The 72,089-nt window shown below is 34.3% G+C and overlaps 1 protein-coding gene across 3 annotated transcripts; it reads right to left on the reverse strand.

The window, feature by feature from the left end:
• Positions 1-16,048: 16,048 nt before the first annotated feature.
• On the reverse strand, positions 16,049-39,009 carry LOC143238022 (uncharacterized). 3 transcript variants are annotated; one of them, XM_076477906.1, is made up of 3 exons: positions 38,247-39,009; positions 37,442-37,598; positions 17,560-19,941 (listed from the first exon to the last, which is right to left on the reverse strand). In XM_076477906.1, exon 3 carries the CDS (start codon positions 19,882-19,884, stop codon positions 17,560-17,562), a length of 2,325 nt encoding a protein of 774 aa, XP_076334021.1. In that variant the 5' UTR covers positions 19,885-19,941; positions 37,442-37,598; positions 38,247-39,009. The 3 variants fall into 3 exon arrangements, with proteins under 3 accessions (XP_076334020.1, XP_076334021.1, XP_076334022.1); XM_076477905.1 differs by lacking the exons at positions 37,442-37,598; positions 38,247-39,009 and adding an exon at positions 35,506-35,851 and having other exon boundaries at positions 16,049-19,941; XM_076477907.1 differs by lacking the exons at positions 37,442-37,598; positions 38,247-39,009 and adding an exon at positions 35,223-35,499.
• Positions 39,010-72,089: the final 33,080 nt, after the last annotated feature.

Consider the following 72,089-nt stretch of genomic DNA (forward strand, 5'->3'; position numbering starts at 1 on the left):
AAAGCTGCTGAAGAGCTCTAGCCGTCCTTAATTTTAATGAGATAGGGGATAAAGTTTGGTTTGGTTTTAGTTTCGTACAAGACTTTACGAGGATTATCTGTGCTAACCGTCCCTAATTTAGTAGGAAAAGACTAGAGAGAAGGCAGCTATTCACCACTAATTACTGTCAATTATTAGGCTATTCTTTTACCAACGAATAGTGGAATTGACTGTCACATTATAAGACAAGAGTAAGGTATCTAGTCTACACGACCCACCATCAATACGTGGGCTTCTAAGTCAAATAGTGGAATTTGATCGTCACTGTTATAATGAACTCTTTGCCCTAAAGTGCGAAGTGCACTTTTGTTTTCGGTGTAAACAAAGAAGAAGCCATAGAATTTACAGTCAGGCGCGCTAACTATCGGCACCCCTTGGTAAGTGAACTGACACCAAATCACCTTTAGCCCGCCTGCCAAGTTTGTTTCTTTTTGCCCCAAAACCGTGAGGGCAGCTCATAGACAAACAAATAAAATCATCAACACACACATCGTAAATTGATATAAGGCATATACATATAGATCAAGTGGTTAAAACAAAATTTAAAATATCTCACAGTTAGCTCATCTTACGTTACTTTTGGTCAATAACAGGTTTAATAGATATTTATTATATCTCCACAGAGAGACATGTACTGTTTTTCTTTTATTTCTTTTAACAAAAACTTTTTAATTCACCACCATTTCTTCAGTTCTCGGCGGATTAACTTAAATCTTCGTAGGGTCCAATATGCTCAGACTGCTTTCATTTTTTAAAATAATTTTTAATAAAATCATATATCCATATTAAAATATCTTTCTGTTTCTCGTTACTATATGAGAATGAAATTAACCAGCTATCTAATATATTCCTTGTTAAGAGATGGAAACTTTCTCTCACTAAATCTACTTCAGTCTAATGTTGCAAATTTTCGCTATATCACAAAAAAAAAGTTAAATTTTGAAAATTATTAATTATAAAGTGGTTGTATGACACCAATTTGTGACTGTGATCATACAATATATATGCATATATAAATATATATATAAACTAGGTATTACTACATAAAAGATAGTGTAAATTTATATAGATAGTATTTATATTACGATGTTTTGAAACAGCTATTTATGAAACAATAAATTCATTTCTGTACAATGTTTCATCTATGACAGTAAGATATGATTACGTATAACAATTAATGTGCAAGTACATTAGATTGTTGCACAGAAATAAATCTATTGTTTTAAAACTTATTTTTACAAAACTCCTTAAAAATTAAATAGTACTTAATTTGTTCGAGAGATGGCAGCGTAAAAGGAAGTTTGTTTTTTTATCCGAGGTCTTTTTACCTCTTGAAAATTCTCTTTTCAATTTCACCTCTAGTGAAAAAGAAAATACTTTTTTAATATACTTTTTCAGTCTTTACACAGATGCCAATATATTTTCGACTGGTTCAGTAAAAAAATAAATGTATCATATTTGTTTTGATTTTCTGATGTATGTTTTGTTATTGTTGAAATAAATATGAAAATAACATTCTGCTTTTTTCAGTGAATATTGTTGACGAAAATTTTGGTATCACTTTCGGTACATTGAATAAAGCCAAAATAAGGCTGAAACATTTAAAATTTACATGGATAGAATTATAGATAATGATTTCCATTGCTTGCAATTCTCTCCTTAAAACCTTGGGCGAAGGGACAGTGGCCTGGCATGGCCTAGCGCGTTAAGGCGTGCGCTTCGTAACCTGCGGGTCGCGGGTTCGCGCCCGCGTCGCGCCAAACATGCTCGCCCTTTCAGCCGTGGGGGCGTTATAATTTGACGGTCAATCCCACTATTCGTTGGCAAAAGAGTAGCCCAAGAGTTGGCGGTGGGTGGTGATGACTAGCTGCCTTCACTCTAGTCTTACACTGCTCAATTAGGGACGGCTAGCGCAAATAGCCCTCATGTAGCTTTGCGCGAAATTCAAAAAACAGGCAAAATGAAGAGCACATTGTAACATGAGGAAACATATTCTTTTTAAATCAAATATTCGTTCTATGCATTCCTAAGAAATAGTGTGGATTTGATTCATAGGTAAAGTTTTAAAATCATAATTCAGTCACAAAGTGTCTTAAGTTATCTAGAACGAACATGAAACTCAGTCATTAGAAGCTAAAATTCCTTTTTTGTAATTTTTCATTTATTTTGAAGGTATGTGTGTATTTTTCTTATAGCAAAGCTACATCAGGCTACCTGCTGAGTCCACCGAGGGGACTCGAACCTCTGATTGTAGCGTTGTAAATTCGTAGACCTACCGCTGTACTAGTGAGGGACTATTTTGATTTTAATTTTATCTAGTTATTCTATAAGTTGCAAGAATTAAAGAGAATAAATTTAAACACAATCTTAAAAATGCGGAAGGTCATAAAATTAATTATATTTTTGGGTAAATTGACATGGCCAAGCGCGTAAGGCGTGTGACTCGTAATCCGAGGGTCGCGGGTTCGCGCCCGCGTCGCGCTAAACATGCTCGCCCTCCCAGCCGTGGGGGCGTATAATGTGACGGTCACTCCCACTATTCGTTGGTACAAGAGTAGCCCAAGAGTTGGCGGTGGGTGGTGATGACTAGCTGCCTTCCCTCTAGTCTTACACTGCTAAATTAGGGACGGCTAGCACAGATAGCCCTCGAGTAGCTTTGTGCGAAATTCAAAACAACAACAACAAACAAACAAACAAACAAAAGGTAAATTGACATTCATTGTTAATGTGTTTGGTTTGATTCAACTGGAATTATGTTGTTACTTAAATTACAATTTTTAAATAAGTTAAAATCCAGATGATCATAACTTTCACACCGTTATAAAAAATAAAAAAGTAACAGCAATAGAACGGGTTACATGAAGCGAACTAATAACTGTTCATAGAATTTACAATTTTATTATAAAAATACTATCGTAAGTTAGAGGAACCTGTAAGTTTTTTTGGTTTTTTTTGCGTGTGTGTATGTGTGAAGTACATAAGTATTCATTACGTAGTTGGATCCTAGTTACAAACATTTAATGGTGTTATTATCTTTAACCTTTTGCTAATCATTCTTAAACAAACAATTACTGTTCTTTAATGTAGACAAAAAGTAACATTTTTTGTTTAAATAACGATGTTCATCAAAATAACCAATGAATTATGTAAAGCTCACGGGCTATTAGTATTAAAATTTAAGTAATTTCGCATACAAACTTTTTCTATGAAAAATAAATGAGTTTGTATTTAACCCTAGTTTGACATAATCAAAATGGTCTTAGATTCGAAAAGTGTAAACATATTCCAAACAGATAAAAAATTACACACGGAAACTCGAAATGTCCCACAGAGATGTGTCAAATAAACAAGGATCGTAAGGCGTATCCTTTGTACGTCATAGGTAATTTAAATGTTTAAATCGATGGACTAAACATCTTATATTTTTTTAAAATTTCTTATATATATATATATCGAATAAATATATTTATTTATATACTTAATATAAATACAATTCAGTGTCCTCTCTTGCAACTACGAGGCCAGATATTGTTTAATAATCTGTTTACTTTAACATCGGCCCGGCATGGCCAAGTGTGTTAAGGCGTTCGACTCGTAATCCGAGGGTCGTGGGTTCGAATCCCGCTCACACCAAACATGCTTGCCCTTTCAGCCTCGGGAGCGTTATAATTTGAGGGTCAATCCCACTATTCGTTGGTAAAAGAGTAGCCTAAGAGTTGGCGATAGGTGGTGATGACTAGCTGCTTTCCCTCTAGTCTTACAGTGCTAAATTAGGGACGGCTAGCGCAGATAGCCCTCGTATAGCTTTGCGCGAAATTCCAAAACAAACAAACAAATTTTGTATATTGAAAAAATTCTAATGACTTTTGTTTTTCTTTCCACTTTTAATGAATATACATTTTTAAAATATTCAAATTATGGGTGTGTCTTTAATATTAATTTATTTCTTATATTTTAGTTTTTTTCCTGTTTTGTTGTGTATTTTGCACAAATATAAATATTTATCAGGTATAATTTGTACCGATAAGCTGTTTTGAATTTTTATTTGATATTTAAAATTGCTGAGTGAAATTACAAACTTTGTTAGAAGTCAAAATTTATTCACCTGTTTGATATTTACTGCGTATTTTGCAGAAAATACATAAATATTTGTATAGAGCACTCAGCATTGACTTTTTCTTCTGGTTTTCATGTATCTGCTATTTGAATCAAAACTTGCAATTTTTTGGATGAAATGTGACCTAGTGGTTAGCGGGCTAGTGATGAAAATCTGAAGGTTCATGGTTCCTTCCCATTTCCACAAAAAATGAACTCCGCATTTACAGGTCATGACTGCACTATAAGAGTGTGAGCCAAATCTCACTGTTTGGTCAGACAAATGTAGGTCAAGAGTCAACGGTACATATTAGTAATTATTTAGCTTAGTATTTTAATATTAGGGACGGCTATGCACAGATATACCTTATGTACCTGTGCGAGAAACTTCTGAAAGAAACAAAGAAACCGCGGTTTTGCAAATTATCTTTGAGTAAAAATATATTTTGTAATTTTAAATCTAGTCCATTTATCTTACGTGTACGATTCTGCATATCATTAGATATATTCAGATCATATTATTTTGTATACATATATGAGTGTAATACACAATGTACAATTGAATATAGCTTACAGTTTTGTACTTACGTAAAATTAGGTTTCATAATTTTAAAATTCCTAACATAGATTGTTAAAAAACTACTTATTAATCTTTAAGCTGAGAGTGGTCACTTGAAATTATTATTATATATCTTTAAGTAGATTTAGATTCTATGTTAGCTAATACGCTAAAATTTGAGGCTCTGTTCCTGTGTTGAATAGAGTAGAGTTAGATCATTGTGCAGTTTAGTTCTTAACTATGTACGAACAAACAAGATTATACGATCTTGAAATACTTAAATTACTTTAAATAATAAACTTTTACAAATCTGCGGTAAGATTTCGATCATGCTACCTTTAAGTAACTTTACGAAACATGATTTTATATCGTACTGAGTAAATTTAGCTTCTCTGTTTTTGCGTATCTCTGTTTATTTATTATATCTCTGAATCTTATTATATTATAATTTACAATATCTCATATGTTTGAGCAGATTCAGATTCTATGTGGCTATCGGTAGGTTCATGTCATCCAATTTCAACTGATTTGGCCTGGCATGGCCAGGTGGTTAAAGCACTCGACTTGTAATCTGAGGGTCGCGGGTTCGAATCCCCATCACACCAAACACGCTCGCCCTTTCAGCCGTGGGGGCATTATAATGTTTCAGTTAATCTCACTATTCGTTGATAAAAGAGTAGCCCAAAATTAGGGACGGCTAGCGCGGATAGCTCTCGTGTAGCTTTACGCGAAATTCAAAACAAACCAATTCAACAGATTTTTACAACGTGAATTTTCTTTATATTTCAATGACTTCGGGTGATTTGGTTTATTTATTTCTGAATAAATTTATATTGTATGATTAATTAGACCAAACAGACTTTAAATACACGTCCTAACTGCTGTATTAGTATCATGTTTATCAAGGGTATAGCTGGATTTTCAGTCTCCTAGTGCTAACTTCAAAAATGTACAATGCTAAAATACATGGTTGAATAGAGGAAAACAGTCTGTTGTGTATTTTGATGCTAAAACAACAACAACTCAATTTAAAATTACATATAGTTTGCTATGAAAATTGTATATTCATATGCTGGATTCTAATAGACAGGCTATCAAACCATCAACCTTAAAATAACTGGTGTGGAGAACACTGACTGTAAATCGTTGGTGTTTCCATTATAAATATGAAACTAATCAGAACACCGTATGCTAATGATGCAATAAACAAGGATATTTTCATAAAAGAGAATTAAAGTAAAGACGTAATGCATTGCCAAGAGTGTAATAACATAATTGTGAGCACGTATAATAAATTTTGTTGTTAACAACTATACCCACTCATATTCTGTTTCAGCCTAAACACAAATAAAAACATAAATCTTAGCCCATTGTGTTTTGAAGTTCTAGTAGTGTTAGCATTAGTAAATTAACAAGTTTTAGATACACAAGGCCATTTAGACTTGTTTAAACGTAGGTTTGAATGTTTATCTCACATCTCATGTCGCTGTATTTTCTAAACACACCCAGTTAAGTCTTATTTGCTCCTAGTTTCTAGGGCAACAGATATGTGCATGCAAATCATTAACTTCCTTTAATAAAAGGAAATTTCTTCCATTGATCCTTAATGATAAAAATGAATTAAAGTTCGTTGAAAAAACCTTTGATGTTTTGCCTCATTTGTACTTTTGTCGGCGTTCTTTGAGTGATATCACTGTCTTGAGAATTATTATCAAAGAGATGATTGAAATACCTTTACTACTGTTCAAACTGTTTCAGGTTACAGATCAAAAGAGATTTATTTGTGAATTTATGAAAACGCATGTAAACAGGCCAGGATCCACAATTTCTCTTCTTTTTTTTTTTGAAGGGGGGAGGGTTGAAGTTTTTTGTTGACTCTTCATAGCGATTTAAAAATATCATACAGTTTTTTATTAATAATATAATTTTTTAAGAGAGCAAACCTGAAGGGTGAGAATTAAATTTGGCAATGCACTGCCCACACCAACAAACCCCCCCACCCTAACGCTGGTCATGCATGTAAATTAGCTACCGTTTCCATGCGAATATTAAGATAGTTCTAGACCGAACTACTGTCGTGCAACAGATAAACATCTCTCCAGCATAAAAAAGTGAAAAACTCTAAAAATGAAAGAGTATGTGATAACTCTTTCCCAAAAGTAATATTTATACCGCGAGATGAGATTATTAGATGATGAAAGCTAACGGATAAACCAATTCATGTAAAATTTTCTTCGATATTCCCACAATGGAGTGTCCAAGAAAGCAATGGGCTACAAAAATAACTTGTTTTAATGAATTTTCATGTAACAACATTTAGGCAAAATTATAATTAGGACCAAAGCTTTTAGCTCCAATTAAAATGCTACGATTACGAAAAAGAACCCTTCTACTCTAAAAGTCACTGAAATATTTGTTTGCTTGTAACTTAGGAAGAGAGCTACACAACGTGCTATCAGATCTCTGCCCACTACCAGTATCGACACTCAGTTCCTTGCATTATAAGTCCACAGACATATTGCTGTACCACTGGAAGTCGTCACTGAAAGGATACCCTCTTCTGCCATTAACAAGATAATAAATAAGAATTTGAAGTTGGTTGAGACTTAAAAATTATAATTTTGTATACATCTTAAAATGAATGGCTAATTTTATTAAATAGAAGGCCGAAGAAATTAGAATCACATTAATTCTGTTTCAAGACTTACTTGTCAAATCCCATAGTGCACCCCCAAAGGAGACTTTTGCACTTTTGGTCTATTTAAAAATGTTCTTTAAAGTCGTAAGCTTAAAAACTAATTATTCAGTTTATGAACATTTGATATACAAAACTCAAAACAGAACAACTTTGAAATCCTTGTTCTCTCGATGACGTTTCATCTCTCGAAAATATCAATGCAGAACCATGATTACATGGTTACAAAAAAGGGGAAGTAAAAACATTATCTTTAACTGTAGGAAGTTTAACTTAACCATTATTTCAAAAAAAAATTAATGTTTTGTATAATAGAAATAATTTGCAATAATCAAAATAGGCGTAAAATTAGAATAAACCTAAGGAATTCAATATAATTATAAAGAAGATGACGTTGTTTTTATGAACTGAAACATTTAAATACAAAAAAATTGTAATATTTTAATTTTCGGGAAATAAAATTACGCATTTCTGCAAAGCCATTTTTTCGTGCTTTCGTTCTCATTTTGATCACAATAAGCTTTTATGCTGTTTGTTTCTTTGAAGTTAAGCACAAAGCTACACAATATCGACATCCAAATTCTAGCGTTGTAACTCCGCAGAAATTCCGCTGTGCCACTGGAGTGCGCTTTTTAGACTATAATTAAAATATATTTTTATCTTTAAATTTTTAAGAATTTTTAAGAATAAAGATTGGTTTGTTTTGAAGTTAGCGCAAAGCTAGACGATGGTTATCTGCGGTAGCCGTCCATAATGTAGCAGTGTAAGACTAGAGGAAAGGCAGCTAATCATCACCACCCACCGCCAACTCTTGGGCTACTCTTTTACCAACGAATAGTGGGGTTGAAAGAGCTAGTATGTTTTGTGTGACGTGGATTCAAACTCATGACTCTCGGCTTAGAAGTCGAGTGCCTTAACCACCTGGCCATGCCAGGCTGAGAATAAAAAATATATCTCAGAACATATATTTCGTATTACTGCGAAAATACATTACATTGAACAATAGTTTGAAGCATTATGTGTATAAACTACGAATTAATTTTATAATTAGTTTTAAAATCTTAATATTTCAAATTCTAAATTCAGTTGGTAAAACAGTCAATCACAAATTAATTTTGTAGTGCGTCTTCTTCTACAGCATGCATCATTATCACTCATTTTAATTGGTCTAAATGACTGGTGGGGTTGAAATGTGTAAGTAGCTGTTTCGCATATACGTTCTTTCTTTCAGTAATGTATCCAAACAAAGAAATCAATATCGTGTCTCCCTGTTTTATTTTGTCATTTTTATGGTATTTAATATATTTAATTAAAGCAGAGCTGATTCTAAGCGTGTGTGTATTTTCTTATAGCAAAGCCACATCGGGCTATCTGCTGAGCCCACCGAGGAGAATCGAACCCCTGATTTTAGCGTTGTAAATCCGAAGACATACCGCTGTACTAGCGGGGGACTGATTCTAACTTCTAGTTAATTAAAATGGAGCTGATTCCAAACTCTGTAAATTTAAGTAGAGCTGATTCCAAACTTTATTAATTAAAGTAGGGCTGATTCCAAGTTGTTGTTAATTAAAGTAGAGCTGATTCCAAGTTGTAGTTAATTAAAGTAGAGCAATAGACATACCATTCTGCAAAAGGTTTTTATTCGCAGTGTAACGGCTCATATAATAGTTCCGAGTTTTTCAAGTAAAAACTTTTAGCTCATAGCTCCATTATCTCTTGTCCGATTTGAGATGTAATTAGTTATGTATTTAGTAGACCAAATCTTTCCGATTGGTGTATCAAATTCCGTCCCAACCCTCGTAGATTAATTCACTTTAATCCTGCCTAAAAGAATTTCACGTGTCTTTGTTATTGAAGATTCCCTCCCTTTGTTTCTGTTGCTACGGGTCGCACAAGTCAAATCTGTTAGCACATTTTACTATCTGTCATGGCCAGCTGGGTTAAGGCGTTCTACTCGTAATCAGAGGGTCGCAGGTTCGAATCCCCGTCGCACCAAACATGCTCGCTCTTTCAGCCGTTGGGGCATTGCAATGTGACGGTCAGTCTCACTATTTGTTGGTGAAAGAGTAGCCCAAGAGTTGGCGGTGGGTGGTGATGATTAGCTGCCTTCTCTTTAGTCTTGCACTGCTAAATTAGGGATGGCTGGCAAAGATAGCCCTCGTGTAGCTTAGGGCGAAATTTAAAAAAAAAACCAAAAAACAATGTGTCGTTTTACAAATTAGAACTGATGCAATTGATTTCTATTGTCACATTTGCAAATATTGCCATATGTTCTTCAAGTTAAAGCTGTAAGCACATAGCGCTATGTTGTTCTGCAAGTTAGAGCTAAAACTACTGCTATTAACATCGTTACAAACGTCAGCTCATAAAAAAGGGTTGTGGTGAACTTTAGAGATTTGAAATACGAAACGCATTTGAATTTAATAAAATACGGTGGTATGTAAGCTGGATGTCATTGTGTATGTTGCCACTTTCTTCAACAACTGTGTGAAATTCTATTCATTTCCTACATCAACTAATACTCGTCAAAAACAAAGTCGAAAACTGTCAACTATGAGTTGTTTTTATGAAAAATTAAAAATGCGACGTTGCAAAATTTTATTTGTTTACGAAGTTTTTGAACTAAATTTAGATATAGTTCTAAAATTACTTGCAAAAACATAAGTTTTTTGTTCATTACACATTTGTGTTTAATTATTCTGATCTTCTGAGACTGATCAAAGCTGTACAAGCTCAACTTAATACAAGATAGAATCACGTATTTTACAACTGTTCTAGAGCTGTAAAAATGTTGTTAATCGAAAATATTCATTACAATAAATAAAATATTTTGTCCCTGAAGAAGAAAGGTCGACCTTTCGAAAGCGCTTTGGTTATAGGGTGTTTATTTCATTTCAACAAAGAAAACAGAATGATGTCTTAGTTCAAACTGTGTCCATTCCAGGTATCATTCTGATGTATTTGGCTATTTAACCTGAATGTGACCAGGTGGGTCTTTTGGGTAATTTAACTGTTAAGAACTAAACTATTTCCACGCCCAACGGGGAATACCCGGCAGAGTAAAAATTAAGTTATACGTTTAAGAAACTGTATGGAGTCTTATAGGCGTATATTAAAATTAGATAGACAGTCCAATGTGTATTGTGTAAGCATTCCGAGTTGCAACTACATGGACAAATGTATGAAGGGTGTGTTGACTAATATATCATTAGTTCCTACGCGCTAGTGACAGAAAAATTAGTAAAAAATAAAATATCTATAGATAAAGAATAACGCAACTTGAATGTTGCATATCTGTCTCATGCATTTGTATTTGAATGATAATCAAGCCTACCGCAAATTGGTAACTTAGTTTAGTTAAATTTAGTCGATTGTTTATAAATTATAGCAAATGTTTTCTACTCAGTAGAGTATTAGCTATAAGTTAATACAGAGTTTTAATGAGGTCAGCTTACTTTGATTAGAAGCAAGTGCTAATGGCAACATATATCCAAATGTAATTAGATATATCTCTTGGAAACTTTTCGTTTCTGGAACATTCCAACGGAATCCGATACTTTTCTCAGAACGAAAATAATGGATTTCGGCTCAGAGGTCTATGTGTCACTAAGATCAGGGTCTCCAATCCTACGGATTAAGTTGGTTGAACTTCGAACTTTGTGAAGTCATCTCAAGTATCTCATATTTCGAACAATGAATTGCTTTGTTTTTATTCACAATAAGATATGATTAAACCTGTGATCGATATCCTAGTTGCTTAGTGTTAATTAAAATCAAGGGAATTACAAAACACTCGCGTGGATTTTAATACTGTTACTTTTTTCTTTCTCTGAAGCGGTAAAAACTGAGATCAAATAGAATTAGAATCCGCAACAATCATAAATAGGAGTGTCAACTGGGAAGTTGTGCCTGCTTAAATTAATATTGGCCACGCAGGTGTTAATAATGTAACTGTTTGAGTTACATTATAAAGATGGTTCCGTGAAGTCTTCTCGAAAAATTATTTGGATGTTTGTTTGTTTTATAAAAATTTCTTTTACTTCACATGTACATGAAGTTTGTACTTTATTTTTAGATTTCCTAAAACCGAGGGAAAAATCCAAACGTTTCATTGTATCCGATTCTGAACAGATCAGATAGGGTGTTCGGAAAGTCACTGTGCACTTATATATTTATTAACAGACATGTTTCAATATAGAATACAGGTGGTAAATATGAATGACAATTATAGACAATGTTGAAAGTGACCCCCGTTGGCATCAATACAGGCCTGGATCCTTCTTATTTTGTTTCTAAATACCGCTATCAGTTGCTGGCTTGAAATACACTGAATAAAATATTATTACAAAACTGCACAGTGACTTTCCGAACACCCCCTATTAGTCATCATTGTACTATGTGATTTGTATCCGAACCTCAACAGACGGTGTAGGTCATTGTTATACTTTGTGTTCGACCTTGAGCCGACTATGTGAGTAATTGTTGTACAATGCGTTAGGTATTATAATTTATTTCGGACGATTGTATGTTTCTTTTGAATTTCGCGCAAAGCTACACGAGAGTTATCTGCGCTAGCCGTCCCTAATTTAGCAGTGTAAGACAAGAGGGAAGGCAGCTAGTTATCACCAGCCACCGCAAACTCTTGGGCTACTCTTTTACCAACGCATAGTGGGATTGGCCGTAACTATATACGCCCCCACAACTGAAAGGGCAAGTAAGTTTGGTGCGACCGGGATTCGAACCAGCGATACTCGGATTACGAGTCGAACGCCTTAACCCACTTAACTACGCCGGGCCACCTGTGTTATTCATCGTTTTTATATGTGATTATTATCTAATCCTAACGAAACTGTGTTAATCATTGTTGTATTCTTGGATCTTGGACTTCAGACTTTGGTTTGTGTAATGATGGACTCCCATATTTTGTGGTACATGTCCATATGTAAGGAAGGGGTGCACTTACGACTGTAAATGTTGTTCGTGAGGAGTGATTTTAGTTTAACATGTTTTACTTGTTACTGGCTACACCTTGCAGTAAGGTAAAAGTTTTCGGTAAAATATACATAATTAAATTCTATAAATCATGTTATTGACTCACATTAATAACCTAGTCACAAAGTAGTCCAAAAACACCTCGTTCCACATCACTAACAATTTACTTTTTAATATATATTTTTCTTTCTGAATGATTTACCTCTCAAAATTTCTGAATCACCTATTATAACTGGCGAGAGTTACGTGACCAATCAAAAATGTTGATCAAATTAATATAACTCTTGAAATGTTGGTCAGTTAGCGTTAAATAACTGTCAAGATGTTAGTTAACATTATATGTCTGGAAAGAAAGTTTTGGTCAAACTCGTATGACTAGCGAGAAGATGTTAGTCGGTGTTACATAACTCTTGATGTATTGGTCAGTTAGTGTTAAATGACTTTTAAAATGTTACTCGGCTCTTGTTATACAACTGGCAAGATGATGTTACTCAACGTAATGTGACTCATCTCAGTTACTTCCGAACGTTTTAAAAAATTACTTGATAAATAGTTTGTTTTTTTGTTTTGAGAACAAAGTTACATTGTGAGCTATGTGTGCAGTGTACACCCGTAAACTTAATACGTGTAACATATATTACGTTTTACGTGTATGACACGAAAAATGAAACCGTTAGTGCAAGTTAAAGGAACATTCTTGTACGGCTCAACACACTCACTATTTTAAAACATATTAATCTAAAATTGAATTGAAGCCTGTACCTTTCTGGTAAATATACTGATGAAATACCGTATTAAACAGGCTTATAGACACCGCGTCTTTTATAAGTTGAGGAATAGTCATAATTCACGTACTTGTATAAGTGTTTTGTTCCTCGTTGGCAAGAGTAGCTTGACATATAAACGAGATGAAATGTACTTTCCCAGAAAAATGTCTCTAGTGGCACAGCGGTATGTTAGTGTACTCACAACTCTAGGAACAGTGTTTCGATACTTGTGATGAGCAGAGCACAAACAGTTTGTGTAGCTTAGTGCTTAATTTCAAACAATCAGTCAATCCTAGAACAACGCCCTCTATCTTTAAAACAGAAAAAAACTACTTGGTATTATAAATCATCCATTGAATGCAGTATAATTATCAGTATAGTATATTTAATTACTTCTTTTTTTTTCAAAACAGCCATTCCAACGCATTGAACTGTTATCTTGACCTGCTCGGAGTCAAACTTGGATGACTTTCAGTAAATCAACCACAAAACTTTTACAGGTTAAAAACTTTACTTCGGTCTCTTACAGTTGTATGAATATTTCTAACTTGTTTAAAAGACTTATTTTGAGAAGTCTTTAAGAACCATAGAGTACTTGTCACTATAAGCAACCAGAATTATACTTATATTAACGAGAGTTTAATCAGAAGGAAAAACAAATTACAGAGTTAAACTCTGAATTGTTTCTGATAAACTAAGCTTTTGACTTATTAATATTTCAGATCTTGAAACAATAATCGAAATTTTATTGTCAATAATAATTTGTCTGCATTTCTGTTATCCAAACTATAAAATGCTTTCTAGACTTGTGTATCACATTAGCATCACTACAGCAGTTACACAAAACTGCTTCGGCATAAGCTATCTCTAATGCTGTAGTTAATATGTGCAAGAAAAAAAAACACGTTATAATATAAATACGTTCACTTTTGGAAAAAAATGGTTTTTAGGTTACCGCATGTGTTCTCACATGTGACCAATACTGTGTTGATTTCGTATTGTCTGTAATTGGCATTTTACATCGTTTACGAACCTCTTGCGTTAATAAGTGAATACTTAGTTTCAAGTTTATTTCGTTTTAGATGTTAAAAATTTATCAGTTTGTTCCTGAATGTTTCTAAAAGTTTTGGAGTGAGACCCACTGCTTTATTTTTATTTCACTGAAAATTACACGAAGTCCAATACTGATGTGTGTGCAATTACGAAACTAAGACCACAGTTCTGATGGTAATTAAAATTTTGTAGCTTTTCATGTACTTGCTGCTATTAAAGTTTGATTCTCATCCAACAGCAGTGCCACATTCAAGGGGATAATAAGAGGCCTCGATACGGACTCTGTAAATTAATTATTTAAGCTGATAAAAAAGTCATACCGTTTTTATCTCATATTTGATACTAGTACTGTTTAGTTTAATTGTCCCTTTTATGTTAATGCGTACTAGGCGTTATTGAAATGTTGTTTCAAGAGTAAATTAAATCAAAGTAACAAATATTTTTATTTCATGTTCATATGTCATGCTGTGTTGTAGCCTAGAGAATGCAAAATTCTTTTCGCAATTCAAGGCTTGCGCACGTTTTACCAACGTCAAGACATCAGAAACTGCAACGTTAATCGTTCCTTATGTGACGATATTTTAGTGCCTACTGACTGACTGACAGACAGTAATGGGAGTGTTTAAAACATATAACCCTTCCAGGGGGCCTTCGGAACCATTTCGTGGAAAATAACTGAAAAATGAAATGTTATTTATAGTATTAACATTCGTAATGTGAGTAAGACCATTGAGAACTATTTTTCTTCCTTTCTGAAAGTAGAATTCAAGTTTTCGGAACTCATACTTTTTTTATCTTTACAGTTATTAAAGGTTTGAACTTACCTACATGGTACTCTGGATCATTGGAGTTAATAAAGTTGGGTTTAGATCAAAGAAATGGGTTGTATTTCACATGGTTTATATATGTACACAAGTATTAAAAACATGGAATTCTTATATTATATATCCTTAATTTTAACTCAAACTGCACTCATAACTTAATACTTTACTTTTTGTTAAACAACACCTAACTGATAGGATTAATATTTTTATACAGAAACTCTATACATTTTTACACCCCATCTTCTTACGTTATGTACCACAGGATTTTGAGGACATGATCTTGTGATTGTGTTAAAAAAGAACTCTTATCTTGCCTCCACTCTCTAGTGATCCCTGAAAATAAAGCAGAATTTGCTTTTACTTTTCATCTCTTTCTTCTTTTCATCAATATTTGTTTGTATTATTTCTACATCCTGTTTGTAGTAATGTTTTAGTTCTAGTTAATTGTTGCTACTGATAATTTTAAGCAACTCATTTTTCTATTTTTTCAACGAGATGTCATGTAAAACAATTAGTTTTGTTAATAAGTGCAATTACGTACGATAAAGTAAGGAAATTTAATAATATATATTTAATGAAACAAGAACTGCGTATGGCTTTAGATCTTTATTTGAAAAAACAACAACTTCATAGTTAATTAATGGTTCTTGATGAAGAGAAACTCACTAGAAATAAAAATATATCTCAGAAAGGCTGGTGTGGGTATTAACACTTTTATTGATTAGCAGAGAACAAAGAAGATATTAACCTGAAGATGACCTACGAAGGTCGAAACGTTGTTATTTGCTTATCAATAAAAGTGCTAATTACCAAACCAGCCGTTCTGAGATACATATTTAGTGGTTCGTTCTGCTGGGTTGTAGTGTTAAAACTAAAAAGGATAAACTATAAAAATAGACTATAGCGCGAAAAAAGAAAACCAATTCACGGAAATATATTGAATTATATGTTTTGAAAAATGTTGCTATATATTCTAAAAGCCAGAAAATAAAATGAATTAAAATAAACTGAGAACACGATTCCATCAATGTGTTAAATAGGATTTTATTACAAAAAAGAACATGAAATAGATTAAAAAAGAGCGCGGTATTTTTAATTAACTAGAATAATTTTTAATCTCTGTGTGAAACCAAAATCGTGTAGGTTGAACGACGTTAACTAGTTTTTTAATACACAAAACAAAAATAGCGCATTACATAAATTCAAAGACTAAAGTTAGCACTGATGTGTGCTCCAATGAACTTCGTAAGTATCATCACGAATCGTACTTCTGACTTTGAAAGTAATAATTTAGAGGAGCAGAGTAAATGTTTTATTTATTCTTAAATACGTCCACCGAATCCAAGTTGATCTCAAATGAGCATCAAAATTATTAGTTTACGAATCCTCATATTCACAAATAGTTTTTACTATCGCCCTAACTCCAAGAAAAAAGTGTGACGCATTTTTATTAATAATGAATATTCTTGGCTGTGTTTTTTTTCTCTCGAAGGTTTTATGCTAAACATCACGACTTTTTTCCCGAGGAAGTTTAACTACTTCATACTCACACACTGTTACACTTCCTAGTGTTTTACTTCACAGATACTTTCAGCCATAAAACATAGATTCGGCTTATTCATGGTATATACCCTAATTCATTTTGAAGATTTGTTCTAGACCATTCCCAAAACTTCCTCTGGCTCATACCGTGTTTCACATTGACTAGTGTTACTTGTGTAGCCATATTTTCCAATTCTGTATCTGGCCTTTTATCTTTATTGTTGATAACTCCAGAATAATCTGAAAAATATTCTTCCACCCCAGAGTCAGAAGACCCACAACTCCCAGAGCCACACCGACGCCTTCGGTGCTTCATTCCTTTTCTTTTCTCTTTTCGAGACAGTTCGCCGATAGATGAGCCACTAAGAGCTGATCCTCCGCTCCTACTTCTATGCTGCTGTCTTGAGAAGTTTCTGGACGGCAAATTGGACCTTAGGTCATGAAAACTCCAGGAAAGTTGCCTCTTTTTTTTTCTCCGAGTTTTGATTATTTGGTTTCCTTGAGGACTAAAGCACACCTCTGATGTGTCATAGGCTGAGTCCTCAGAACAATCAGATCCCTTTCTACCTCTGAGATGTTCTCTCAGTTTCGACCTGAAGTTCATTAGTTTCTTCTTAGCACGATTAAAGGATTTTAGGCTGAATTTTTTTAGACTAGTAAGAAAACTGGGTCTTCTCTGGAGATGGTCATCCGATGAAAATCGATTTGCTTTTTGATAATGACTGGACATTTTGGTCATCGGTAATGTCGCTACTCCATTATAGTTCATTGAACTTTGACAAGTAGAATCCGACAATTGACTTAGAGTGGCCCAGTTTTTAGCATTGTTCCCTGCATTGTAAGTACGAACACCAGATGGTAGGTGTGAAGTTTCGTTTTGCATAAGGTCACCTTGTTCCGTCTGAAGATTTTTCTGGTAAGGTACTTTTATTGTAATTTTTGTATTCCCGTGGTTGTTTTTATCCAAACGATTTTTTCTAATGTTACTATGTCTTACAGATAAACATTTCCCCGATTCATGAACATCAGCATACGTCTGAAGTTTGTGAGTGTACTTTTATCTTTTTCACACTTCCTGCTAGGGTTTCTCCTATTATCATCATATTCTTCACGTGTAGTAACTTTTGTGAATATTTCATTCACATATTCTCTTCCGCCTCTACTAAACTCAGAATATTCACTCTCGCTGCTAAGATCTATCGTTTTTGAAAGCTCCATTTCTCCTTTCTGATCATTATTTGTGGAAATATCAGTAAGTGATGTTAATGGTACATAATCTCTTGAAAATTCCTCAATTTCACATTTGGAAATGTGATGGTCTACGAAATACTGATTCGATGAATGAATGTGTTCTTCGGCTTTTCGACATCCTTTAGTTTTCTTTTTATTACTCAAGGCGTTATTGTAAACGTCATTATTTTTTTTGCTTAAAAATTTCTCCAATCTGATATCAATGTCATTTTTACAACTACCTTTTAAAGCATTATTTTGTGTAATGTTATATAAACACTGTGAACCACTCTCACCTTCTACATCTGATGTTCCTGTATTCATTTCTGAACTTTGCTGTATATTTTCTTTTGTTTCACAAACTGATTGGACTTGATTTGTAATTGTTATTGGAACAATACGAACAGTTTTTTCTGAAGTGAGATTCGAATTAGTACATGCATTATAGTTTCTTTCTGGTTTATCTTTTGGAAGTCTTGTGTCATGAACATCACTGTGCTTCTGTATCATGTTCCAAATGCATGGTCGTTCATGTTGTTGTTGTAAAAGATCTTTTTGGGGTTTATTATTTATAGTATTTCTTTGGTTAATCGAATTGCTATCATTATTTTGGTTGTAACAAATTCTGTTCCCGAGGTATTCTAAGCGTTCTGGTTTGATATTGGAAAGTATGATGGATTTATTCTCGTAAATAGTATCACAAATCTCTCCTTCCAATTGATTTTGTTTTTTAATAAAACTTCCACAAGGTAAATCTCTGGATGACGATAGTGCACGTTCAATTCTTTCAGTTGAACGACAGCGATTAATGCTTGTCATATTTCTATCACTTGCAGGTGTAAAATGCACATCATTATAATAGATTCTGTCCAAGGATTTACTGCGATTTTGCAACTCTTGTCTATTGTTATGATACGAACGTTTGTCCAGAGATTCTTTTACATTATGATTTTTGTGGCTTTTTGTGTGGCTTAAATTCTTATACATATGGTCAGAAACATTTTCTTGCGAAGAATGACCATCAATCAGCCAGTTATGTGATACCCTTTTAAAGTGATCATCATCTGGTCTATTGGATTTGTCTGTTAGTCTTTTGTATGATCTACTTATACTATTACCCTCATCATGTCTTTTCGTATACAAAGGAGATACATAAATAGCCTTTTCCGACTTTTCTTCTTCAATTCCATAAATATTTCGAGTGTGTGTTTTATTAGAATCTGTAGAAGAAGGAATATGAACCACTTCATTTTCATCATAGCTTTCAAAATCTGGTTCTTTTGTCCAAATGTTCTTCCACTTTGAGGCTCTGAGCTGCTGAGATTGGCGATTTTTCCTTCTCTCGTTGCTATAGTTTGAATGACTAATAATTGATAGAGTGTCCATTTCAGGCGTGAGAGTGTTGTGGCTATACAAAATTCTTCTAGACGTTCGGTTGCTGCTTCTATCATCGACAAAAAGCTCCAGGGAACCAATTATTTCACTTGTTTGTTTAATATTGTCTAGTGAAGAACAAACAGTCATGGCATCTTCAGTACTAGCACAGACAAAAGCATGACATTCTACAGATTTTAAAGAGCCCACACCTCGTAGAAAACATACGAAAAGCGATGGATGGGTTAAACTCACCAAAAAACGGTGTTTCTTTGCTAATTGGACATAGCTCTTTCTGTCCATTACCGCATCTGAGCAAGCTAAAGGAACGAAGGCAGCTCCAAACATCCTTCTTTTTAATATTTTAGTGTGAAAACGAACTGAAGCCCAAATAATGATGCCCGATATTGGAGTAATTACTTTTGTAACTACAGCCTCACGGCTTCCTGTTTCTTGGTCTTTTTCGTTTTCAGCCACTACTAGTCCATAATCAGATAACAAAAGATGCTGAGTCAATGCCAAAGGATGGACACTGCGTTGGTCTTCTCCTCTTCTTCTGGACTTAGTGTACAGATCGAGTAATGGCTTTTGTAAAGTTCGCATGTTCACTTTCTTTCTTCTGGTGGGAAAAAGAACACTTCCAAGATATCGCACCCGGAACCCATCATCAACTTCTTTCGGGCCAGATGATCCAGGACTGTCGCGAATGATCATGGTTAAATATCAGGTCTGTGGTTACTTATTTGATGACTTCGTTTGCATCTTCAGATTCTGAAACAGAGGTAAGTGGTGGCTTTTGAATAAGATAACCTCAGATGGGACCATTGTTAAATTACTGCTAATTGAACATCGTAAGATAAACATTTCACTGCATTATAAAATCTTAAAACACAGATTTACCCTAAAAAGCAAAAGTAAGTTGGCTTTGTATATCTGTGCAAGAAATTCATTATCAGCTAACTTGTTCTCCACTCTGTGTAAATAACGGCAATACAAACGAAATCGATACAACTAAACTACAGTTGTTCGTCTTTAAACAGAAGAATTTCGTAAAAGTTTCCAAAATATGAAAGAAGACGTGCAACCAGAAAAATTATTGAATAATCAAGTCTAGTACATAAGAATGGCCATGAGATGGCGCTAAATGTTCAATATTTTCCAAGAAATTCAATGTCAGTAAAGTATATGCCCTTATTGGGACGTGTGAGCAACGACAAGTGAAGATAGCCAAAAAAAAAAGTAGATAAAACCTGTCCTAAATTCTTTGTTCTGTACTGCCCAGAGGCTACCCTAATTTGTTGGTATTAGAAGAATTCAAAGTGCAAGTAGAGGGCTGTTATTTTGACTTTCTACATTTACATAGTGTTTAACTTATGGAGGTGTCTGGGTCTTTTTTCACGTACCAATCATTCTGTCTTAACGTAGTGTTTCTGACGCTCTATCTCATTTCTCACGTAAACATCAGTGTTAAAGTTTCCCTAAATTTACGTGCTGAAAGTCTGTATTACTCATACTACAGCAATTTTGTTGAGTTATTTATGCGTCTTAAAACACACTTCTGCGTGAGAACTGCCATGTAAGTGGGTATGAAGGTCAAATGACGGGGAAACGTAAAATTATCACACTCTCATTGTATTTATATGAATTTATTGATAGTACGTCATTTCTGAGCAGAATAGTTAACTGGATAACATAAATGATCAACATTTCGATTTGAGTTTAGAGAACTAATCCATAAATAAAAAGGAAGACGTTACATGTACTATATACGAAGTAAACAAGATGTTTACTATCACATTTTTTTCTGCACATCTACAGTCCGTGCTAATGTCTTTTTAAATACGTGTCATGTGTCGATCTTCAAAATGCTGTATTTATCCATAGGTAAAACCAAGTTTCCTATATACGTTATTTTTCTTTACAATTTCAGATGACTTCTTAGACAACGTTTTCTCGTTTTGCCTTGTACGTGATTTGTATTATAAACACCCATAATCTGAAACGAAATATTTTTATCCATTGTCCTACAATAGTTTTCCTTAAAGCCTCTTGGGTGTGTAAGTCGTTCGTTTACCCTAAGAAAACGCACTAGAAATGGTGAAATTCTTTCTCTTTTTTTTTCAACTCCATGTTGTATCTTTTTGTGCCGTTCTTAAAAAGGATGATACTGTGTGATGTGTTTAAAACGATTCTGAACTAACTGTTGCAGAAAAACCAAGGATTGTTTGGGAAAATCCCGGTTAGTTCTCAAAATGCAGCAGGCTAGGCCAATCTTGTGGTCATAACACGTAGGTGCGTAATCTTAAGAGTTGCTTGACTCGTGACTTTCTTGCGATAAAGCACCGCGTTTGAGAGTGTAAAATACAGAAGTTCTTTTAACGAAGCCATTTCCTACAGAGTGCGTCATGAAAAGTTCTCTTCTCAAAAAAACAAAAACAAACAAACAAATTGAACCCTCTTAAAATATGACAGAACTTACCAGAACATGGGAAACTAAATTAGGCTTTCATCCTTAAAATTATCCTGATAAAATGGAATTCGTTTTTTCGAAAACTTTACCCAACACAATACATTTATTTGTTCGTTATTAAGCACAAAGCTACAGAATCAGCTGCAAGTGCTGTGCACATGGCTGGTATCTAAACACGATTTTAGCATTGCAAGCTCTAAGACAAACGCTATATTTACGAAAGATTTTCAACACTTCTATTGTACAACAAGATATGAAATGTCCTAAAGTAAACACTCTGAATGCTTTATTTTCTCTCACATAAAATATGTTTAGATTTTAAATGTACCTTAGCGGCAGAGCGGTGTGCTTACGGACTTATAACACTAGAAAGCGAATTTCTGTAGCTGTTGTGGGCAGAGCACAGATAGTCCATTGTGTATCTTTGTGCTTAACTTCAAAACAACAATAGATTTTTAAATAATTTATTTTGGTGTTCACAGTTCCGGAATCACTAATCCTAGTGTGTTCTATTTTTCTAACTTTGTTGGCTTCACTCCGATAAAAAGAATCTTCAACTATTCACCACTCTCTTTCCAATTCTTTTATTTTTCGGGAAGGCTAAAAAGTTCCATCGATTTCTTAAATAATAATATATAACGTCTCATTAGTATATGGTTCACATATAAAATATCGCCAATCTAAACAGGCCCCAGCATAGCAATATAGTTAAAACGCTCGACTCCCCCATCTGAAGGCGGCAAGTTCGAATATCCGTAACATCAAACATGCTCGCCCTTTCAGCCATAGGGACGTTGTAATTTCATGGTCAATCCCAGTATTCGTTGGTAAAAGAGTAGCCCAAGAATTAGCGGTTGCTGGTTATGACTAGCTGTATTTTCTCTAGTCCTACACTGTTAAATTAGAAACGGTTAGCACAGATAACCTCGTGTAGCTTTGCGCAAAATTCAAAACAAACAAATTATTACCGAACGCTGAAATACGTTAAACTGGTACATTATATTCTCTGCTAAGATGCTAAAAATGTATTTGTTCGTTTGTTTTTCTTTGAGCACTGAACTGTAAAATGTGCTATCTACATTGTGCCCACTGCTGAGGTCAAACCCTGAATGTTAGTCTTACAATTTAAGAGGATAGGCTGTTGGAAGTGTAAAAAAATAATAATTAGGTGAAGTAATCACAGTGTTTAGTCACGTGTATTGTACTTTGCATGAAAATATTCAAGGATATTGGAGACCTAATAATACAATACATAAAAGATGTTCAGACTAATCGGTAGTTGTACCATACCAAATGTTCACTTGTTAGAACTATGAGAACATATTACAGGCCACATATTGCATATCATCTGTGAGGCGTATTCATTGCGCTTTCCATATGTGTGATAGCTTTTTTCAGAACAGGAGGAGCATTCAAAGTTTACAACTTCCCCGAAAACGCTTGACGCAATATTTTAATAAAAACTAAATACCAACTAAATCCTTATTAGTGGGCATGAATACAACTATTTTGCTCTAATATTCTTGTGTTATATTGGAAATAGGACTTATCTATGGAGTTTCTACACGTGTAAATTTTCAGTGCTATAAAACAATGTTATGTGGACACTCCCGGGTGTCGTGGTGGAGGTGTTCAGTCAACAAACCAATGTGGTGATTCATCAGAATACGATTATCTAACATACGACACATGTAACTTAGGCCTAACTTCTAAACAGCACTATCAACTTATTAAAAACAATTACCAGAACCTACACCTTAATGTCATGAGTCTATTTTTGAGATTACCTGTAAAGATTAATTGGAAAAATGGACCACAGCTTTTCAACTTCACCAACTAGCGGAACTATCGACGCAGAAATGAAAACAAATTTAATACAAGACACCAGTTTAAATCTAGCTCAGACGTATGATTACTGGGACGTCTTCTATGACTACATAGGTAGATATTTAGGTTTGCAGGGCAGCCTATTAAAGGTTACTTCAAACACACAAGCTTTACAACTTTGAATACAAGTGGCTGCATAGTTGAGATGTAATTTGTCACACATGTTCTAGATTTATGTCTCGCACATTTAATCTGGATTGTTGGTTTCTTTTATACTAAAGCCACATTGAGCTATCTGAGGTGAATTGAACTCTGGACTTTAGGGAGTTACACCCTAAAGTTGCCGCTGTTTCACCATGGGATGTTGATCAAAACTATTAACAATGTTTGTTTTGTTTGTTTGTTTGTTTGTTTTCTGAAACAAACTACAAAGCTACTCGAGGGCTATCTGCGCTAGCCGTCCCTAATTTAGCAATGTGAGACTAGAAGGAAGGCAGCTAGTCATCACCAACTACCGCCAACTCTTTTATTAACGAATAGTGGGATTGATCGTATATTATAAAGCCCCCACGGCTGAAAGGACGAGCATGTTTGGTGTGACAGGGATTTGAACCCGCAACCCTCTGATTACAAGTCGAGTGGGTTAACCACCTGGCCATTACGGGCCGCAAAATTAGGGACGGCTAGCGTAGATAGCCCTCGTGTAGCTTTGCGCGAAATTCAAAGCAAACCAAACAATCCTCGAAATTCGGTGTATAGGACGACCTCTATTGTCAAGCAAGCCTAGGATGTTACTTAAAGGCCTTCTTAGAAGTCATTTAACTGCGCTAAACTGTAATTTGGGCTGATCAATATAACAGCAAGTATGTTTTTTTTAATGTTCTTGAACAGCCAAACAGCTCAATGCAACGTAAGGTATGCCACAAGGATGTAATAAACGACTTTAGAATGTTTTCATCATAATTGAACTCCTTTTCTATTACATAAAATACTACTAAACCTTACGATATAATGATCTATTATAAAAACGTGTTTACAAAACTTGTGTACGTTAGAAACTAATTATTTATATAATATTAACAATGTTTATCATGACGGCTGAGATAAATACATTATAAATAAAAAAATGTATTGATTGATTGTAACTAGCATGCGAGATAAATAAGTTTTAATTGTGAAAAATCAAGACAAATGATATAATTATAAATATGTTATTGTAACGCACCAAAGTAAAGGTAGAAATGTAGTTTTAGTTAAGTGTGCTATTAACCGGAGAGTTCCAACTGGAGCTCTATTTTAAAACCTGCGTACAAAACGAGAGGTAAAATCAGCATTGTTTCAAGAGTAAAATGTATCTGTTTGCACAACGACAAATACTATATCATTTTGTTCAATTTGAAAACCACTCTTCGGCTGACTTGGGAATAACTTGGTTACAAAATGTTTTTTGATTTTTCTTGTTAGTTTGATGCTATGAGAACCAGGGAAATGTAACACTAAGGTGATAGAACATTCAAGAATATAGAAGTCTGGAATCTTGGGGTTGTAAACTTCTTTAATATATTCAAAAATGCTTTTGTTGATGAATGCTAGTTGAAAAGCTTTTTTAATCACGTACTTTTTGTTACTGATTACTCCACGTGAAAATTACCATATGAGACGGTAATTTATACGTTCTATAAAGTTGAACATTTATAAACTTAATTTTGCGACAATCAGGTATGAATATAGTGAAATGAGAGTACGGGCCCGAAAATGTTGGTTTGTGGTAGTACTTAGTTTCGAACCTGTTGTTCAGGTTAATAACTTCTAGATAATATTAAAAAAAAAAATAATTTAGATTCATTGTGTTTTTCAGCTGTAATCGTTTGGTGGTAATGAACACGATGGGACCTAAAACGAAATTCTACATTGATTATTATCTCTAAATAACATTATCCTTTCTTAACTTTTCCCGATTCGAACGCAGTCATATTATTTATAATATATTATTTCTGCGTAATATGTAGCATTAAAGAAATCTCATTAAAAGTAACTTAACTATTTGACTAAAACTGTCTTTTGATAGGGTTAGTTGGTCGACAAACGTAATCTTAAAATATTGTTAAAATGTCGAGTTTGTCAAAGCTATTGAACTGGTTTATTTTTATTTATAGATTTGAACTAAGTGTTGTAAAATTTGTCTGAACTATTCACACAGAATTCTTATTAAATAAGTAGTGGTCATAGTAGTAAAAGTGATTTAAGTGCATGAAATAGCTCCTTGTTAGAGAACATTACTCAACTATTCACCAGTGATATTTAAAAAAAAAGTTATTTTAAGTTACAGTGAAGAAAAGATTATAACAGATTTTTTTATCTAAGAATGATCACAGTCGTTCTTTACAGTAAACGTAAATTCAGCAGGTCTCAAACACGGACCAAATTGTTTCAATGTTGATTTTTCGTCAGTTCACACTGGTATTTTTTACGCAATACTCACACTGAACTACAGAATATATTATATTCTATTGTAATGTGTGTGTGTGCGTGTGTGTATAAAACGCCTAATTGATATGTTGGCATTGGCTTGTTTCGTTTTGTTTTTTTCATTACACTATGCAACAAAATTTTTACTTTTTCTTGTTCCTGGACAGAAAGTGTTATTTTCCAATGGTTTGTGCCAAAAGCAAAATTTGAAGAGAATAATAGGTCTTTTCCATTTACTTTCTAGAAAATTCTCTATCAGCTACTCAGCACTGAATCTACGTGGAATGTTCTGTAAAATGTTGTAGAACTTACGAGAATTTTCAAGAACCTTTCAGAATTTTCTAGAACTGTCCATAGTATATATACAGGGTGAGCCAAAAGTAGGTGGACAGCATTTGGAATAGGTTTATGTATCGGTTATATTAATGCAATTGTATATTATAACTATGTTGCAACTATATTATTTGTGTTATATAATTACAATTTTATAATTACATTTCTTTTAATTTAATCTGTTTTCTTTTTTTTTAGATTGTTAATAGAACCCATAATGTCAAATACTTTAAATACAGATAAAAGAATATGGGTGTTAAAAGAGTATTGGAAATCTCAAAATACTGAAACCGTAAGGAGAAAGTGGGTTGAAACATTTGATACTCCAGCTCCAAAAAGACAAACCATTTACCGTATCCGTGACAAATTCGACGCCACTGGCTCAATCCTTAATGCTGCTAAAACTGGTCGATCCAAAACAGTCTGTACAGAGAATAATAAGCAACGTGTTGCCGATGCATTTGTTCAAAGTCCAAACAAATCCACCAGAAGAGCTTCTATGGAATTGAACATACCACAAACCTCTATTAGGCAAATTATAACGCAAATTGGGTTGAAACCCTATCGACCACAACTAATTCATGGCTTATTGGAGGATGATCCAGACAGGCGACTGCAATTTAGTGAAATTATGCTGAACAAGATTGAAGAAAACCCAGGAATTTTAGATAACATTGTGTGGAGTGATGAAGCTTCTTTTAAATTATCCGGTCATGTCAATAGACATAATTGTGTTTACTGGTATAGTGAGAACATGCATTTAACATTAGAACAACAGCTAAATCAGCCTGGTGTCAATGTTTGGGGTGGTGTTTCAAGTTCTGGTGTTTATGGACCATTTTTTTTTTGGACGGAACAATTACAGGAGATAAGTATCTCGAAATTCTAAGGAATCAAGTTGTTCCCCAGTTACAGCAACAACCTAATTTACATGACTTTTATTTTCAACAAGATGGGGCCCCTCCACATTATTCCAAAGGAGTTCGTGAGTATCTTGATGAAACATTTCCATTGAAATGGATTGGTCGAAGAGGTCCAATCGATTGGCCGGCACGTTCACCGGACTTGACCCTATGGATTTTTTTCTTTTGGGAAGTACTCAAGGAAAAGGTTTATAGTCAAAACCAAGAAGTGTCGGTGATTTAAAAATTACATAAGAGATGCATTTCAAGAAATTAATGCCCAGAGTGACTTGTGCAAAAATGGTTGTCGAAGCGTAAGAGGTAGACTTCAAAGCTGTGTAAATCAAGAAGGAAAACAATTTGAGCATTTGCGTTAATAAATAACATTTTATTTTCATTAATATAATTGTCTTATTACATATAGTTGTACGTATACGTGATCTCTAAATAAATGTTTTTTTACTGTCCACCTACTTTTGGCTCACCCTGTATATATATACTTTTACAACATAAGCAATTAAGAAATAACACATACTATCCAAGAACAGAATTTGTGTTACACAGTGTTATCATTCACAACCCAGCCGGTGTGGCCTAATGATTAAAATACTAGGATGCGAATCAGTAGTTTTATGTGATGTCTCTGAATATGCTCCGTACATTTAGTTGTGGGCACATTACACGAGTGAAGAGAATTCGGTTATTAAGGTGAAAAGTGGAAAATGTCCTTGTAGCATCAGATAGTGCTGACCTACTGTACATCGTTAGGTCAGTAGTATGAAATTATGGAGACTAAATGTGAACCTTAGACAGCCTCTGAACTGCCAGTGTAATCAACATGCTGTTCAGGGTAAAATATTCATATTTTAGTATAAATAACTTCGATATTTGTTTCCTGGTTAATTATTTCGCGTATTTGAAGTATTAATTTAATAAAAAAATACGAATTACGACAGAAACAACGCGTATTTATTCGTTAAACTTTTCGTACGAATCTGTTCACATATTTTGCATCCTAAGCCTTTTAAAAATAATAGCTTCGTTAATCATTCGTACAAAACTCATCTTGCTTTAAAAATCTCCTTTATGAATACATGTACTTTGATTGTCTTATTATTTTGTGTTGTAAAGTTAACTCCATTCTTTAACTGCTAAATAAGAATCTATAACCTCCGCTCAGGTCTTTAATTAAACAAAAACTAGCTACGAAACTTCCCCTTTAGTACATGAACTATTCTACATTACAGGAAGAGGAAATTAATCTCTGTACTTTTTTGCCTTTTTATCAGTTAAGTTTGCTGAATAGCAAACAAACTAACTGAATTTAAACGTTTAACATGTTTGTGTATACAATATTTACCAAACACCTTAAGATAAAAACCGATCCTATCCGAAGTTAAAATAAATATTTATATTTAAACACAAACCACGCTTAAAAACGGCCTGGCCTGGCGAAACGCGTAAGGCGTGCGACTCCTAAATCGAGGGTCGCGGGTTCGCGCCCGCATCGAGCTACACATGCTCGCCCTCCGAACCGTGGGGGCGTATAATGTTACGGTCAATCCCACTATTCGTTGGTAAAAAGTAGCCCAAGCGTTGGCGGTGGGTGGTGATGACTAACTGCCTTCCCTCTAGTCTTACACTGCTAAATTAGGGACAGATAGCCCTCGAGTAGCTTTGCGCGTTATTCCAAATCGCTTGAAAACTTTTTTTTTTTTTTTTTTCAAACGAAGCTACTTTCGACTTCCTCGCATTTTTATTGTATACTTAGCATACAGTCATACAAGTGTAGGTGTCTACACTGTTTGGCCTTCACATTGGTAAAATTAAGCGCTACCTGCCAAAATACAATCTTATAAGCACGTGGGACAATAAATGAAGACTTGTCATAATCCAACAATCATTTATCTTATTCAGTACATCAACACCGGAAACACACAACGGAAAGTCAACTTAGATTATATTATTAACTATGGATGATTATGGGCTTTTGCGAAAGAAATCTTGTTAATTAAAGACAGCCTCACTATTCTTAACGATAAATAATTTTCTTTTTACTGAAATATCTTTTAACCTGATGTAATAATTCCAACTTGATTTACTTGTATGCTTTAATAAATACGTATATAATAAATGATTTATTTTGCTTCAGTAATACTGATGATATGGTCTTTGTTGTAGTTCCTGGGCAGTTGTTTGAGTTGTGGTTATAATCAGATTTATTTTTCAAATTAAATAATATTTGTTGTTGTTGTTGTTTTTTGACAACGAGAGAAATTATAGGTATAAGCGACTGCAAACGTAAATCACAACAACGAAATATAACAGAGTTTACTCAACGGAAGAAAACACACATGCCGTTCAAGCATTAGTAGTAATTAAAAATATAACATATTATCATAACAATTTAATAAAAATACGTTGATTTTAAATCTTGATAGATCAAGGAAAGCACGAAAGTAGTATTTACCGTCAAACTAAATTAACTAAAGAAATTACTTAGATTTTCTTTCCCTGTCTAATTAGATCATTATGGTTCTTTTCGGTGAGCGCAGCAGAGATAACTCATTGTACAGTTTTACGCTTAACAACAAATAACCCAACGTTAAAGATTGATAAGTTCCGTTTGCCAAGTGGAATTAATATTCTCTTGTTAAATACTATTAGTTTTTTACATTTTTATTAAAATTAAAAAGATTTAGTCTCGAAGAGTAACAGTCTCTGCAGTCTATGTGAAACTGGATTTAGTCTACTTTAGACCATCTTTAGTCAGACTTTCTGCGTGTGTGGGGTTACAGCAAAACTATATGGAGCTACCTGATGCATGCAATGAGGAAACTCGAACCTCTGCTTGCAGTGTTGCAAATCTGCCAGTGGAAATGCATCTTCTGAAGAACCTCTTTACCTTGCATAGCGTAAAATCGATAAACTTTTATAAACAGATTATTTTATAATCAACACTTTTTCTGTTTTTAATTGTTGTATATTTTCAATATTTTCTTCGTATTTCTATCTGGAAGAACGTCTTTAGTCAACGCGGAATAGATATGAAATGAAATTACACAAGAATTTAACAGATAAACAAATGCACGTTTGTTAACTTCAATATTTTCTTTTAGACACTCGTTTTTGCTTACAAACGCTTGGCATTATCAACAATATTAAAACCCCGATTGGCTCCATTAATTTGATGTTTTTGTGCATCAAATCATTACAGTTCATGTTTATACCGTTCTTTAAAATTGCTTCATCACACTAATGATTTCACTTTCAGTCTGCGGTTTACGTTTACAAAAGGCGAAAAATTAGAAAATGACATTTTTCACTGTTCATCCTGAGTCTTGAGAACAATGTCTTTATTAACCTCTTAGTAGCAGTACCTATTTAGACCTCGATTACTGTATTGAGTCAGCTACTTATCAAAATCATGTGTGTTTTCTTATAGCAAAGCCACATCGGGCTAACTGCTGCGTTTACCAAGGGAAATCAAACCACTGCCCTTAGCGTTGTAAATCCGTAGACTAACCACTGTACCAGCGGGGAACATCATGTAAAGACTAGTAAACGGTTAATAAACGGTAAGAAATGGGGTTAAACTTCTATTTGTTTGTTTGTTTGTTTTTCAAATTTCGCACAAAACTACAAGAGGGCTATCTGCACTAACCGTCCCTAATTAACAGTGTAAATAAGACTGGAAGAGAGGCAGCTAGTCATCACCACCCACCGTCAATTCCTGGACTACTCTTTTACCAACGAATAGTGGGATTGACTGTAACATTATAACGCCCCACAACTGAAAGGGCGAGCATGTTTGGTGTGAGAGGGATTCGAACTCACAACCCTTAGATTACGAGTCGATCGCCCTAACCACCTGGCCATGCCGGACCGAAACTTCTATTTAGATAGATAGATGTGTAGGTGAGCAGACGAATGGATGGACAGTAATAATAAAAAGAAACAACTCCAGCTTTATGAGTATTTGATGAAAGAAAAGCGTTTACAGAAATGTGAATACATCTTTTATAATTCTATTGCAAATGGTGATACACACACATTCTCCATGGTATATATATACCCAAGCATACGTAAAAAATATACGTACATATACACATACGATGATATATTTTTATATATCCACATTTACAGCGAGTTAATGACGTTAATATAATCCCTTCCGGTTTTCTTTAACCACTGTAAATCACAGTTCCAGTTCTGTGAAACAAGTCTGCTGTATCATTATTAGGCTTAGCATTCAAGTATTCAGAACAAACACGTAAGTCTAACCTATTAACGAAGTTGCTTAAACATTTTTGTTTAATGATTAACAGAATCAAAAGCTTTGGCTAAGTCAAGAAAAACAGCAATTGGATGAAGATCAGAATCCAAAGCTTCTGTAATACTTCCCACAAGTTTAGCAACAGCAACCTCCGTTCCAAGCCCAGGCCGAAAGCCAAATTGAGAAGGAGACAAAACTGAATGTCTATCAAGAAATGATAAAATTCTAATCTTCATAGATTTTTCAAATAGTTTAGAGAAATGTATTAATAAGGAAATAGGTCTATAATTCGTAAAATCAGAAATATTACCAGATTTATAAATAGGAATGACCATTGATAACTTTAAAGCATTAGGAAACTTCCCTTGAGTAAAAGATAAATTAATTAAAAAGTCAAAATTGGTGCAAAAGATTAGCATTAGCTTTCAAAATCTTAACCGAAACACCATCTACACCATTAGAAGCTGAATTTGATAAGGAGAAAATATTATTCATAGTTTCAGATACAGTAACAGGATATAGATAACAAGAAGAAGAAGGAGCAGGAGGCATGCCCTGAGAACAAAATTTAGGATTGGAGCAAGTAGATTTAGCAACATTAACAAAAAAATAATTCAAATCAGATAAATCAGTAGTACCAAAATTACAAAATTTCTTATTTTTTTTTTTTAACATCAATAATAGAGTTAACAATATTCCAATTCTGTTTAATAGTTTTAGCATTCTTAAACAGGTTATGATAATAAGTCCATTTAGTCTTACGGGTCAAGCTAACAACATAATTCCTTAAACACTTAAATCTAATCTTTAGATAAATATCATCAGGAAATTGATGTACTTTCTTTTTTTAACTTATCTCTTTTAATCATTAACAAAACCAATTCACTGGTAATCCATGGCTTAATTTTTCTAAACTTTCGTGACACAGAAACAGTAGTAGTACAACTTTGAATACAATCAGTTAACACTTCAGCAAAATTATCATAAGCAACATTAACATCAGAACAATTCATAACACAGGACCAATCTGAAAAATTCAAACATGATGCATAAATTTTCACGAAAACGATCGTAAATGACACTTTCTCCTAATCTGATAAGAAAATTGCAGGTTTATCTTTTTACAACATTAATTTTCTTACATAAATACTTATACGCTTTGCATTATTTTATGTTGTGATTATTTTGATTTTCTTTGAAAAGCAAACAAACGCATGCTGAAAATTATATTTAATAAACGTTTAACAGCTGGCCTTTTGAAATACGTATGCCACAAACTTCCATTTCCATGCAATGAGCCCCTAGTGAGTACAAATAGGTATATGGAAAATAAAATATTCTTAATCCGAGAAATTACATATAAGGAAACAATTTGCTCTCATCAATTCTTGTAAAAAAGTCCCCCAATAGCACAGCGGTATATCTTCTGATGTACAACACTAGAAACCAAGTTTCAATACCCGTGGTGGGCAAAGCAGATATAGCCCATAGTGTGACTTTGTGCTTAATAACAAACAAACCATACAACGGTATAGAAAAATATAATTTTTAGTTAAATCAGTACTTTAACCTCATTACGGAGGGGAGTGAATCATCCATGTTTTTTTTTTAATTCCATCATCGAGGTTTTTATCAAGCTTTTTAAATACGTACTGTTAGGGGGTTAATAATAATGTTTATTTCTTGTTGATATATATACTGAATCCCGGCGAATTAAGCCTAATTAAATTCATACAGATCTCCATTACTTGTTGCTATATCTCAAACTAACACGTTTCCAATATGTGTAAATGTATAAGCGATCGGCACCATTATCGTATTAATATTTTCATGATATCTGTAAGTGCAACGAGATAAAAGCAGTCACCCAATGGTACATACAACGTTATGTCTGCAGACTTACGACGCTGTAAACCTGGTTTCTATACTACTGGTGGGCAGAGCACATTGCGTATATTTTTGCTTAACTACAAACAAACAGAGAGAAAATGAGTGAAATTACTTCAATTTGTTCGATTCAAAATTTATAACAGATTGGTTGATAAACAGGCAGACCGAACATATATAGATTTTGAAAAGCAGCGAGAACTTTATCAACACTTTTTGTCTTGAATTCTGTTTTATCAAACCGTAACTTCGAGCACCAGAAGAACTTCCTGTTATTTAATCTTTTATGCACATAGTTAACATGCAATATATATATATATACATTACTTACACAAAATATAACAAAGAAAATAGAAGAAAAGAGAAAAGTCTAACTTCTGAAAGCTATCAGATTATCGGGTTTCTAAAATAGTGAGGTTAGGATTTGATGTAAAGTTGCTGGTAGTGCAAAATAAATCAGGTATACCTACTTATAGAGAGAATAGTGCAGCTGCTTCATACAATTGTGTTAATATGCGGGTTTGAGGGTGGATCGGCTAAGCCTTTTATTTTTGTAATATAACAAATTTTGACGTACATAGTACACTACTTTCCTATTACAGTATAAAACGTAAATATGTTTGCTAGTGTTAAGTTCAGCTTCCCATGCAGTGTTACAACAGGATGAGTTTTGGTTAACTTTTTACTGGATGTTCACAGATTTTATATAAACAGATACGTGATTGTTTAAGCTATATTTCATGGAAATTGTTTTCCAGATTTAATCTAATAGCACTTTTTTACATTTTTTTTTTCTGGAGGAGGGCGTGCCCCAGACCCTCTTACCATTAGCATGCTTTGCATGTTCATTGTACTTCGCACAATGTACTGGTTTTCGATCTCAAAAATTAAGTTTCCCACTTTCTGAACTTCTGCTTTCTGCCTCATACTGTTTCTATTTTTGATAGAGAATTAGATATATGTATAGAGAAGAAAAATCAGAGGCTTATAAAATGATTGTAATGACTGTACAGTGCTATCTAAAACATGATACTTCTGTTTGAAATGTATCAACAAAAGATGAATAACTCTACGGTATGTACATGTTTCTCGCTGACTATACAGTGTAAAAACTACTTTAAAGACCAACAGGTAAAGTCACGTCTTTCAGTGTTCCAGTTCGTGTTCGAACAGGTTGTCTAAAATCATAGTCTGCACAAAAGCTACAACTCACATCTAGGACAACATCTTGGAACCTCAGCCGGGTTGACTTTGGTTAAAAATACTGGCATACAGTAAAACTGGTGAATGTATTTTATATTTATGAAGCATACATCACTTCAGTGTTTAAAAGAAATTATAGAAGTTACTTCGCGCGCAACCACATGATGTTACTAGCTACGTTATTTTGTTGAGTATCTAGAATATCAACCAGAAGTACATACAGTACTATGAAGTAATGTCATCTTCAGTAACCATATGTAGTTTCAATTTGATTCTACAAAGTACGTTATTGTCACTTGTTAGTAATGAAAAATGTTTTAGGTATTTTTGTAACATTGAAAGATTCTCAAAATTTGATCCTGAAGATTAAAACCCTGAAACACAGTATACAGCTGAGCTCACACTTTTGAAAGTCTAGGCCTAAAACATGCAACTTAAAATATCTCTAGACGTAACCTGCCTGCACAGTCCGGACAACATACTGGAATAGTCTTTAAATTCTCAGTAATATAATTAAAAATAGCTCAGCAATATAGATAGGGAAATTTTAAGGTTATTTTACAGGTTATATTTATGTAAAGTCATAATAAAAGCTTCAGTAAGCGAGTATTTTCTGATAAACTTTTATTTTAAATTCACTGAATAATTATGGCCAACTTAGAAGTGAACGTAGAAAAGAACTAACTTGACGATAAAGTGAATTAACGTTCCTCTGCTAAGAAAGCTGGACACACGCTTTACTGAAGAACTGGATGTACCGCCTCGGTGTAAGTGATTCAAACCTTGTGCCGACGGCAAGGTAAACTGCTACTCTTAACACAGATGTCGCTTATTCATTTTCTACCTTTGGTTCTGTCTAGCTTATATGTAGTTTTTAATACTCTTTATTTATTTGCTTATATTAGTAATGATATAAAAAGGACTACACTGAGAATATAAAATTGATAAACGAGACGAAACAAACTAACCTTTCTAAAACTAACTCATAAGAGGTTGTACAAGATAACACTGCCACCGTTAACAACGTAGACATCAGTTTTGTTTCATGCCAGTTCCCAGCAGCTCGGCTACAGAAATTCGTCTAGTGATACCATATATGCTTTTAGCGGGACAAAGTTAGTCTAGACTAATTTCTGCGCATGAGATAAAATAATCCCAGTTTTGGGTTATTTCGCAAGGGTACCTCTCTTCTGACAAAGGTTAGAAGTGGATGCTATACATGAGCGCCATATTTGTCACCACAGCACGTGCTCACCATCTTTACTATATATAGCAAGAGAGAAATCACGAGTCCTCAAGCAGGTTATAGACTAACTTCATCCCCCCCTGCCACATAAATATATAAGCATCCGGGAACTGATAAAAGTGGTAGAACAGCCTTTGCAATCTTAGGGTGGAGCCAAGACAACTTGTATATATATATATATATCCTCCAGGTATTAAACTAATCTGTTTCTATGGTTACCTTTTATGTTCTTTTCTAATTACCATTCTCTGATTTGCCAGAATAAAGGACAGAAGAAAAATTAACAAAGCTTCAGAACAATATTTGTACATGATGCCAGTTTTGACAATGAATTGTATGTGCACAATGCGAGCAGCAATATCTATTTTATTATCTGAATGTTTGAAACAGTTAGATATGTCTGTATATGGTAAGGTAACCGTGGTCAATGTTACTGTGCATTTCTTTAATTCAATTTCAAAAAGAGCAAAAGGGCGTCTAGGAGATTTTGTGTAAGACAGAAGTAAGCTTATACAGCCTACATAACTGTCTCCAAAAGAAGAAAAAAACAGATGAAAATTATCTTGTCATTCGTTACATTTACGATACAGTTTTATCAGTCTATATATTTTAGTGTTCTAATGTTTTAAGTTCCATTTAGCCTTATTTTCCTTGTGCGTAATTTAAAATATGTTTTAAAACGAATAAACAACAAATAGGTTATTCATTAAAATTTTGAAGACGGTGTTTTAAATTCATAACATTTGTTTCAATATTAATTATTAGCCACATACGATCAGTCGTTATCTATGAAATTCATTATTTATTTAAATATAGGCATTTAATTTTAATAGACAAACTAGTCTTAGCAGTACGAAACAAGAATTCTGTTGAACTATGTTGTGACGTGTACTACCTGTTAATTCATATAAAACGTTACTTACTTATAGTAAACACAGTTACTCGGTTAATATTTTTACTGTTACAAAGTTAGCAGTCCACTCCAGCTTAAACTGTACGAAGGAATCACTCATTTATACACATAAAAAAGTAAAGCTTCTCAATAAACATGCAATAAGCAATCTCAAAAAAGATGCCACCGGTAAGCCAGTTAACGTTAAGAAATATATCATACATCTGCGTTATAACTACTTTCTAAAAACACGAACTTTTAAGTATACACCAATCAGAAAAAGTAAATCCCATGATGAATTGCTTGATTGTTTGTAATTAAACATAAAGCTATACAATGGACTATTTGTGCTCTTTCCAGTACGGGTATCGAAACCCGGTTTCTTGCTTTGTAAGTCACCAGGTATACCTCTGTGCCACTCGGGTATGGCCGAGTAAAATTGTAATCCACCAGCCCAGTTGTTTTCAAACTTTCTACCATGTTTTGTTTTGAAGTATAAACCTATGCCTAATTAAAAAAAAAATTAACAGCAAAAATTAATATCTTTAACATTGACCCCTTGTCTTTACTGGCATGATTGAAAAAAAAAATATACAACAATATTTGCCAGATACAGTTGAGTCTATAGAGGCTACGAGCAGAAATATAACAGGGGTTTCGTTTGGTTTTGAATTTCGCGCAAAGCTACACGAGGGCTATCTGTGCTAGCCATCCCTCGCTTAGCAGTGTAAGACTAGAGGAAAGGCAGCTATCCATCATCACCTACCTCTAGGAATACTCTTTTACCAACGAAAAGTGGAATTGACCGTCACATTATAACGCCCCCACGGCTGAAAGAACGAACGTATTTGGTATGACGAGGATTCGAACCCACGATCCTCAGATGAGGAACCAAGTGCTTTAACCACCTGGCCATGCCGGGCCTATAAAAGTAGAAAACAGTATGCATATATAAGTACGGGGGAAGCAAGTATTAGGGTTACTATAAACCTTATAATTTATACAATTATCTCTTTCGCGTGCCATCGATAATTGCTACACGTACTACCAATGGTACGGGTTTGAGATCTACTGAATTAATCAAAAGTTCTACTGAAAAATAATTTCTTCTACCTAGTGTTTATATATTCAAAACACATGCCAATCAAACTATCACTTGAGTCAAACGTATATGGTACAAATTATTAAAACTGTGAAGTTTATGTTATAATTTTAATAAACATACTCAGTGTGTTTCACTGATTCATTTAATGCTTTGTTTATAACATGAAAACGACGCCTGAACGTACAAACTGAAAGACGAATTAATTCACGTTCTAGATAACAATATGTTATTTACGTGCATTAAAATCACTTTTACTTTATAATTTTTTTTAATCATTAGTTAACGGTTACCTTGTAAGAATGATACTAATAACTTTCGAAAATGTTTACAAGGAACAAAAGAAGTCAAAATGCAAAAATATTTCTTTAAACGTGTTCGTTTTAGTGCAAAGTCACATTGAGCTACCTGCTGTGTCCATCGCGAGGATCGAACATTGGGTTTTAGCCTTTTAAGTCCGTAAACTTACCGTTAATCCACCGAGGCCTCTTTAAAAACATACGTAAGATAACAGTAAGTCAGGATCAGACGTAATACTTTACTTTCTTCTCTCTCTCTGCCTTTTTTTTTATCGTTTAACTTAAGACTGCTGCACCTCTTTCTCAGTGCTTGTTGATCTAGTGTTTCGATATGTCAGTGCCTGTTTCCTGCACTCTTGTCCAACGAGAGTGAACGCCTTCAGACATGAGGGGTGATTTCACTTTTACTCACCGCCGCGTTCAGACATGGGTGTAGCACGTCTATGAAGCATCTTGTAGAAACAGGTCGTCATAATATTTACCTTAACTACACTGGGCACGTAATACCAAGACACTGAAGGCGGACAGGTTCTCTACCAATGTATTACAGTTTTCTTTATATTCGCTTTTTGAGAATAATTTTCTCCAGGTTAATTATATTGATTTTGTACTGTATACTGTTATTTCTATTTCTTTCCTACAATTTATTTTCATGTTTTATTTTTACCATTATTCTGTAAGTTTATCTACCATGCTGACGAAGAAATTGTACTGTTCTTTAATACTGTGAATTCAGATTGTATTAATATTCCATAATCAAAGGTTCTCATACCAGAACTAAATAAACTCTCTCTGAAGAACAGCATTAATAAAGCATCTTACAAAGAAGGACGTACAATTCTAGTAAATAAAAATCAGAAGGAATTAAAAAAAAAAACATCGAAACAAAAAAGGAACATCGATAACACTATGTGACACAAATAACACTATGTAACACGGATAACACTACGTGACACAAATAACACTATGTAACACAGATAACACTATGTGACACAAATAACACTATGTAACACAGAAAACACTATGTGACAAAAATAACACTATGTGACACAGATTTTGTTCCTGGATAGTATGTGTTATTTCTTAATTGCTTATGTTGTAAATGTACAGGAAGTGGCCATTATTCCATTCAAACTTTGCTTTTGTGACCTGGATAATGAAATTTAGAAATTAACCTATTTTTTATCTAAAAAAAGGGCAAATTTGCACATTTTCATTTACATAAGGTCTGAATAAAATAACATATGAATAAATTAAATATAAATAAATTACATGTATTTATACTAAAGTTATACAAAAATGTTTAGAAGTGAGTAGTTTTTCGAGATTTGCGTCTGTAATGTAAATCACTTTCACGTATCAGCCTCCAAATATAGTTTCCCATCATGTTTTCGTTATACGCTCCTTGGTAGCGGCGTTCAAAGTCCAGTATATCTTAGTGGAAACGCTCGCCTTGCTCCTCTGAATATGCTTCCATGTTTTCCTTGAATTTATCAAGATGAGCGTCAAGGATAATGACTTTCAGGGACATCCTGCAGCCCGATTTGCCGTAGTTCTTTACCAGAGCCTCAACCAGTTCCACAATTTTCGGCCTTGTGATTGCCCAAGAAGCCCCGAACCATTGCAACAAAGCTGCCCCAAGCTTTTCTTTCTTTCCTACTGAGCTTCTTGGGGAATTCTCTGCACTCCAGGATCATCTTTATTTGTGGCCCAACGAAGACATCAGCTTTGACCTTTGTCTCAGACAGTTTGGGAAAGAAGTCTCGAAGGTACTTGAAAGCTGCAGACTCCTAATCAAGAGCTGTGACAAATTGTTTCATAAGACCCAATTTTATGTATAATGGTAGGAACAACACAATCTGGAGGTCCACTAGTGGCTCACAGTTGACGTTGTGCCTCTCCACAGAGAACTCGGTCCGTTGTGGCCAGTGCTTCCTGTTGTAGTGCGCTGCGGTTTCCCTGCTGTCCTAAAGGCAAAGATAACAGGGGAAACTTGGTAAAGTCTCCTTGGAGACCCATCAGGAATGCCATTATTTTGAGGTCTCCAATAACCTCCCAGCCATGCTCATCATACTTCAAGGCTTCTAGCAAGGTCTTGACGCTGTTGTATTACTCTTTGAGATGCACCGAATGAGCCAGGGGAAGAGACAAATACTTATTCCCGTTATGGAGCAGCACAGCTTTAAGGCTTCTGGATGAGCTATCAATGAAGAGGCGCCACTCGCTCGGGTTACAGGTAATTCCAATTGCCTCGCACAGGCCGGATACATTGTGGAAGAAGCAGAGCCCTCTTGACGAGTGAAGAAGCATGAGAAATGTCGGTGACGTTTCCTCTAACTTGCAACTTGCACACAACATTCTAAAAAGTTCTTGAAAATTCTTGTAAGTTCGAGAAGATTCTCTATCAGCTACTCAGCACTGAATCTACCTGGAATGTTCTGGAAAATGGGTAAATTAGAAAATTTCATTACCCAGGTCACAAAAGCAAAGTTTGGAGAGAAAAATATGTCTTTTCCATTTACTTTAGGCATAAGCAATTGGGAAAGAACACTTTCTGTCCAGGAACAAGAAAAAGTAAAAATTTTGTTACATAGTGTAATAAAGAAAGCTTCCACATGAAGTGTTGCATCACCTAAATAGATACCAGCAATTAGTAACTTTTCAAATTCTACGCCAATTTACCTATTTCGTAATGATAAGTTTAGTTATTTTGTGTTGGTTTTTAATTTAATTATAATACCAGATTCTACAGATAACCTACTTACCCACATGATGACAAAACGTAAAGAAAAACAAATGGATACTAAAATTATAAACAGAATACAGGACAGTAATTTATTAGGCCAGGCATGGCCAGATGGTTAAGGCACTTTACTCGTAATCTGAGGGTCGCGGGTTCGAATCCCCGTCACACCAAATATGCTCGCCATTTCAGCCGTGGGGGTGTTATAATGTTACGGCCAAACCCATTACTTGTTGTTAAAAGAGTAGCCCAAGAGTTGGTGGTGGATGGTGCTAACTAGCTGTCTTTAGTCTTACACTGCTAATTTAAGGAAGGCTAGCGCAGATAGCCCTAATGTAGCTTTGCGCAAAATTAAAAAAACAAACAAACAAAGTAATTCATCAAAATAAGAAATATGGTAATATACACATACAAACAGAATAAACAATAATTCATGAGGCACTGGCACCCCCGATGGTTCAGCGGTAAGTCTACAGATTTACAACCCTAAAATCGGCGGTTCGATTCCTCTTGGTGGGCTCAGAAGATAGCCCGATGTGGCTTTGTTGTAAGAAAACATACACACACTCATAAGGTACTGGAGACTCAAACCAACCATATAAAAAATCTAATTTTTAGGTATTTCAATACTATCGTCACTTGTAAAAAGTCCAAAGTATTTGAATTGGGCGTGACCAAGTGATTAATGTGCTCAGACTGTGAATCACATTGCCACAAAATTGCACTTCACACTTTGGGCCTTCAAACGGATGTACTATAAGAATATTGGTAACATATCTGTCAGAGAAGAGTAGATGGTCCAATGGTTGGAAATAGCTGCTGTATACTTGCTTCCTCCCTCTAGTGTATCAGTCCAAAGTAAATGGTAGCTGAGATCAGATTATCCTTTGCGTAAAGTTTTGCGTGAAAAGTATTTTTAAAAAAGTCAAATGACTTAACCAATTTGTCAAGTTTCAAGGAATATGACTAGTTTCATTTTCAGTATGTTAAAGAGTATCGCTCATATAAGCTTGGTCTGGCATGATTTGGGGGTTTGGGCGTTCAATTAGCAACATGCAGATTACGGGTTCGAATTCCCAACCCCAAGCCTGATCGTTCTATCAGCCGTATGGGTATTGTAATATGACAGTCAATTGATGATGTTGACTAGCTGCTTTACCTTCACACAGAAATATATATATATATATGTATGAGTGTGTGTGTGTGTGTGTGGTTTTTTGTTTGAAATATCATGAATACTCATTTTAATCTCCAGGTTCTAGCGACAGTTGGACACATATTTTAATCTCCAGGTTCTAGCGACAGTTGGACACATATTTCAATCTCCAGGTTCTAGCGACAGTTGGACACATGTTTCAATCTCCAGGTTCTAGCGACAGTTGGACACATGTTTCGTGAATGCAACTTATGTACACAAGATTTGCTTAACTTTTCCAGACGAAAATATTTTTTGCTAATACTTCTGTACTAGGTAAATGGATGGCTTTTGTTACTGATCTTTGATTTCGAGGGTTCTTACCTGTTACCAGACGCTACATTTTGCTTACTAGGCTGTGAATATACTTCTTACATGGTTCTTGTATGGTTCTGTCACTCCAAGATGATCAATATTTCATTGTTTTCTAATTTTCTAATATTATTAAATGCAAGGAATGTCGTAAATTTGAAATCTTCAAGTTGAACATATTTTGCATCAAAAAGTGATAAATGTAGTTTTAATACACTCCCTTCGACCGTAACTTTATATTGTTATTGTCACGTGGCTTATTTATTTGCATAGTCAAAATAAGTTGATTATAACTTACTAAACCTTTTGTAGTTAAATATTCGGCAAGTAGATAGATAGTACGTGAGGTTTTCTTTAAAGTGTAATACATTTTTTGACCGATTTTATTTCAGTTGAAACCCGTCTTGAAAAATAAAAAAAACTGGAATGCATACAGGTCATTGTTAGGCTTTTATCAGATATAAATATTAAGTGATGAACTAGTTCTATAAGAATAGCTAGATTAAAGCTATCTCGTCATAACTACGTCTTAATGTTGCGACTTCAGTGATTTTTTTCTCAATATTCTTACTTAAGAATGTAGAAAATTATTTAATGCTTTGGAATCTCAGACTTGATGGTTGCGATTATTAAATAGTTATTCTGAAAGAAATAATAATTTATGTCTTTGCCTTCTTGTTTTTCCTATAACTTCCTTAAAACCATTGATCAAAATAGAAAGAAAGAGAAACGCTGTTGTGATGTGTTCCTGAAACTTCCAGACAATTTTCTGTCAATCTTGTTCTAAGAACGTGTATCGAAACCACAGCAGTGTGGTTACCTAGATCTATATAAAGTGAGCTGAAATTATTTACAAACATCCTGTTGTCGCGTGCTAGGTACCTGACGCAAGCCTACACAATACTGGTTATTATTAATTATTTCCACATGTTTAGAGACCCAGGATTGATTAATTTGTCAAAGAAAATTTACTGTAACTAATATCTTGGTTTTACATATCAGGGGACTCTTTACTGATAAATGTTCTTTTGGTAGGATTATCAAAGCTAATCGTACCCTGCTATTGTAACAAGGTAATGTCGTTCTTAAGCTAATTACACATCTTGTCTGCTGTTGTAACAAGGTAAGGTCATTTTTAAGCTAAAAAAACTTATGTACATAGATACCGCCTTCGCAGACAACGTCGAAGAATTTGTTAGGTATATCATCGAATGAGATTTCTGTGATTACTTTTACATTGGTCGTTTTCTCATGAAGTTGGCCGTAAACTTCGACATGTGGTTAGAAGCTTGTGAACTTTTCACTTAAGAGCACTCATTCCTCAACTTCAAAGACTTTTTAATTACCTCACTAACGGTAGCATGAGATATGGCTAGCTTCACAGTAACGTAATTTAAAATTTAAGTGTCCTCTTTCGTAACCAAGCTTTCTCTTCGTGGATAAAGACATTGCTCCAAACTAGATGCGGATGTGGTTTCGAGGCACCTTACTAATTTAAACCTTCACTGTGCGAGTAACATCCACTTCCGTGAATACTAATAGAGGCGTCTGAGTGTTATACTTTTGTTTGTTTGTTTAATAAGCACAAAGAGGCTATCTGCTCTCTATCGAAACCGGTTTTAGTGTGTGTTACCACTGTGCCACTCCTTTGCCTGTACATCGTTTAAAAGTGAGGCCTATAAATATTCTTCCTCTGTAACACAGCATTCCTCTACTGATTGATTAAGAATATGTTTTGTACCAAATATATATTTATATGTATTAAAGATGTCCCTTTTGTTTGTTTGAAGTTAAGCACAAAGCTACATAATGGGATATCTTTGCTCTGCCTATCACGGGTATCGAAATGCTCTTTCTAACAATATAAGTCTACAGGCATTCTGGTGTGCCTCTGGGGAGCAAACATGTCGTACGTGACACCACAGCTCGTGTTTTGTAACGCCGCCCTACTCATAGTTAGAAATCAATTATATAATGTGTGATTGACTGTCTGCATACTCGAAGCTCTAAACTTTTTATGATTTTATGATTCAAAGTAACACAATATATTTTCATTTTAAGTATTCATTAATTGATTGGCTAATTATTGAATAAGTTTTGTCTTATCTTGTATATACCACCCCTGTGACTAAGTGGTACGTCGCGGGACAGCAGTATATTTACGGACTTACAACCGTAAAATCCTGGCTTCGATTACCCATTGTGGGTACAGCAGTTAGCGTAATGTGGTAACAAACTAAGGGTTTTAACATTTTTCAAGTTTTTAATTGGTGCAATTTAAATTATTTATTGTCTTTTTCATATTATTATACGTTTTGTACAGACCAAAATTAATACTCTGTCCGCAGCTGAATTATAATGTCACAACTTTTATTACATGCAATATTTATCATAAATGTTATTAAAATGAATAATGATAATAACAGAGTGATTAGAAATACAACAAACATTAAGGAGTGTTTACAAAGTTCGAAGGTTTTGCTGTCATCTGTCGGTAAATATATTAACTATAATTATCCTACGTTTCTGAAATTTATGAAATATAGACTTACTCAAAATACTCTATCAGATTTATACTTGAAACTTGAACTTACGCTCAGTGGTATCTAGGCATTTAGTAGAAAATTTGACGCTCTTACAATAACCATTAAATTAACCCATTCAAATAATAAATTGTATTTGTAAAGAAAACAAAACAAAAATCTACATCGTTAATTTGTCACAAGTATACATAAATCAAAATCAAAGATGTATAACCATGGCTAAAATTGGTTGAAAGATAATATATGCTAAGTTGAGTTTCCATAATAAAGAATATCCATTTTTTTCACAAAACGGATAGAAACAGAAAATGCACAGCTGTTATCTGTTAAAATAAAAAGTGATAACCGAGCGAGATACGAAGCACATATACACGTTGTTTCTTACTAAGTTTTTGTGTTATTCCAATTTGTTGTGAAAGGGAATGTACATCTAGAAAAAATAGCAAACTACTGTTACTCGGTTTTTTTTTTTCTAGATGTACATAGAGGTTTTGTAACATGTTTTGTAATATTCGTTATACTTTCAGGGCTTTAATTTATATAATTATAGAGGGCGTATAACGTGGATTATTTAAAAACAAAAATATTAAGGGATATGGTGGGCCTTATATGATACGTTAAAGTTTTTGCGAGAATGAGGCTGAACATTTTGACGAGTAAGCAAAACAGATTCTGTCCATTTATTCTATCCCTAACTACAGTTATTACATAAGTCATTAGGCGATTAACAGATTCTGTCCATTTATTCTATCCCTAACTACAGTTATTACATAAGTCATTAGGCGATTAACAGATTCTGTCCATTTATTCTATCCCTAACTACAGTTATTACATAAGTCATTAGGCGATTAACAGATTCTGTCCATTTATTCTATTCCTAACTACAGTTATTACATAAGTCTTTAGGCGATTAAGTACATACATCGACACACAGACATATAACTTGTGAAACTTCACTCCTTTCCTCAGTAAAGTTTAATAGTGTTCTTGTGTCTTTTAAAAGAAAATCAAGTTTTATAAGTGCAGCTCTATGAGCAATAGTAGAAGCTTTATAAATCTATATTATATAGTTAACAATAAATATGAAAATAACATTCTAACGGAAAGAAGGGATCATTAGTTATTCGTAGAATTACTATAAGAATTGTCAAAAATAAATAAATACAGCAATAAAAAGTACATAAATAAGTAAAGTTCCATTAGTTCCATAGATTTTTAGAACGATTTTCAATCCCTACTGCGACAGACTTTGCGATTCACACAGCTAAATGTCTAAATTTGCCAACTAAAATAAATTTGAAAATCGTTTTAAAATCTATCAGCTAAATTGATGTTTGATTGTGCACTTTTTACTGCAGAATTTGTTTAGGATACTTCTTATAACAGTTCTATAAATAACCAAAGTTAGTTACATTCCTTTAAAACTTTAATTTTCATTCCTATTTACTTGTTCAGTCTTCATATGTTCATTAGATGGACAGAAAAATATATAAGCGTTTAGTTTGTTTGTTTAGAATCAAACACAAAGCTACACAATGGGTTATCTATGCTCTGCTAACCCTGGGTATCTAAACCCGATTTTTAGTTGTGTGAGTACGCAGACATACCACTGTGCCACTTGGGGGTGGGCTAAACTTTTAGTATCGCCATATACCTGACATTTATAGCTTTTACAAGAACTAAAACCACAATTACAACTTTATGAAACGTAATTCCTATTTTGTCCTACAGATAAATGTATAAAGCTGCCAAAATAGGAGTTATGTTTTATAAATTTGCGATTGTGGTATTAATTATTGTTACGTTACTTTTCTGTTATACCTGTATTAAATAATATATTTTACCTTTAGAAACCGTCGCGTGTCTAATCATCAGTATGCATTGCCATCTGTTGGGTTAAATTGTGTTTAAAATATATTTTAGTACGTAGTGATATGTTTACCATTTATTATGGGCCCGGTATGACCAAGCGTGTTAAGGCGTTCGACTCGTAATCCGAGGGTCGCGGGTTCGAATCCCGGGCACACCACCCATGCCCGCCCTTTCAGCCGTGGGGACGATATAATGTGACGATCAATCTGACTATTCATTGGTAAAAGAGTAGCCCAAGAGTTGGCGGTCGGTGGTGATGACTAGCTGCCTTCCCTCTCGGCTTACACTGCTAAATTAGGGACGGCTGGCGCAAATAGTCCTCGAGTAGCTCTGCGCGAAATTCAAAACAAACAAACAAACCATTTATCATTTGTACATTTAAAACCATCCGTATATATTTATTTGAATATCAAAAACAGAGACCAACATACCAGTAGAGTAAGATAGAAAAAATTTGTAGTAATAGTTCAAATAGTCTCACAACCAAGCTAGGTGTGTGATAGATGAAAAACTGCTGTTTTTATAAATTGTTATATCGGAAATGTTAGCAACATATAACATATAGCATACATATATATGTGCATAGGGTAGGTTTTCTGTCCGTGAATTATATGGATAGATTGTTCATCTCTACTATTAATTACTAATACGTACTAATAATAGACAGGTCTATACTTTAGTTTACATCTGACTGTATATGATCAAACCTATTCTATGTAGCTTCGGCATGTTTCTTTTCCTTATATTCTGATGTTTATATTTCAGGTGTATTTACAATACATACTGCTTAAAAACAGGATAAAATATAAACATAGGAAAAGGTTACCGCTTTTGTAGATGAGGGCAAGGGCTTAGATTTGGTGTATCTGAATTTTTAGAATGTATTTGACAAGTATTTGCATTTTTTTTTTATTATTCATTGACATCCAGTTCTAAATATTTAGTAGTGAAAGGAAAATCACAATCCGTAATTTACTATATGAAAAAATAATCATTATTATTTGTTTGTTTTTTAATTTTGCGTAAAGCTACTCGAGGGCTATCTGTGCTAGCCGTCCCTAATTTAGCAGTGTAAGACTAGAGGGAAGGCAGCTAGTCATCACCACCCACCGCCAACTCTTGGGCTACTCTTTTACCAACGAATAGTGGGATTGGCTATCGCATTATAACGCCCCCACAGCTGAAAAGGCGAGCATGTTTGGTGCGACGGGGATGCGACCCGCGACCCTGAGATTACGAGTCACACGCCTTGACCCACCTGGCCACCTACCTCTAGAAACTATCATTTACAGTAGCTATCCATCGATATTTTTCGCCATCTGTTGGGTTTAAAAGATATTCAAGTAAGTGCAAAATATGTTTACCACTTACATATATACATATATATATATCGGAATATCATAAGCGGATTCTCGTAGACTAGTCAAGTAAAATAGAAAAACAATGCAGCGATAGTCCGAGCCATCTAGTACATTGGTACATTAATGCTGACTTTCAACAACGTATACAACGCAAGTATCGATAAAAAGATGATATACTTTTAAGAACAGTTTTAAATTTATTTTGATTATGAGATATCCATATTACTAATATTCATAAGATTCTATGTCGTTTACCAATAGATTGCTTGGTGACGTCAGAGTTCAGAGGATGGCCTAGCGCTGAGATCCCCAATTTTGCGTAATGACAAACCTTGTCTTTATATTATTATACTTATTTTGAGTCTAGTCATATGAAATAACGTTGTGTTATTCAACATTGATTAAAACTCATTTTCTGTAGTTAAACCTTCAAACTTCATCAATCTCTTTCTACTCCATTTTTTTATATACGTAGAAATCCAGTTATAACATTTAACATGCAACACGGTGATAACATAATATAGAAGCAGCTGATAAAGCTGGTATTTTAAACATTGAAAGCAATAAGCTTAATTTGATATGCAGAAGAACAAAAAAGAAAGAAAGAAAAAGACATTTTTAACAACATTCAATAGATGGCACTGCCTCACAAATTATTTAGGTGTATACTGATTCTCCACGTCATATAATATTTTATACAAATTGTGAATTTTTGTGGATATTTCAGTTTATAATATCACAACGATAAACAGCTTTAGACAAAAACTTGTCGGGTACTAATTGAAATTAATTCGTTCTGTATACCACAAATCATTTCCAAAGGGAAAAACGTAGGTCGAACGTTTTTTTAAATCTTTAAAGCAGACGTTTTTTTAAGTATTTGAAAATCTTTTTTTCGAAAAATGGTATATTCGGTTATTTATTATCAGTAGTATGAAGACATACAAAATATTTTTTAAAATATATTCTAAACAGACAGAAAGATTCTTAATCTTTCTCGTAACTATATTTATCTTTAGTGTTATATAAACTTGACTGTTCACAAAAGCTCTACAACGTAGAACATTTTGTCATAGATTTATCATGCATACCACTCGTTCCTAAATACCTATCATATGACAGTTGGCAGTTTAAACAGTTGTAAGACAATAAAAAATCCCTAGACATTAACTCCGGCGACTTGCCTGGTATGGACTAGTACCTGTTTCATCCCCCAGCTACCTGAGACATGCGACGGTACTTACTTTTGCGAACTTAAACTATGTTGACTCTGTTTTATGTTGCATAATGTTGCTTGGGGCACGTAAACGGCTTTTACTACTGGTTTTTGTCATGCTGAATTCTCATATGTTACAAAACTTCTCAGTTTATTTATACACCTTGTTGCAGCTTTCTTTCCGATTGGTCCTGATAACTTCATTTGATCCATATTTCTTTACGTTCGAATGACACTAAGTACAAGGTTATCCCTGTCTTGTAAATGCTGAATCCCTGATCTGCTCGCATTCTATAACTGAATGTGTAAATATTTTGTATTAGAAAGAGCTATTACATATCCTTCTCACAGGCTTTCCATTTTCTATGGCATCACATTACTCAGAAACGACAAATAATGTGGAAGTGATATTCGGATACATTACGTTTAGTTAGTTAGTTATCACCATTAGATTCCATCTAGGAACATAGGGCCGCAATCGCTTGCGAATTCTTCAACAAGTATTTAAGTGAGTAGGTTGTTAGCTCACTGTACCGAGCCGTCCCTAATTTAGCAGTGTAAGAATAGAGGGAAGGCAGCTAGTCATCACCACCCACCGCCAACTCTTGGGCTACTCTTTTACCAACGAATAGTGGGATTGACTGTAACATTATAACGCCCCCACGGCTGGGAGGGCGAGCATGTTTGGCACGACGCGGGCGCGAAACCGCGATCCTCGGATTATGAGTCGCACGCCTTACGCGCTTGGCCATGCCAGGCGGCATTACGTTTAACACCGAATTTATTTCAGCTGTGTTTGTTACGTGACTTGTTCATTTACATATTGACAACTGTTTTAATATAATGTACTCATATTTGTTTTATTGGTGTATTTTTATAAAGAACTACGTATGTATGGATTTTTAAACAGGCCAACAATATAAGCGTGTGCAGATTTTTTTTGTTTAATGGGTGTTATTGCTGTAACGAAATACACAAAATAAGAACGACAGTTTTTTATATTTTAAATACTGTTCGAGTTTTCAGTTACATCTGCATGTATATCTCTGACAAAATGAATTGAACAGGCTTTTTCTTCTAATCTACCGAACCAGTTTTTAACTCTCTGACGCCTATGATTGTAGTACTTTAGTTGATTTTTGTGTCTTTGAATATGTGAAAGAAGTGATGCACAGTGATGGTCATCCTTCCATCTTCTTAGTCGTTGATACAGAGATGGCCAGTTTTGTCCATTCTGATTAGTTGATACAGAAATGGCTAAATTCCTCCATTCCCATTATTGGATACAGATATAGTCATTCTTTTTCATTCTCATTATTGGATATAGATATGGTCATACTTTTTCATTCTCATTATTGGATACAGATATGGTCATCCTTTTACATTCTCATTGTTGAATACAGATATGGTCATCCTTTTTCATTCTGATTATTGGATACAGATATGGTCATCCTTTTTCATTCTGATTATTAGATACAGAAATGGTCATCCTTCTCTACTTTAGTTATTTCACATAGAGATGGCCAGACTTGTTGTGATTATTTCATGTAAACATACTTTCGTTAAAATCCAATATCTATAATTATGAAAAATTTAAAATAGCAAGCAGATTAGGTTAGAAGCTTAACCTGTTGACTGCCAAGTATTTCAGCTGCTACGGCAGCTCCTATGCCGGGTTTTTTCAGCAAAATTTAATAATTTTTAAAACAAAGGAAATAAGCAACAAATACTATTTGTTCTCTAAGCCAAACTTACAGTAGTACACAAAATGAAGAAATATGTACAAAACATGAAACAATAATACACAAAATGTCATTTTTGGGTATTGAAATACATGACACATTTAATAATTCACTTTCGTGTGAAATGTTTTAAAGCAGGGGTCAACACAAAGAGCCGCTTTGCAATCAGTACATTCATATCTGCTGTCTCTCCTCGTGGATTTGTCAGAGCACACTTTACACTTTCTAGTGGGATACTTTTTCTTTTTTGTTTGGGGAATAAGTGTTGGAAGTGACGTTCTGTGAGGCGAAGGGGGTTTTCCAAGAAAGGCCGGCCTCCGGTGGATTTTGGGCGCTGGTTATGGTAATCTTCAATCAGGGTACGGATGACACCGAGTCTAAACTCCAGGAGAGACAGGTTGTTTCCCAGTGATTTGTAAACTACCAAAACATTGTACACTGCTATATCCATCATGTGAAAAAATACTTTTTTGTACCACTTGACAGCCTTTTGTCGGATAAGCATGCAACACACTGTCACACAAGTCAACCCCTCCCATATAACGATTGTAATCAATGCAAAGGATTCAGCATTCCAATCACTGTCATTAGGGCACTTTTTATTGGAACTGTTCTTACCACGACTTGCTATTTTACCAGTGCTGGTTGATGGCCAGTTATCATCATCTTCATTAACATCTGAGCCTTGTATTTCCGTACTTTTCAAAGAATCTTCAAATTCCGAATCTTTTGAATCGCTACTGCTATCTTCAAACTCCGAACCAAGTTCAAAATACAACTCTAATGCTTCTTCATTTTGTAACTTTTCGTGACGCCATTTTGGATCGAAAGTGAAACAATTTGTAAGTAGGTCAAAAGCATGTATGGTTCTGACATCTAGCGTTGAAGTTAGGTATTATTGAGAACGAATTAACTCATCCGTGGCACTGTGTTATCGATCGGCTTGGACGAGTTATCTCGTCTACGGCACTGAACAGGTTAAAGGCATAATACAACGAAGGCCAGCTACACCAAATATGATGAACAAAGAACATCAGCGCCGTACAAAAATATGTTCTGGTGAAGGAGCAAAACATGTGTGATGGGATCAGCTTTAACAGTCTGAGTCAACAGACTACAAGAATATGATATATGTTTGTTTAAACTTAAATTCATATTTACAGTTTTTAATAAAATTTTACTAAAATATTAGCTTTAATTACTATGTTAAGTTTACATCATAATACTTTCAGTTTTTGTGAAATGTAATGTGGCAAATGCTTCCTCTTGCCCCTTTTTTCTGGCGCCCATTACAAAGAAATTAAGCTGTAAAAATGAAAAAGGAACAATTTAAATGTAAAAAGTAAAACAAGACAATAATAGCAATACAATAATGGTATAAGTATCGTAAGTACATTGGTAAATATGGTGAAAGCTAATGGCAAAGTAAAATTCAATGTGTTTTAAAATGGTTACATTGGACAATATTATCGCTTCTAATGACATTGTCTAACGTTAAATATACATGTAAATAAATACGTTTGAAATACTGCTGCAACTGAATGTTAAAGTACAAATATGGACGACGACTGATTTTATGTCGTTTTATGGTCACATGTTGGCTAATGGCTCGTCAACTCAAAGTAAATGATGGTGACTTTAAGATCAATGGTCATTACAGATCCTCAATAAGCCAACTTTCTCTCTATGAATCTGCGCTAGCTTGACAATCATTCTTCCTCTACAGATGTAGCATATAAAAGCTTGCTAGAATGTTGTCATTCCCAAGCCTTCTGTTAAGAGACATAAAGAATGTTCATCATACGTATAATGAATAAACAGCAAACCAGTTATATAGAGGTAACTGGACAGCAAAATGTGAATTGTGAGTCAGGGGAATTTCAGAACAAGCAACAGACTAAGTGAGTTATTGTAAATGGTACCCTGACTGTATTGCTTATTTAATGTAGTTCTAGTCAAACAAGATTGCATATGACTCTACAGAAAATAGGAAAGTTATAGAAAGAAACTCGAGGGATAACTACAGAGTCACTGTAAATCATAGCTGAACCAATATAAACCTCTGATTTGGGATAATCTTTAAAAATTAGAATGAAGGATAGATAATGTTTGAATGGTGTTCATTAAAAAGAAATGAGCATTTCTAGTTGGACATATTCAACTTCTCACTGTGACTCAGGATACAAATTGTAGGTAGAAATATGAAATAGTCAGGGTGAAATAGGTTGTCCATCACATGTAACAAGTGTCTCAAAAACAAGCCTAATGAACGCAATGTTATAAGCACATGGAGTGAAAGATGGAATATCAGATCATCTATTTGCAAAATGCATAACTCATGATTACACCCTGCTAAGAGAGACATTTGGGGAGAAAATGTAGGTTTCAGCTTGCTTTAATAATAGTTTATTATATTGAATATAGAGTAAGGATTTAAAAGACTCAATCTACAAACCTTTAGATCCGAAAATGGTGATTTATCAGAATACAAAGTCTATGACGCACATTTTCAGAAGAAATATCATTCAGATATAACAGTAGAGCGTTGAGAAGGTTAAGGCTCAGTGAATCTAAAACAAAGGGCACTTGTATGCTTCCCCACGATTTTGAAAAGGTTCCCCATGTATGCATATTCATCAACTTATTTATATGTATCTGTGATATAAAAGTCATCTTTCTATCAAGAAGTCTCACGAGAAATGAAACATTACTGATATAAAACTCCAGGTGTGGATATACACATCTCGTTTGGATAATAATATATAAAAACAGTTTTGGATGTAAAACAGTGAAACTAGTTTGCAGTTGTCAAATGACAAATTTGACGAAGGGTAATCTGAAGGTATCTTTTGCAAACCTCAAATATATCTATATACGAAAAACAAATAAAACTTCTAACAATACTTGAAAAAAAGAAAGCTACATAATCCCTGAGCTCAGATATTGACTATAATGTATTAATTGTAGAACTCCCAAACTTTACTACCTGTAAAATTCATAAAATTCTTGAGAAATGTGTTTCACAATGTTAGTCTATTCTCTATTTAACTGCAATCTTGGGAAATATCTTACCTGGATTATTTAGCATACAACAACTTATATAATATTGTTAATAACACCCAAAATTTTATTGAGTCCTTATAAAAGTTATAGAAAAGCAAAATAATCAGAACACTGCCTTAATTTGAAATCCATACAACATAAATTAGGGATCTCAAAGTGTATTATGCAAATAGGATATAACGTGTGCTTTGTAAACGGTGAACCAGAAGAATGTTTGAGGACTTCATTCAAGAAATTAACTATCGTGAAGAAGTTGTTAAACGGCAATGGTGACGTCAAAATAAAGAGCCAAATAAACAGAAAACTACATATATTAAACACGAAAACAACTCGAACCTAATCCACCAATACAATTGTTTATGCGGAACACATCAGTAAAAATCTTATATGAAACGATTTGAGAATAAACACAACATTGGAATAGATACCAAAATTATCATCCAAAAAACAGGTATTAAAAGCAAGAATCTTATTACTAACAATTACTCCATAAACATAAAACAGTACAGTTAAGTGCTCATGTAAACATTTTTATATCGGTGAAATCTGGAAGGAAATGAAACACAGATTTAGGTACGTGTTAAACAAATCATATATTTTTTGCCATCACAAAAACAACAAAACAAAAAACATGTCACTGAAAACAACATTGCAATAATCTGAAGAGGATTGTAGTATTTGTATTGAAAGACAAGATGGTTTTATATACCTCTCCAGAACATGTCTCAGATACTGACTGACTGCTTAAGGGCGTGTTTCAGTGTACCAAATATGTTTATATTACTGAAGTTATTTGACATACTGCCACTAAGTTCATGTTAATGTGGGCCCGGCATGGCCAAGCGTGTTAAGGCGTGCGACTCGTAATCTGAGAGTCGCGGGTTCGCATCCTGGTCGCGCCAAACATGCTCGCCCTTTCAGCCGTGGGGGCGTTATAATGTGACGGTCAATCCCACTATTCGTTGGTAAAAGAGTAGCCCAAGAGTTGGCGGTGGGTGGTGAAGACTAGCTGCCTTCCCTCTAGTCTTACACTGCTAAATTAGGGACGGCTAGCACAGATAGCCTTCGAGTAGTTTTGTGCGAAATTAAAAAACAAACAAACAAACAATGTTCATGTGAACGTTGGGCAGCCGCTCTACGACAGTTGAATAATTACCTGAGGTGTACAGAAACTGATACGAATTGAATGCTCCAGCTATAATATATAATCATTATGACATTGTTATCAACTTTTAAACTGTATCTAAGTTATATATGGGAAAAAAACAACAAAATATAGGTTGATTTGTTTCTAATCAAGTATAAAGCTACACAACAGGCTGTCTTTGTTCTGCTCACCACTGGTATCTAAACCCAGTTTCTATCATTGTAAGTCCACAAACTTACCGCTGTGCCACTGGAAGCTAAAAGAATGGAGCATGTTAACACGTTATTTCAGTAGTACATACATGTACATATACGAGAGTCAAGGATTGAAATAGTTAATATACCATTGTTGTACAGAGTTGTTTAAATTAGTAATATAACTTAACAACTGATAACTACTCTGCATGTAGATAGTTCACTACTTTATTATAATGAAACATACCTATCTATGCTAATGTAAGTATAGCTCTCTATGCAGTGTTACAACAGTATGTTAATTTGTTGACTTTTCATTTGAAGTTTGTATATATTATGTGGACAGCCATGCAATTATGTGAGGTATATTTCATGAAAAATTGCTTTAAGATTTAATCTCATAGCACCTATCTTTTACAAGTTTTATAGGGGACATGCCCCCCTCCACCCGTATTATTAGCGTATTTTGCGTGGTGATCTCGTTTCGCACAATGTTTATAATATTTTTCGAAATACAAATGTCTTTTCGGATGTAACTCTTAGCTAACGATAAATCAGTACTATGGGTCGAAACGCTGTAATAATTAAAATGAGAATTATCTTACTGAATTGCTGTTATTATACATTTGAATTTATTAAAGGTAAATGTAGTCTTGTCAGTAAATGGGGCTTCAGGAAAAAGGAAGAGTTAGAAAGTGTCTGTATCTCAACTAATATATTATAACATAAGACAGAGAATAACTTTCTGAGATAACAAAACTTTGACGTAAGAGTTTCTTATTCACACTAAAACTAAAAATATTACTGCTGGTCCTAGAAAGTGGACAGGTTCTGTCACGTGAATTTTGTGACTGTTGGACATGATTCCTCATTGTAACCTTTTTCCAAATGGCGGTCTTTTCATTTGTTAGTTTTGTCGTTCTTGCTATAAATTATAGTATTAATGAAAATAGAAATAAAAATATAATATAGAATTATAATAGAATGAGAGACAAAAGAGGAAATAAAGTCCATTCCAGTAACCATTATGTTATGTTATTTTTTATCTTTTGCATAGTAACGTAAGTATAATCCTTTGCTTGTTGACTATTCGAACAAACACTTGTCTGTTTCATATGTCAGCATACATTACTATATATTTTAATATACGCATTTTAAATACATATATATATATTTTTTTGCTCTAACTTTATTTCCAGAATGTCTAAATCCCTTCATTATGCACTATAAATTCCGGAAAATGACAAATCTCTGAAGTCTTACAGTGCACACACACACTGTTAAGAACAAAGCAGCTGAAATAAGTTCCGCTACTCAGTATCTGTGAGCACCAAGAAAATTTCACTACTGAAAAACACGATGTATGAAGATACCGATCAAAAACATTCCAGTCTAACTTGTATGTGTATATATACTTGTAGTATTCAGATAAATGGTATGAGCCTTATTAATTTAAGGTTTAAACTTCGTTACACTGCATATACACAGGAAAGCTAGTGGGAGTGTTTGTCAAAATTCTCTGTATTTTGTATTACATTCTGTATTTATTAGTTATGTCATTTCCTAACGTTTCTGTGAGTTTTGCACAGTTCCAACTCAAGCTGTCGAATTAAGAATTAAAGTATGGCCTCTGCTTTATATAATACATTTCGGCTTAATTATATCATTAATTTTTTGTATTCATTCACCAGATTTAAGAAGCCATTAGACAAGCATGGTTACCAATATACAACTGCATAACCAGAACGGAAACTTCCGGTTCCTTGTTACAACATGGATACATCAGGGTTAAGAATCAGGTGAAACAGGTCTCACATTCATTACAGAAACACTGCGTGAGTTTCTCACCCATATCAAAAGAGCCTTTCAATTGTTCTTTGTAATTTATTCTTTTTTTTTTTATCTTGTCACTCCAATTCGCTCAGATTAAAATCTATCATATGGTTTTAAATAACCACATGATTCATGCCAAAAGCTATTTCAGAATCAATGAATGATATCAGAATCCTCAGTTCGTGGAGTTTCATACGTTAAATAGAGAAATTAATGAATCTTGTTTAGTGTGAAGTAATCGATTCAAGAGGGAAAAGCAAGTAAAATCTGAAAATAAATAGCAAAGTAAATAAAATAATTAAATAAATAGCAAAGTAAATAAAATAATTAAATTAATAGCAAAGCAAATAAAATAATTAAATAAATAGCAAGGTAAATAAAATAATTAAATAAATAGCAAAGTAAATAAAATAATTAAATAAATAGCAAAGCAAATAAAATAATTAAATAAATAGCAAAGTAAATAAAATAATTAAATAAATAGCAAAGTAAATAAAATAATTAAACATTCCAAATGGGAATTTGTAAGTTCTTTGTAGATTTATGATATTTAAGTAAGCCTAATTAATACCTAATTTCGAAAATTAAGCACGTTCTATTTTTGATTTAATACCACTTTACTATCAACCATATTAAAAAGTTGGTTGTTATATGGAGAAAACAAACACAATTATTTTGAATTGCTAGCTTTTTTTCCGAAAGTTATGCAGATTTCAATCACGTTGCTTCTCGTCCAACACTTTCTCATTTCATTATGCTCTGTACCTCATCATCTGATCAATCATCAAGACTGGTACTCGAGCCTTACCTTTGTTTGTACATTACATACATGCTTTAAAAATACCAAACCTCATGAATATAATACAATATCACTAAAGAAGATTTGATTATCTTAAATGTACTTTATAGATTTCTCACTCACTGTTTGGTGAATGTGTTTTTCATTTATTGGTCATTATAGTGTGGAAACGTTTCTGTTTTCAAGTGTATCTTTTAATAGGTAGATAACACTATGTGACACAAATATTGTTCCTGGATAGTATGTATTATTTCTTATTTGCTTGTTTAGTAAAAGTACAGAAAATGGTCATTATTCCCTTCAAACTTTGCTTTTGTGACCTGAATAATGAAATTTAGAAATTAACCTATTTTCTGTGTAAAAAAGGGCAAATTTGCACATTTTTATTTACATGAGGTCTGAATAAAATAACATATGAATCAAGATTTAAATGTATTTATACTAAAGTTATAAAAAAATGTTTACAAGTGAGTAGATTTTGAGATTTGCTACTGTAGTGTAAATCACTTTCACGTATCAGTCCCCAAATATAGTCTCCCGTCATATTTTCGTTATACGCTCCTTGGTAGCGGCGTTCAAAGTCCAGTATATCTTAGTGGAAGCGCTTGCCTTGCTCCTCTGAATATGCTTCCATGTTTTCCTTGAATTTATCAAGATGAGCGTCAAGGATAATGATTTTCAGGGATATCCTGCAGCCCGATTTGCCGTAGTTCTTTACCAGAGCCTCAACCAGTTCCACATAATTTTCGGCCTTGTGATTGCCCAAGAATCCCCGACCACCGCGACAAAGCTGCCCCAAGCTTTTCTTTCCTTCCTACTGAGCTTCTTGGGGAATTTTGTGCACTCCAGGATCTTCTTTATTTGTGGTCCAACGAAGACACCAGCTTTGACCTTTGTCTCAGATAGCTTAGAGAAGAAGTCTCGAAGGTGCTTGAAAGCTGCAGACTCCTAATCAAGAGCTGTGACAAATTGTTTCATAAGACTCAATTTTATGTGCAATGGTAGGAACAACACAATCTGGAGGTCCACTAGTGGCTCACAGTTGACGTTGTGCTTCTCTGCAGAGAACTCGGTCCGTTGTGACCAGTGCTTCTTGTTGTAGTGCGCTGCGGTGTCCCTGCTGACCCATGGACAAATATAACAGGTAAACTTGCTAAAGCCTCCTTGGAGACCCATCAGGAATGCCACCATTTTGAAGTCTCTGATAACTTCCCAGCCATACTCTTCATACTTCAAGGCTTCTAGTAAAGTTTTGATGCTGTTGTGTTCCTTTTTGAGATGCACGGAATGAGCCAGAGAAAGAGACTGATATTTATCCCCGTTATGGAGCAGCACAGCTTTGAGACTTCTGCAAGAGTTATCAATGAATCGTTCATGTTACAGGTAATTTCAATTGCTTCGCATAGACCAGATACATTGTGGAAGAAGCAGAGCCCATCTTGACGAGTGAAGAAGCTTGAAAAATGTCGGTGACACTTCCTCTGACTTGTGACTTGCACACTTTCATTCTTGAAAAGTCTTGTAAGTTCTACAACATTCTAGAAAGTTCTTGGAAATTCTTGTAAGTTCGAGAAAATTCTTTATCAGCTACTCAGCACTGAATCTACCTGGAACGTTCTGGGAAATGGGTAAATTTGAAAATTTCATTACCCAAATTACAAAAGCAAAGTTTGAAGAGAAAAATAGGTATATTCCGTATAATGTAGGCATAAGCAATTGGGAAATAACACTTTCTGCCCAGGAACAAGAAAAAGTAAAAATTTTGTTACATAATGTAATCGGAAGTTTGCTGTCCGTTGGTTTATTTTAGTGACTAACAAACGTTGTAAGTTTGTTACTCTCGTATTTGTTTTTACTAAGTGTAAGTAGACTTATGTTCCATTTTCTGAAGTTTAAGACATCTGTAAAACAAGTAACTAACGACATTTTGGAAAGGCTTATTTCTGATTAATAAAACCATAAAGTTTTTACTTGGTTTACAACATTAATATAAGTGGGGTTTTGTTTGTGAGTAAGCTATTTAAACATTTAGTCACACAGGAATCTTTGCCGTTCCCAATTCACACCTGTTCTTACTGGTTCATTTAACTTGCAATAGTCCTGGGAACTTAGAAGCGAACGCCATTCTTGCATAAACATGTTCTTATGTTTGTATGTAAGCACATTTTGTCTATTCATACAAAAGTTATATGAATCAACGTGGGTAAATAAATATGCGTATTTAGAAATGGTTATTCAACATTAGAATATTGTGTAAGATTTTTGGTCCCCTTATCTTATGAAACATGTTGACTTATTGAAAATGATTCGTAATAGGATTACAAAGAATATTTTGGGATTGAATGGTTATCTCTTGTTTAGGGACAGGTCAAGATTTATTATAATTTTTTTTTCCAGGAAAAGAACGTTAAGAGGTGATGTTCATGAAGTTTGTAAGATTATTTGATCAACTGATGGAATTAAAGCCTATTATTTCTTTGTGCTTATTATGAACACAATACAAAATGGGAAGACATCTTTAAGATGTAAAAATGACAAGTCATAATCCGGTGAAGACAATTTTTTAACAAAGTAATTAGCCTACGAAATGAATTGTCAAGCCCAGCACCTTATGAAAGTTTAATAGAAAGATAGATAAGTACTTGAAAAAGTAAAATTTGAGTTTTAAAAACGCTTATTTTACTTTTCTTATTTTAGTGGTGGTATGCGGAGACAGCCTAGAAAGACCAAATGCCTTCTTGTTTCTAATTTCCTCTCTTATGAAAGATACTGACCACATTTTTGCTCAAAATGTTGTTAGCATCACTAATTTAATTATAAATAGTTTTTCTGATCAACTTCTTTATGATTTTTCTTTTTATCAATAAAATCATAGATAACTTGTTTGGGCAATGACCTAGGAAGGTCGAAACGTTGTTCTCTACTTATCAATAAAAGTGTTCATACCCATAACAGCCGTTCTGAGAAACAACTTTTGAAGTGATAAACGGTTGTTGAAGTGAGAGCGCTAAGGGGTGTTTTCTGGCGTGTTTCAAAAGACAATTTTTACAATTAGAACGACACCTGGACTTCCTTTGATGAAGATATGATGCCAAGATGTGAAGAAAAGAATAATAATGATAAAGTGACTTCATATATGAAGGTTTATGTTATAAAGTTTATATGAATGCTAGCATGGATAACTTAGATTATTTTCAAGACTTATCTTTTGATTGGACAATATTACTTTTAAATAATTCGAGAGAAAAATTAAACTATCTGTAGTTATGCTCCTTAAGCTTGCAAAATACTCGTGCGTTTTTCAAGTTTAAGCATTTTCAGATTTTATGGTTAAAAATATGATTAATGCTGAAACTTCTTGGAAAAAATATTCAATATCACTCTCTTTGACTAAGATCATAAATGCGGTCACTTTGTTATGGCCCGTTCTTATTATTTTCCGGGAATAATGTTGACTTTTATCTATCGAGGCCCGGCATGGTCAAGCGTGTTAAGGCGTGCGACTCGTAAACTGAGGGTTGCGGGTTCGTATCCATGTCGCGCCAAACATGCTCGCCCTTTCAGCCGTGTGGGGCGTTATAATGTGACGATCAATACCACTATTCGTTGTTAAAAGAGTAGCCCAAGAGTTGGCGGTGGGTGGTAATGACTAGCTGCCTTCCCTCTAGTCTTACACTGCTAAATTAGGGACGGCTAGCACAGATAACCCTCGAGTAGCTTTGTGCGAAATTCAAAACAAAAATACAATTTATCTATCGTTTGATATGCGTGTTGTTATTACCCAACCATCGTTTTTTGACATAAAAAGTTTGTTTTCATGTTAATCTAATGACTTGATTATTTCATTATTCCAACTACTTGAGAACAATTGTATAGTTAGTCAGCAACTCTAATACACTAAATAAAATACTACAGTGTCGATTCTAATAAATAAGACAATAGTAGTTCTTTCGAACAACGAATCTATTCATACAGTGAAAGACGTAACGGCCATAACCTATAATATCGTCAATCAAAGAACATTTAAAGTACTTATGTATATCGTAATGCTTTCGTCCTCAAATTACGTCATATAGCCTCACAACTGTTATCTAACAAACATACTGTTACAAGTGTTGGGCGTAAGCTGTGGACCTCTTTTTGTAAAATGCATCAGCATTCGAACTTCCTCAGTCATTGACCAACCATGACCATGTGGTTAGGGCGTTCGACTAATAATTGAGGGTCGTGGGTTTGAATCTCTAGCCAACAAACATGCTCATCATTTTAACTGTGGGGTCATTATAAAGTGGTCAATCCCACTGCCGGTGGTAAAAGAGTAGCCCAAAAGTTAGCGGTGGGTAGTGATGATTAGCTGCTTCCCTCTAGTATTTCACTGCTAAATTAGAGATGGCTAGCGCAGATAGTCTCCACGTAGCTTTGTGTGAAATTGTAACTTTTAATGTTTGCCAGGAAATTTTCCGATTAGCTGTTTTTCAAATGAAGTCACATGATTGTTCGAAGATTTCAAGTTCTAGTTTTAATTGTGACTTCTTTTCTTTAACTATTGTTAAAACACCAATCTCAATAGAGTCAGAAAATTAGTTCATTTATCTATTATTGTTAACCAATCCGTTGTATCATCTTTATCCTTTGTTACAGACCGCAATACCCTGATATGCAATGAAACGTGATATTCTTCACTCATCTTAGGCCTAAAAACCTTTCACGCTTCCCTAGCATGTGTCCTTAACCCAGTAACATAAATTCGAACGGTCTGTTCGTTTTCCTTTTTTTCCACGACGGTTTGCAGCGAATTGTTGAATCCTTTTTTTAATGTTTTGAAGCAAAGAAAAGGAAACAGTTGTGATATATTTATTATTATACACGCATAATCCTACTTCCTATTCGTTTGTTCCTTATAAAGCATGGGCCCGGCATGGCCAAACGCGTTAAGGCGTGCGACTCGCAATCTGAGGGTCACGGGTTCGCATCCGCATCGCGCCAAACATGCTTGCCCTCCCAGCTGTGGGGGCGTTATAATGTGATGGTCAATCCCACTATTCGTTGGTAAAAGAGTAGCCCAAGAGTTGGCGGTGGGTGGTGATGACTAGCTGCTTTCCCTCTAGTCTTACACTGCTAAATTAGGGACGACTAGCACAGATAGCCCTCGAGTAGCTTTGTGCAAAATTCCAAAAAACAAACAAACTTATAAAGCTCGGCGTTACACGACAAGGAATCTATGTTCTGTCCAAACCGGGTGTTAGAAAATCGACTTTTAGCGTTGTAAGTGTTCATACTTCTATTGAGCCACCGGTGGAGCATTTCTCTCTTCTGCAAAGCTAGTTGTTTGGTTATTTACTACACAGAGGAGTATCTGCGATTTGTTCACTGCAAAGAATCGAACCTCGGATTATAGTAATATAAGACCTTAAGTTCTGTGATATCATTACTGTTTTAGTAGACTGAGTTTTCTTCGTATTTTTCTCATTTTAAGCACTCACTCTAAAGTAACATGATAATATATCATTTTTTGTTGCTGTTGTTTTTATTTACTCTAATAATGTACAACTATATATACCTGTTATAAAATAAATTAACCAACCTATTCCTCTAGCCTTTAACCTTTATTATTTCAATAATAAAAAAGAAAATGCGAACTTCAATCTCATATTTTTGTTTGTTTGTTGTTACACTTTATGGGCTATCTGTGCTGTGCCCACCACAGGTATCTAAACCTGCTATTTAGCGTTATAAGCCTTGAGAATTACAGCTAAGCCACTGGGGACGGGTCTTTAGATTTGCCACATGTAACATATTACAGCTTATTATATACAAAAACCGAGAATGAGCTGCAGCGATAGTGGATTAGATTAACAACGTTTAAAATAGCGAATATTGACTTTATCTGGTCCTATAATAAAAACTAAAACGAATCGAAAGGATCAACCGAAGCTAGTCGTTTAAATCATGATTTTTAACTAATGTCTTTAAAATATATTATAAGGTGTGCGTTTCCTTATAGCAAAGCCACATTGGGACACCTGCTGTGTCCACCGAGGGGAATCGAACCCATCATTTTAGCGTTATAACTCCGAAGACTTACTGCTGTCCTAGCAAAATACGATATTTTAAAGCTGTTTATATATCATAGGAGGGTAAAGACTTTTTGTTTAGCAGCAATGTTCAACCAATAAACCATCATGTGATTATTTATGTGTTTATTTGCTCTGAACGATAAGCTGCACAAGAAGCTATCTGCGCTGTGCTCTCAGCAGAAATCAAACAACTAACTTAGCGCTACAAGCCCTATAGCTTACCGCTGAGCCACCGGTTACTTTAAAATTTATAACTTCCTCCATAGTTCAGGTAACACGTAAACAGAGAACAGTGTTTTCGGGCTAGTTTGATTATTTTCCCGTATATGTGTTTTGTTAACGGTAAATCGATTATCAAGTTTGACCAATTCTGGTCCTATTTAATATATTAAATACCCCTCCCAACTTTGGTTTAGTTTGTTTTGAATTTCGCGCAAAGCTACACGAGAGCTATCTGCGTTAGCCGTCATTACTTTAGCAGTGAAAGGCTAGAAAGAAGGCAGCTAGTCATCACTACCCACCGCCAACTCTTGGGCTACTCTTTTACCAACGAATAGTGGGATTGACCATCACATTATAACGCCCCCACGGCTGAAAGAACGAGTATGTTTGGTGCGACGGGGATTCGAACTCGCGACCCTCGGATTACAAGTCGAGTGCCTTAACCACCTGGACATACCGGGCGCCCCTCCTAACTTGCCAGTTTGATCGTATTGTAATGGTCTTTATTCAGATAGCTTAAAAATCTTGAAGCCAATGAAATAATATAATTTTGTCCTCTTTGAAGTGAAACTGGCGAGATAATTATCTTTTGATTTGTTGCCCAGTAACTATTTAGCACTTTTCCACATTCGTTTTTAAATCATCACTTATTTGGAAAATTTTTATTTCAGTATTTTTTTATTCACACAAAATCCTCTTTACTGCTTAAATTTTCGAAATGTTTTTTTTAGGTTAAAACTTTCAAAATTATTGACTGAATTATGCACTTTAGCTCTTATTTATATGAGTGCTTATATAAAGAATGATACTTGAAGAGATGATGAACCTGGTTTATATGTGCTTCCAATCAAAGTTTCGCGCCAGCCTCTTGTTTTATTTTACCATTAGTTCCGTACACACAAAGCAAAATCTCTCTCTCTCTGCATTTATATTCACTTGAAATTCTCTCAAAATATGTATAGTGTTTATTATCGTTTGTAAAATTTATCCCAACAATGAATCTGAGGCTTGGAATAAAAAATGCAAAAAGTATGTACTAAAAGTGACACTGTGGTTATGTATCTAATATTGAGGTAACACGTTAATTAAAAACAGTAACATGATTCACAACAGCAAAAATCCCTTCCTATATTGAAAGGCCTACGTTCAGAAAGCGCTCCAGATATCGAGAATGTATCTTCTGTAAATATGTTTTTTGTTGTTTTTGAATTAAGCACAAAGCTACACAATGGGCTATCTGTGCTCTGCCCACCACGGGTATCGAAACCCGGTTTTTAGCATTATAAGTCCGCAGACATACCGCTGAGCCACTGGAGGAAAGGGGGGGGCTTCCGTAAATATTAGTAGGTTGCATGCAAAAGAAAATTTAAGTTTACCGATTCTCGACGTCAGGTGCTCCTTGTTTGTTTCTTGTTTTTTTTTTTAATTTCGCACAAAGCTACACGAAAGCTATCTGCGCTAGCCGTTCCTAATTTAGTAGTGTAAGACTAGAGGGAAGGCAGCTAGTCATCACCACCCACCGCCAACTCTTGGGCTACTCTTTTACCAACGAATAGTAGGTAAAAAATATATTGACCGTCACATTATAACGCCCCTACGACTGAAAGGGCGAGCATGTTTGGCGCGACGGGGATGTGAAGCCGCGACCCTCAGATTACGAGTCGCACGCCTTAACACGCTTGGCCATGCCGGGCCATAGGTGCTCCTTGAACATGCACCTAAAGAATCCTAAACCACACTATGAATTAATCAGATATAAAAATCTTATTACATTTCGTTATTCTTGTTTTTTATTATTTTTGTCTATTACGCTTAAAACAATTTAAAACTAAAAGTTGCTTCTCGTGTTTCAAAATCAAAAGAATCTCAGATGGGTGGAGGTTTTAGGATAAACGGTTACAAAACTAGTTTAATTGAAAAGCTATTTCTGGAACACCCTGATTGTAATATGATATGCGAGCGTATCATAGGTGCTTTACGTTCTTCAGTTTAATATAAAGTTTTTGGAAATTTTCATTTATTTAATTTCCGTACTGTAATGGAGACAATAGTTAGTTACATGTTTAAATATCATATAAGTGATATGAAAATTTAAAACAAATATATTTTCAATATTGTACTTAACTCCGCTAATTGCTGCTGGAGTCATTTATTTATTTTACCTGAGAAAGGAATTATATATTTAGTTTTACAGTTATTTAAATTGAGAATTATAATAGGCAAAAATACAAAATTATTCAACATGATGCAATTATGTGGATCCCACCGATGAAAACAAGTCGATGGTTTGATGATTAATTATTTTTATCTTTATTTTGTTACAAAATAGTTACAGCCACTGTGTATATTAGATGCTATATTCATAGTTTTAATCTAAAACTGATGCAGTGTAGTAACTTTATATCCCATTGACCAAAAGTATGTTCAAATATACATAATGGCTGAACATAATGATAAAATTATAGTCGAAACTTGTGAATTCAACAGACTATGAAATAAAAGTAATGTTTTTAAGCACATTTTCATTCAGTTTTTATTCATGTTTCTGAAAAATAAAAGATAATAACAATAGCACTACATTAAGATGATTTTTTGATTTAAAATATTTCAAGGTTAACAAAAGGGTGTTTAACAACCACACTTATTACTTAAGAGCCCATTAGTGGAAAACTGTTACATTACCTATGACAGTTGAAGCATATTTTAATGAATAAACTTGTCTTGTTTATCTTGACTTTCGGTCACTTCTCTTTCAGCTCTAGATTTTTAACCATTTGAGCTAATTTTAAACATCTTTTGTCCATTGTCTGGTAGGAAATTGATGTATTCTCCCAGTAATCACTGCTATCTCCAGAACCGTCGAAGAAAGAAAGAAAATTAGCTAAACTATTGGACCTGGAGCGATGCTCTTCACAAATGGAAAATGAAAAGGCTCTCTCATTAATGTGTCCTTTCTTACGATAGATGCCAGTATTGAAAATGAATTCTGATAAAGATTTCTCCTTACCAATCTTTGTCTTCTTCTGAAAAGTTTTATGTGATCTTGGCGCTGTACCATTGCGCTGTGATAAATAATTATCATTCGGAAAGGTTCCAGGTTGGTAAGAAGCAAGGTGTGGGAGTGGTCTAACAGATGGCAGGAAAGTAGGGTCTTTCATAGGGAAGACAGGAATGAGTTCCTTCTCTTTTCTTCTTCTTTCTGTATATAATCCCGATTCAGAATAGCTGGTCCATGAAGGTACTGTAAGAAGGGAAGGTCCGTGTAACATACCATTTGTTATAATAGTTGTTGGTTCTGATTTTTCTTTTTTCTTTGGTTTTAATAAATTCTTTATCATGGCCTTACTCTTATGTTCTTTACATGATATTGAAACCACATTAGGTGAGAGAGTTAGAAAGGGAAAATGTCGTTGATTAAAGTGTTTAATCTCTAGCGACTTGCCACTGCTGATTGTACTAATGTTGTCAGAATACATCTCTTCCTGTTCAGTGGAAGATGATTCCATCCACGATTTGTACATTTCTTTTCCTGTTCTAGAAGTTGGTCGAGACTTAAAGACTGAGAAGTAACCCTTATTAGTTGTCTTATAGCAACAGTCTTCTACTCGATGGAACGTATCTACTCCAGATTTAAAGAGACTCCGGGATTTTGCCAGGTGGCGGGGACTCTCTTTCAACTGACGAGCTTCGATAATGTCCGAATAAACATGAAAACAACAACGAACTATTGCGTTCGCAGCAGCATCCTTTCTACAAATGAAAGCATGACACTCCAAAGCTTTCATTTTGATGGTACGGCGAAGGACACAAACAAACAGAGGAGGATGTTTAGAGTTAGCATGTCGAACAAATGGATTTTTTAGAGGTAAAAACTTTTCTGCTTTCTCTCCATCAAAGTCCTGGACGACGACGTTTCGTAAAGCCGTACAATAATGTAAAGATTCAATTGGAAAAAACTTAGTCATTTGGTGCATGTATTTTTCTACTTGTTCTAAAAGAATTCCATTACTCCAAACACTCAGCCAAGAATCGATTCCTGTAGTGTTGAATGAGTCACGACCCGTGTAGAGAACTCGCAGCGGTTCTTGTAGTCCTTGTAATCCGTTCTTGGTAACGTGAGATACCGCTGAGCCTAAGTAGAGAACACGGTAATGACAGATCGGGGTCGTCATATCAATTACAGCTTCTGACTATGAGCAGCACAGTTTATCTTCACTAAATATTACACTAAGTACATGTTATTGATAGAAAATTATTATTAAAGTTAGAACAACATGTATATTTTTCAACAATAGACTCTCAGTTCATTTATTTCCCTCTCTTGTAATAAGGTAATTATCGTACGTTTCTATTGGACCACAGATGTCCAAACGAAACAAATACTAGCCAATGGGGTGGCTCGTAAGGGACAGCTGATACCATCTACAGTTCTTGTGGGAAGCAGTTTGATGAAACTACATTACAATATCACCTGCATATCACAAGCGACCTGCATTGTTATTTTTTATGCATTTAAAAACAAAACAATATCATTCATTAGGGAGCGGTATATTCTTTCAGTTCAGATCTCTTAATTGACTTGTAGAAAAATATCGAGCTTTGAGATGAAACGATGATAAACTTCTAATTAAAAGATGAGCTTGTTAATTACTGAAAGGAAGTGTTTAGTCTGAACCAGTCTTCATGTGTTTGTTTGTTTACCTCTCAACTAATACCAAGCTGAGTTTTCGATTTAAATATAAGCTCAATCAAATAAAATGCGTAAATTTTGGGTTGCGTATTTGTTTTCTACATTTTTAAAGAATCTTTACTTTCATAGTGTGTGTGGGTGGGTGTTTTTCTTATAGCAAAGTCACATCGGGCTATCTGCTGAGCCCACCGAGGGAAATCGAACCCTTAATTTTAGCGTTGTAAGTCCGTCGACTTACCGCTGTACAACGGGGGTCTACTTTCATAGAAACAGTGCTTTATTAGGCTACTAGTAAGTATAAAGTACAGTAAAAACATTTCACTTTGGTAAAACTTGATATTGTCTATTTGTAGTTAAGGGCAAAGTTAATGGGCTATCTGCGCTAGCCAACCATAATTTTGCAGTGTAAGACTGGAGGGAAGGAAGCTAGTCATCACCACCCATCGCCAACTCTTGGGCTACTCTTTTATCAACAAATAGTGGGATTGACCATCACATTATAACGTCCCACAGATCAAAGGGCGAGCATGTTTCATGCGACCGGGATTCGAACTCGCGACCCTCGTATTACGAGTCGAGTGCCTTAACCACCTGGCCATGCCGGGCCATTTTCTCAGATTACAGTAAGTTTTTAAAGTTGAAATAGTTATTTCCTATATGTTCATATTTGCACATATTTTATTTATACACATTTAATGTTTAATAACAATAACTTTCATCATTGTTGATGTTCTTTTGTTGTCTACAATAAGTCTAAGGATTTACAACGCTATAATCAGGGATTCGATTCCCCTCGGTGGACTCAGCAGATAGCTCGATGTGGCTTTGCTATAATAAAACACACACGCACTTCTTTTGTTTTTTAAATAATGGGCTATCTGATTTCTGTTCATCATATAGAATGGAACGCCGGAATTTAACGATAGAAGTCCATAATCCTATCTAGAGACAATAAACAGATCAAATAACAAATAAACACTTATGCTTAAAGATCATAGTATGTTATTTATTGTAAATGACAGCAACTTTTTTTATCCAAAGCACACGAAAAACTATATCATAATGAAATATGTTTGACCCCAAATAATTGAATAATATTCAACGTTTGCAAACAGATAAGAAATACATTTGTGAGGCTGACACTATGTAAAACTAATAAAATGTTACTTTTAGCATAAGCGGAGGAGAAAAACATTCATATGGCGATAACTGAAGGTTGCTCAGTTCGATCAAAATATAGCTGAAACACAAACACATTGGAAAAAAATACGAACTCTACTATTCTGTTTGTGTGTTGCTAAGCGCAATACGATATAATAGTAAATGTACACTGTCCCCTTTTCGGGTGTAGAATCTCTATTTTGTAGCCTTATAAGGCTGCAAGCGTACGATTGAGCCACCAGGGAGCGTATTGTTCAGTGTAAGGAACAGTCTGATTTTAAAAAGATCATTTTTGTTTCCATTAACTTTGAAGGATATGAAATCTTCTAATAACGCTACCTCGTGGTGTTTTTAATGTATTTTTAAACAAAGCTGAAGATAGACGAACCTTTGAAAATAGAAAAGAGAAGCAAAGTACTTATACATGCGAATATTATGAAACTGACAACCTATATGACCAGTGTTGCATGCACAGCCATGACCTCTTAACCCCAAAATACCCTTACAATCATGATTGTTGCGGCTCTATCCTAAATGCCACTTCCTGTTATCACATAGGGAGCTTATTTGTTATTATATGTTGCCCAATGAATTATTTACAATAGCAACATTAGGTTTTAGGTTTAAGAAAAAGAAACAGTAATTCAAAACTGATTTTTCTAAACTCACAATCCTGTTACTAGAATTATAAAGCGTTTAGAAACGCAATAATTATAATTATCAGTATTCTTTGCTTAGGTGTTCTGATATGGGTCACTTAAATAACCATCTTTTGTAATAAAGCATATTAACATGTACATTTTTAAATTGACGAGAAAAATTATGCGTTTATCCTTTGCATTACTTGAAAACAACTTAGAAAAGACTTACAACTTCTTTAAACTTGAAAAATTATAAGTGTGATAAAACTAACCTGACATTTGTTTGTTTTTTAGGCGATATGAAAGTTCAACTAAGAAATAGATGACACGAACTCTATTATATCGGTTACAGAAATCTGACAATATCAAGACATACCAACCGAATAAGCTTATCAGACTTTATGCGTGTATATATATATACACACAAACACAGACATGTATTGTGTGGCTTTGCGCATAACAACAGGCTGACAGAATGGGCTGCCTGTGCTGTACCCACCACGAGTATTTAAAACCGAATTATAGCACCTTCCGCTGACCCAGTGAAGGGGGGAGCATTTATAATACTAATGGCACATTAACTTTAAAATAATATATTTGATTAAAGTTGCTTTTGTCACAAAGAAACACGTGTACAAAGAACATATCGTAACTCGTTTAAGAAATAGTGCGGTGTAGTCAGAAGTGAGAGAAATTTCTCCGATTAGATAATATATTTATTAGCTTTTTTCTAGGTTTAAAACAATCAAATCTCTTGTGTCTTTAAAACATTAAGAAACATCACGCTTTAGCACGATTTACCTTTTATATTTTAAGAATCAAGAGACAGTGGAAATCATGTAACTCAGCATTTGTTTGTAAAGTCAAAATCACAGTTATCGCATACGAGACTTTGCGATATGTAGAGGTTAAAGCATGGGTGAAATAAACTGAATAATTGGACAGAAATGTGAAAATATGTGCTTTATTTGAAAATATATCCGTTACAAGTAAATATAAGGTGTAATTATATCATAGTCACATTAATTATAGTTTTTTACCACATCCTTCTTTACTGGTCCAATAAGAGTTTTCTGTATAAAAAAGTGTAATAATAGTATTTCCTTTATATTTTATTTCCTGTTTTACATCATTGCTAACGAGGCTTTTCGTTTACTAACTAGTGCTCATAGCCAGTTGAATTACATCTGTAACGTGCAAAT

Source organism: Tachypleus tridentatus, chromosome 13 (genome assembly GCF_004210375.1).
Source record: "Tachypleus tridentatus isolate NWPU-2018 chromosome 13, ASM421037v1, whole genome shotgun sequence".
Classification (NCBI taxonomy): Eukaryota; Metazoa; Arthropoda; class Merostomata; order Xiphosura; family Limulidae; genus Tachypleus; species Tachypleus tridentatus.

Excerpts from the sequence above, each read along its gene's own strand:
- LOC143238022 (XM_076477905.1), bottom strand. The coding sequence starts at position 19,884 with ATGATCATTCGCGACAGTCCTGGATCATCTGGCCCGAAAGAAGTTGAT.